The 72,089-nt window shown below is 38.4% G+C and overlaps 1 protein-coding gene across 2 annotated transcripts; it reads right to left on the bottom strand.

Annotated features, from left to right (window-relative positions):
• Positions 1 to 36,236: 36,236 nt before the first annotated feature.
• ndufa10 (NADH:ubiquinone oxidoreductase subunit A10) lies at positions 36,237 to 63,662 on the bottom strand. 2 transcript variants are annotated; one of them, XM_006636740.3, is made up of 10 exons: positions 63,506 to 63,660; positions 60,238 to 60,406; positions 59,070 to 59,285; positions 58,884 to 58,970; positions 57,656 to 57,777; positions 54,363 to 54,442; positions 52,700 to 52,754; positions 47,283 to 47,368; positions 44,933 to 45,041; positions 36,237 to 36,931 (listed from the first exon to the last, which is right to left on the bottom strand). In XM_006636740.3, exons 1-10 carry the CDS (start codon positions 63,578 to 63,580, stop codon positions 36,863 to 36,865), a joined length of 1,068 nt encoding a protein of 355 aa, XP_006636803.1. In that variant the 5' UTR covers positions 63,581 to 63,660; the 3' UTR covers positions 36,237 to 36,862. The 2 variants fall into 2 exon arrangements, with proteins under 2 accessions (XP_006636803.1, XP_015214767.1); XM_015359281.2 differs by lacking the exon at positions 36,237 to 36,931 and adding an exon at positions 41,065 to 42,721 and having other exon boundaries at positions 63,506 to 63,662.
• Positions 63,663 to 72,089: the final 8,427 nt, after the last annotated feature.

Raw genomic sequence — 72,089 nt, 5'->3', positions numbered from 1 at the left:
TGAATATTTGTGCTCGTTATCATAGTTAAAAACGCATACTTTTTAGAATTAGAATAATAGGGAACATATAAAGACAGGCATATATAATATGGAATCACGTACCTAAAGAAATTAATAACAATATAATTATATTCATATAGCTCAAATTATTACACTTTCCTTGAAAACATCTGCATCAATTTGTCTCATTCACCCGAGATAACTTGCTCTAGGTCAAGTTGTCAAGCGGCATGCTTAATGGCTTTGGTGTGTAACCCGCATGCTGGAGGTTGGGGGTTCTAACCCAGCACTCGCTATGAGTTTTCTTTTAACAAATAAACATTTCTTTGAAAAACTAAAATAGTAAATAGTATCAACACTATTGTGAATTTGTTGCTATTTCTAAATATCACAACATGTTCAAAGTAAAGTAATTTATTAATTACAACTAATAATATCAAACTGTTTGTATTTTAAATTGTATTTTGTTGATTTGTCACTGCTTTCACAATTTTCAATTTGTTAAATGTCTATTTTTTAGACAGGGTGTTCCAGACCTCTCCCTCTGTATTCCGTGTTTTAACCTTTTCTATGAATACCTGCGCTCGTTATTGCAGTAAAACACCTCATACTTTTTAGAATCCGCTAAATAGGGAATATAATATGGAATCGCTTATGTAAAAATATTAATAACGATATTAATTTAAGGTTCTAAATATATATATATTTACATAGCTGGTAGTATTACTGTAATCCACTTTCTTTGTAAACATGCTTTATTTTTAATTTGACTCATACACAAATCATCACATTAGAAACATTTTTAAGCTGTTAGTCTGAGCTGTTTTCCAGCAGCCCGTTTGGTTTGCCAATAGGGGTTCTCTCTAGGTGATCCCATTTCAATACCCAGTTCAGGCACAAGTTTTTCTTCTAACAAAGCCTTTTTAAAAAATAAAATAGTAATTGTGTACACTATATTAACACTTTTTTTAATATTATTAATATTATTTAATATTCAATGTTAGGGGATATAAATAATTAAATAAAAACGTGAATGACACAGAGCCTGCAACCTACAGATTACAGATCGTGATTTGTGAAACATGTCACAGCTTTTATTTAAACAATATGAGTACAGTACCTGGTTGCATTTTTAGAAAACTTAGTTTGAATAAAGCGGATCCCATGTGCATGTGACTTCATAAAGGGAGAAGGCATATTTTTTAGTCATCAGTTGAAGCCTTCTGAAGTCTTCAAAAACATACAAATGTAACATAATGTTGTGTGGCACGATGAGCAACCGATTCTTTTAATTTGAAAGAAAATCCAAAATAGGAAACAATAATGTGTTTGCCTAAAATAGGCAATGCATGGTTTTAAAACCCATAAAAACGGGTTTAGTTAAAAACAGGAAATGCACGAAAAACGGGTGATTTTTCTTCGTTGAAATCAGCTTAGAATGTTTGTGTAAACTGTTAGTTTTTGTTTACTTTTTAATTAAACATTTTAAACACTTTAATTTTGTGAACGCAACATGCATTTCGTACGGATACAGTACAATCACATTCTCCTATCTTTCCATGGTGTGGAGCAAATTAGCAGGTGGTGGAGAAAATAGCGCACCGCCCACTGAGCTCAGTCAGGGAAGAGGCGGAAACCGTAAGGAGACCGTTCCGTAGCTTGCAGTGTTATGGCACTGAGCGTGTCTGCCTTTAAAACTTAATCATGGAATGAAAATCATTTCTTTTAACTTTAATCATTTCTTTTAACATAGAAACGCTATACATTTTAATTGTTTTTAATTTTTTAAATTCATTTTAGAAAATTTTAATTAAATAAATATCACAGGGGTACGCTGCGTTAAAACGCGGCTGGCGTCACATCATATCCCATGTTAATTGAAATATGATAATAGTATCAGGAAGCTTCTGAACTTCAAATGACGTTATAACGTTTTATCCTTCACTATCCTTTTTATCTTTTCGTACTGTAGTAAGAACACCACTTGCTGTTACTCTAAAAAAATAAAAGTTGTACTGATTTAATACCACTTGATAGTAATATTAATATGGAGTCGTGTAACTAAGCAGCTAAAATATTTTGGAGACATATTTTGGAAATTTTGGAAACATTTTGACATTCCTTGTTTTTTTTAAAACTTGTATTGTTCTTATAGTGGTAATGGAGAAATTACTGTACAGTATGTTGAAACCATACCACGACAGTGAAGACGTGTTACACCTTCAAGTAAGCCGGTGACTGTTGTTTACTATGTTGAGACGAGGTTGTGTAACTCTGCGGAAATTATTCTGTACACTGAAGTGATATAGAGCACACACGTTGTATATTGCCTTATACACTTTCAATGTCCAATTTTAATGCGATATGTAAAATATTATTAATAATGACTGAACTCGGACAGGCTGTAAGCTCAAAGTATTACCGAGGTCCACTTTCTTTGTAAACATCTGCATCAGTTTAACTCATTCACCCGTGATTACCTGAAAACGTTTTGCCTGCCCTTTTCAGCGGTGCGTTGGTGTAATGGCTTTGGCTTGAGACTTGTGTGCGACAGGTTCGAGCCCAGTTCCTGGCATGAGCTTTCCTTTAACATATAAACATTTCTTTGAAAAACTATAATAGCAAATATTATGGATACTATATATTGACATTTCTAAATGTTCATGATCGAAGCTAAGTGACTTATTGATAACAACGAATAATTTCAAACTGCTTGTATTTTAAAACTGTATTTTGTTTGGGGTGATTTGTCACTCACTGTTTTCACAACCTTCAATTTATAGAAGACTGTTATACCCCACTGTTTGTTATGTAAAATAGACACTTCTGGGGGATGGGATACATTTTCAGTAGCATGCTCAGTTGTTATTGTTGCTCTTTAACATAAGGCGACCAGCATTCAAATGTCCTGTTTTTTCTTAACACTTGTTTTTCCCATACTGAAGGAATGTTATACATTTTATAAAAACTAACAAACTGCTTATCTTTTAGTTTCCTAACTGCTTATAACCCTGGCAAGTGGAAACATACCAGGGGGCATCTATAGGTCAGTGGACAAGTACAGCTCATGTCTTAAAATATAGTAAAAAGGGTCAAACGTCTTGGTTCTCAAAAGTAACTAATAATGAAAGTCTTAATAAGGAGTTGTTTTCCGCTACCCAAGCTTGACTAAAAAACGAATGGTTCGTTTTAGGGATTAGGTAATCTATGTTAAAGGTAGAAAGTTTGTCTGTTATTGTGTATAAAAAGCGCTGAGCAACGTCTATCGGAGAGACTAACTTTTGCACGCTGATCTCCCGTATGCATACGAATAAACAGCTCTTCTTTCATCAACACCCGGACTCTGACATTTTAATGTTTCTTCAGTGGAGTTTTAAAACTTGATTGAAGACGTGCCACATGAATACAGTGCTTTAAAGCCACTGCAGTATAGCTTGTGGGAAATTTGTCCTGCATCAAAGTTTAACTCCTTCAGAGCGCCCTACATTACAAACTCCAAGTGTTTCATTTCTATTGCTACAATATTGACAGAAATGTAGTTAAAAGGAACATGTCAGAATGTTTCCAAAATAACCACAAGTGAACGAGTTGAGGGACTGGATAATAATAGAGAAATCATAACAATGACCCTGTGTTGCTAATCATGCATACCCAACTGAAAGAAGGACACTTAAATCGACACGTGACGGTTTTGTGTTGAAGCATTTCCTAATGGAAATCTTTAAGTTAAACAAGGGAGGGGGGAATGGTTATTTTTTTAACAAGTGCAGTAATCAGAGAACAGCCTATCAACGCGATGGGCAAATGATTTTTTTATTAAAAAATTAAATAAAAAATAAGATACAATAACGAATTCCTGCCAAACTCAAGAGGTGTGTCACTTCAAAAGCTGTAAAAAATATTTTAGTTAAAACCATTTTTTATTTAAACATATAAAAGACTTGAATTTCATAAAAGTTGTACTGATTTAATACCACTTGATAGTAATATTAATATGGACTTGTGTAACTAAGCAGCTAAACTATCACAAGGGGAGATTTTGGAAACACTTGACGTTCATTTTTTGAAAATATAGATATTATTGTCCTTACAGTGGTAATAGGCAATAGAGCGTCATGTAGTACGCTGCACCCAGGCAGTTCAAACCCTGATCAGAGAATTAAGTGGTTTCTTACATAACGGAATATATCAAAATAGTCCACTATAATAGCTTGTCATTGGCTATGGCGTGAATTTGTGTATCTGGATAAACTAAGCGATGGTACTGTGATTAAGGATTTCTTCGGAAAATTCTTTAATTTAAAGAAAGGAGGGAAAAGAGTTATTTTTACAACTGGCACTCTGAGATTCTGACTGATTTAATTCCCCTCGTATAGCAGAAACAGATAAAAAAATCATGCAATAGTTATATATATTTGAAGGCGCTCTGTTTTATTTACAGACACTCCAACTCAAATCTGTGTTGTACAGTGATATATACGAGGGTAATATAATCCCCATTAAACAATGTGCTTATCGCGCAAATCCTGTTCAACTAGAAATTAAAACACAAGAAGAGTATTATTGGACAATGTTATGTGGCTCTGGTGGAATTTCTCTGTAAACTGAAGAGTTACAGAGGAGACACGTTGTGTATCGCCTCTTTTTACACTTGTAAGAATGTTCCAATGTTAATGCGACACGGAAGATATTATTAATAACCTTTTAAATCTGAATCTGTTAACTCTACTTCACACCTGCATGTCAAGATCACGGCTTAGAAAAAAAAATCTAACCTCTCATTGGAGGAGAATGTCATGATTTTTTCGTAAGGATGTGAAACGTGACAATTTGTTACAGTTACCATCAGAAGAAAAAAGTTTGTTTTATTTATTTGTGGCTGCTGCAGTGACTTGCAATGGCTGGATAGTTAACACTTCAAAATTGCTTCATCAGTCTTTCCGAGGGGGGAAGGGGGAGCTTTTCTTGAGAGCTGACACTCCTCCATACGCTTAAGTGAAAAATTCATAAAAACACCAATGTAAACGTCATGTTTACAATTTGAAGAAAATAAATATATAAAGTTCTCTTAAGCTTTCTCAGTCAAGAACGAGAATTCACGTAGGGAGCTGTGCAAGCATGCGTAGGCAGAAAAGATCAGCTAAAGAGGGAAGAAAACGCTTTCAGAAAAAACAATGATTTAGGTGTAAAAAATAAAAACCCATTCAATTGCAGCCTAAACCTTTCCCCACACACCCTGCCCCTGCTGCGATTGGAATATACAGATGCAGCCATTCAAAATGAGCGGGCGATACCGCATTATTTTCCGGTACGCTGTACGCAGTCTACCACAAGTTACCGTAAATTCTCCTATAATACGACTAGCAAAATAATAGTGTAACGCTTACGGCCGACAAGCACTGTGTAAGAGCCGGCGTACCAGAGCAGGTGACGTCACCGCCCTTCCTTGTGATAGCAGGACTACAGCTACTGGGCTGTAAAGAGATCTCTCTTTAGCTCACGGGGCTAGGTCGCTGCAGAGAGACGCGGAAGTCCCGGGTTCGAGCCCCGGACGGTGCAGGGACCGAACAGATGCGGCAAGGGCGCCCGCAGGAGCCCCCGTTGCGTTACAATAGTATCCGGAATTTCCGCAAGGTGGAGCTAATAAAGCTCAACCTCTCATGTTTGAGCTGTCCATCAAAGTCTTTAACGAAGATATTACTAATAGTATTAATAATGAATGACCTTGGACAAGCTGTAAGTGTAAACAAAGTATTGCCCTGGTCAACATTCTTTTTTTCATTGACCGTCTTTGTAAAAGTAACACCACAGCATTTCGCAATCACACATTTGTTTCCAATCATCCAAAGTACAGTAATTTTTGAGAATCGATTCACCATGCCTTTCACATGCTCATAAAAGAGATTGATTTAGGAACATAAACATATTACCGTATGCAAACTGTACTGTATACAGTATGTATATGTATATTTAATGTCTTAACTGTGCCCGTTTGAGTATTGAATATTCATATCTAATTTTACCACTGAAGGGAAATCTTAGTAGCTGAGCATAAAAAGAATAGGAGCATACTGCAACGCGTGTGAAGGCCATAAACGATATTAATTTTGGAACATAAACATACAGTTATATGGCTGGTCTTGGTACTTTAAAGAAAACATACACAAAACATGGTTTCATTATGACCAGAATCGGTCTTGAGATATTTTTAACTTGATTTACAGTATTTGGGAGGTATGTCTTAACACCGATACTACAGTACGTAAATACTGCTCACATATATGTTTCTAGGTTTATATTATGCATTTCATATGGTCAAATTACTTTTGAGCAACTAATAAGAAGCGCGAAACGGTATGCCCAGGGCGTTTTAGTTTCGTTTTGTGTTGGGACTCTGCTTTAACAATGTCGCCGTGGATTGATTAGAGATATCAAGTACATACAAGTCATTTTTTAAATGTTGTAGTTCGTCTTGTAAAAATGTTACGAGTACATCATCTATCAACAATTACAGGGGTTCTGTTTCCATATTGCAGATTTTGGTTACGTAATATTATTTTCTAAATTTCACGTTGTGAATATATGATTTGGGCAAACAGAGCCGCAAAGAAGTACATTATGGGTTGTTTTTTTTTTGCAGTTTTATCTAGAACAACCGATGCTTAAACCTTTGTCTGATTCTTGTGAAACTATCGACACGACAGTTACAGTACCTAGGAGTTGACTTCAGTGATGTAACTGATGGGATGTTTCTAAAAATCCATCCTCTGTAAAATGTCTTCTTTAGTTGTTAGTTTAGTTATTCGCTAATGAAGCTGTGTGTTCTGAGCCTGGATCTCTACATTTCTGTATGAACCAGCTTAGAGGGCTAAAGACAGCTTGTGTTTAAATTGAGTGTAAGGTAATTTATGCTTCTAAAGTCATGGTCAGCATTTATTATTGTACTGTGCTGTAAACTTGTTCTGTGCCTAGTCACATTATTTTATAGCGTTTTTATAGCGTTATCAAATCTGGTGGCGCTGTGTGTGAGTTTCCTGACTCCCATGTCACATGGTCTGTGATTTAATCCCATGGAACTATGACTTTATTTTTTAACAAACATTTCTTTGAAAAAATGAAACGTTTCCCTTGGTCAGAGATTAAATAAAACCTCACTTGCACCAAACAAATTTATATTTCTAAATATCACAACATGATCGAATTTAAGTCTTTTTAATAACAATGAATAGTCACCTATGCGTTACAAAATAAACATTTATATTGATTTGAATCGCGTTTTGATTTAAATCGTAAACGCGTGTTTAAATATATGTGTTTAAAGGCGATTTACTGTATAAAAGCGCTGATTCTTATGGAGTGTGTTCCGCCGGGGATTCAAAAAAATTATTTTTTTTAATTGCGTATCTAAGGAAAATTGCAGTTTAACTTTGTTCATGCACAAACAGTGGCATGTTACATTATAATTTGGGTGTCTCCTCTTGCCAGAAAGCTCTAAATTGCATTTTGAGTGCGGTTTTTGACTTTTTCTAAATTGCAACCCATAAATAAAGCTGATAAAGCTTAGACTAACTGTATTCTAAACTGTATTACAACAGCACATTGGACGATGCAACGTAAATTGCAAAAATGCACTTGGAATCTGTCCAAGCCCTCCTACGAAAATTATTTAAACTGCGACACTGATCATTCATCTCTACATAAACTTTATTTTATATAGCGTTTTAAGCGAATAGGTAATTAGATTGCTCGTAAACCTAATCGCTTTTTCTACATAAACACAGCGTGATTGCTCTCTGAAAATGCTTTTCCTTTATATTTAGGCTCAGATTTCAACTATAGATCGTATTATTATAAACTTTCTTGGAAAAATGTATTTTATGTAAACCATGTTTGCTATTAATTCATTTAGGGCTAAAATACGTTCATTGTCTTCCAATCGAGTCGAGTTGACATTGGAAGCTTACCACTCCCGGACTGTTATACCAATGCATTAGCATGTTAAAGCGATTTCATTGAGGAGCCCAGCTACCAGTTAACACTTACTTCCTACTTTGAAAATACCTGTGAAACCGGTTTAATTCGTCACAGCCAGCACTCCAGCAGAGAGGGGGTTGTACTCGTAAAGTAGAAGCAGGCGAGATTTCCAGCGAAAGACACCTCCCCCCCCAAAAAAAAAACCCAGTAAGCAGTAATGCTTTATGTTGAAAATTGATGTGGATTTTGTTTATGATAAAGAGGATAAACTGGGATGGGAGGAGGGTTTGGTTTTGCATAAGGGGCGGGATTATGATAATTGGAGGAATTTGCGAGAGTATAATGGTTTTATATATTTGATTTTGTATTGTGGTCGTTATCTATGTTTTTGGTTGGTATTATGTTTATATGGTTGTTTTTGTTGGTTGGTTGTTATTATGGTTATTAATAATACGATCTATAGTTGAAATCTGAGCCTAAATAAAAAGAAAAAGCAAGTAATTAGGTTTATGAGCAATCTAATTACTTATTCGTTTAAAACGCTATATAAAATAAAGTTTAATATTAATTTGCTGGACAGAGCGGTTAACATTATTATGCATAAGACAAAGATAACGATCCTGATCAGTTTAGAAATCTGTGTACGCTGTAAGGTTTTTACTTCTTAAACTTTTAAAATACATGTTTCGAAAAGAAAGAAATCCTCTTCCTGGTACAGTCGCATGAAGAGAGAGGCGAAACAGCCCTACACAGCCCTGTCGCAGTACACAAATATAATCATATCGTTATTAAATTCTTTAGATACGCGATTCCATATTATATTCCCTATTAATCAAATTCTAAAAGTATGCTTGTTGACTCCGGTATCTCTTTAGTTAAAGACTTCGATGCTTAAAATGTTTAGGGAGAAATGGAATACTGGTGTGTATTTTTTACTTTAAAGTACCAAGACCAGCCATATACTGTATGTTTAAGTTCCAAAATTAATATCGTTTATGGCCTTCACACGCGTTGCAGTATGCTCCTATTCTTTTTATGCTCAGGCACTAAGATTTCCCTTCAGTGGTAAAATTCCATATAAATATTAAATACTACAACGTGCACAGTAAGGACGTTTACTGTAAATCTTTCTACGACAGACCAATGGACCACGAGTGTCCCTGTCAGTCAACCAATCACGTACCACGGTACCCTGCGTCATGTTGCGTCACGATGCGTGACGCCGTAGCCAATTACCTCCGGTACGTGTCTGTACAGCGCACTTTGAATGGCTGCATCTGTACACAAACAAAGCACCAAAAGCTTTCCAGTAGATGATCATGTGTTTCAGAGACGTAGGGATAATACATAACTCAGGCTTTATGAACTCACACCTGGGATTAAATTAATTCAAATAACTTTTTTTAATTGGACCAGGTATTAGATCATGTTTATATTAAAGTTTTATCACTGGGCAGTTGTGGATGATTAATGGACAGTGTGCTATTTTGACAGCAACCTGCTAATCTGCTTAACACCTTTAGAAAACATTATTTTATTTCTGTACGGAAGGCATGTTGCGTTTACAAAATTAAAGTGTTTCAAATGTTTAATTAAGAAGTTAAAATAACTTACAGCTTACTCAAAGACTCTATGTGCATAAAACTGTTTTAAACTGATTTATATACAGTCTTTTCAAGTTGATTTAAGTGTCCTTCTTTCAGCTGGATTGCATGATTAATGTTATGATTTCTCTATTATTATTGAATCTGTCAACTTCCCAACTCCAAGCTGGAAAGAAAAGACAACGTGTCTCTTAAATAAATCTTCAGTTTACAGATGATCCAAGGTCATTTATTATGAATGATATCTTCCATATCGCATTAAAAGTGTAAATCCAACTATTTTCAAACCGCTTTATCCAAGACAGGTAACAGTTTCACCCTTCAACTGATGCCTAAAAAATATAGCATAATGCCTTTTCGCGTTATGAAGTCATTTGCACCTGGGACCCGCTTTATTCAAACTAAGGTTTCTAAAAATTCAACCAGGTACTAGATACTGTTTAAATAAAAGCTGTGAAATGTTTCACATATTGTGATCTTTAAATCTGTAGGTTGCAAGCTCTGTGCCATTCACGTTTTTATTTCATTATTAATATCACTTAACATTGAATAAGAAAAACACAAAAAACGTGAATATACTGTACATAATATTTACTTTGTTAGAAGAAAAACTTGTGCCCGAACCGGGTTTTGAACTGGGATCGCTTACATAGAAGCCCTGTCGTCAAGCGGGCTGCTCGGAAACACAGATGAGACGAGCAGATTAAGTAATCATGCGTGAATGAGTCAAACTGAAAATAAAACATGTTTACAAAGAAAGTGGATTACAGTAATACTACCAGCTATATAAATACATATATTTAGGTCCTTAAAATAATATTGTTATTAATTTCTTTAGATAAGCAATTCCATACTACATTCCCTATTAAGTGGATTCTAAAAAGTATGAGGTTTTTTACTGCGATAACAAGCGCAAGTACAGATGCACCCATTCAAAACAAGCGGGCGATACTGCATTATTTTGTGGTGTGCTTGACGCAGTTTACCGCAAGTTTCCGTATTAATACCGGAAATTCTCACATAGTGCCGCATGTTACCATGTAGTACCGCAAGTAAAATAATAGTATCCGGAATTTCCACAAGGTGGAGCTAATAAAGCTCAACCTCTCATGTTTGAGCTGTTGCCATCAAAGTCTTTACCGAAGATATTACTAATAGTATTAATAATGAATGACCTTGGAAAAGCTGTAAACTCAAAGTATTGCCCTGGTCCACATTCTTTTTTTCATTGACCATCTTTGTAAAAGTAACACCACAGCATTTCGCAATCACGCATTTGTTTCCAATCATGCAAAGTACAGTAATTTCTGAGAATCTCCGATTCACCATGCCTTTCACATGCTCATAAAATATATTGATTTAGGAACATAAACATATTACTGTATGCAAACTGTACTGTATACAGTATGTATATGTATATTTAATGTCTTTACTGTGCCCGTTTAAGTATTGAATATTTATATGGAATTTTACCACTGAAGGGAAATCTTAGTAGCTGAGCATAAAAAGAATAGGAGCATACTGTAACGCATGTGAAGGCCATAAACTATATAAATTTTGGAACATAAACATACAGTATATGGCTGGTCTCGGAAAAAATACACACCAGTATTCCATTTCTCCCTAAACATTTTAAGCATCGAAGTCTTTAACTAACATGTGAAATAACATGTATAAAAAGTGGTAGTTTTAAGCTTTTCAGCGAATACGCTTGATACCGGAGTCAACAAGCATACTTTTAAAATTTGATTAATAGGGAATATAATATGGAATCGCGTATCTAAAGAAACTAATAACGATATAATTATATTCATGTACCGCAACACAAGAATAGTATACGCTGTACAATGTCTGTTGATTCTGTATGTGTAGGACTGTTTCACCTCTCCTCATGTGACCCGACTTGTAAACCAGAGGTTGTGTGTTCAAATCCAGCCGGCGCTGTGACTTTTCTTTTAACAAACATTTCTTTGAAAAAATAGAATAGCAATATTATGGACAATTAAAATGACAATAAATATAGAAAAGCACATATTAAATTTGGGGAATACTTTTAATATGTAAATAGTTCCCTGGTTCTGCACCCCTGGGTGGGTGTGTGTGTGTGTGTCTCTCTCTCAATTTCAATTCAATTCAATTCAAGGTGCTTTATTAGCATGACCGATGGGTACAATCAGTGTTGCCAAAGCAAATGAAAGTAATGATATTTACATTAAACAAAACAAAACAAACAAAAAAAATAGAAGTAAAATAAAATCTACAGACATATTACAGACATTAACAACAAAGACATATTATAAAATATTGACATATACTGTAGGCGGCTTGATCATTATTGGGAGACAGACTCACTGTTCCTCAGGCTGTGACAGGAGATCACATACTGGGCTGCCAGATCAACTGAGTTCCCTCCTCCCTCTCCCAGTAGGATTGGGACCCGTTGTGATTCTGGCAGGTATGGGAACTCTGGGATTAGATTTCTGAATTTCGGGAAGAATGTTTCTCTAATCCCAGAGTATCTGTCACGCTGCAGTAGGAAGTGCACCTCTGTCTCTATTTCTCCCCGCTGTCGGTGGGAGCACAGCCTGTCCTCTCTGGGCAGTCAGGTCTGCCTGTGTTGCCCAGTTTCTATGGCCAGGCTGTGGTCACTGAGCCTGTACTTTGTCAGGGTCTGTTTCTGTTTGTTATTTTTTATTTTGGTCAAATATTTAGCTAGTGTGTATTGTCTGTTTAGGGTTCTGTAGCATTCCAGTTTATGTTGTATTTGTGTGTGTGTGTCCCATTGTGTGAGATATTGCTGTTTGATCTGTGCTGTGATGTGGTTGAGTCTGGGTTGTGGTGCTCTAGCAGTGCTGTCCTGAGGCTAGTTAGTGTTGGTGTGGCTCAGGTCGGTGAGCCTCAGGACCAGCTGGCTCAGGGGGCTCTGTTTTGGGCTCAGCTCTTGGCTCAGCAGGGCTTTGTGGTGGTAGGAATTTTGGTCGCTGTTTTTTAGGTGTAGCCAATACTTTAATATTCTTTTCTGTATGTTTATCAATAGTGGGTACTGGCCTAATTCGGCCCTGCACCCATTGTTAGGAGTTTTTCTCTGCACACGGAGGATGTTTCTACAGATCTCCATGTGCAGAGTTTCTGTGGGGTGTTTGTCCCATTGGGTGTAATCCTGGTCTATGAGGGGACCCCACACTTCACTGCCGTATAGGGCAATGGGTTGGATTACACTTTCAAATATTTGGAGCCAGATTCTTGTTGGTGGGTTGATGTTGAAGAGCCTCCTTCTTATTGCGTAGAAAGCCCTGAGTGCCTTCTCCCTTTGTGCCTTAACTGCCAGGTCAAAACTCCCGGAAGAGCTGATGGTGAGACCGAGATATGTGTAGCTGGATGTGTGCTCCAATGTGTTGTTGTTCAGTGTGAATTTGTTCCTGTTTCCCTGAGGTCTGGCTTTCTTCTGGAAAACCATAACTCTGGTCTTGTCCAGATTGTCTGTCAGTGCCCAGGTCTGACAGTACTGCTCCAGAAGTGCCAGGTTCTGCTGCAGCCCCTGTTCTGTGGGCGACAGCAGGACCAGGTCATCTGCGTAGAGCAGGAACTTGATTTCTGTGTCGTGTAGTGTGAGACCAGGAGCTGCAGACTGCTCCAACATTCCTGCTAATTCATTGATATAGATATTGAAGAGTGTTGGGCTCAGGCTAAAGCCCTGTCTCACCCCGCGGCCTTGGGTGAAGAATTTAGTCCTTTTGTTTCCAATTTTCACTGCACATTTGCTCTCTGAATACATTAATTATGAATACATTTCTGAATTTCGGGAAGAATGTTTCTCTAATCCCAGAGTATCTGTCACAGTGCAGTAGGAAGTGCACCTCTGTCTCTATTTCTCCCCGCTGGCAGTGGGAGCACAGCCTGTCCTCTCTGGGCAGCCAGGTCTGCCTGTGTCGCCCAGTTTCTATGGCCAGGCTGTGGTCACTGAGCCTGTACTTCGTCAGGGTCTGTTTCTGTTTGTTATTTTTTATTTTGGTCAAATATTCAGCTAGTGTGTATTGTCTCTCTCTCTCGCCCTCCCCCCCTCTCTCGCTCTCTCAATTCGATTCAATTCAAGGTGCTCGTCGTGTGTCTCTCTCTGGTCAGGGCACGGGAGAGCTTGCTGGCAGGTGGTGACAGAGTAGAAAATAAAGGCAGCTTTTAACTCCGCCTGAGTTTTTGGGTCCATCCTATCCGAACCCGAAATCGTTACACTATCATTCTGTCCATCGAAAACCTCTTTATATGTGACCTTTAAGAACACCTGTTTGTTTTCTTCCTAGCACAATTTATGAGCACTCTGTGATTAAATTAATTCTCATTACATTATCATTCTCACCGTGCATAACAAGGAAGATTAATAAACATAAGGTTGTCTAAGGACAATCTGTTGTTTATCTCATGGCTAAATAGTCAAATCTAGCCAAAAGAGAAAACATCGATTTTATTTAAACTCCAGCGAAAGTATTAATGGTTTTAATTACCATACTTTTATTGTACATGACTTTGCTAAAATGTATTTACACTTGTAAAAAAAAACATTTCAATGTAAATGCGACACGGAAGATAATGTGGTGTATTGGTCCTTAGTGAAAAGATTTAATCATTTAATCTCTTTACTGTGCACATTTTAATCCACTTAGTATTGAATATTTATATGGAATTTTACTAGTAAAGGGAAATTTAAGTAGCTAAGCATAAAACGCAGAGGAGCATAACGAAGGTCATAAAGGTCATAAACGATATTAACTTAGGAACATAAACATATTATGTAAACTGTATGTTGCTGTTATTGATATTTTAAAGAAAAAATACACACCAATACTTCATTTCTCCCTAAACATTTTAAGCACCAAAGTCTTACTGTACATGTGGTTTTCATCACTCTCTGCAGGAGTGCTGGCTGTGACGAATTAAACTGGTTTCACAGGTATTTTCAAAGTAGAAGGGGTCAAGTCTTCAGTGAGAGGGGGGAACAAGCTGCCCAACCATGTGGAATGCTACAGAACCCTAAACAGACAATACACACTAGCCGAATATTTGACCAAGATATCCAGACACAGCTGTATGAGCTCCACCAGTAAAACTCAAAGTATTACGCTGGTCCACACTATTTGCAACCGTCATTTTAAATGAAAAGACTATTTTTTAATAAAAATAAAGTAACACCCACCACAGCATTTCGTTGATCTACTGTAACTAACAAGGATGGGACATTAGCTAGCCAATATGATAAAGGAATAACTACTTTTTTGTTTATTTCTTTAGCACATTTATTTGAACATTTCCATCAATTTCCATCAATTTCCATCAAGCACTGAAAATCTGTTCAATCCCTAGTTCCTCGGGCAGTTTACATAATATGCTTATGTTCCTAAATTAATATCGTTTATGACCTTCAGATGTGTTATGCTCCTATTCTTCTTATGCTCAGCTACTAAAATTTCCCTTTAGTGGTAAAATTCCATATAAATATTCAATACTAAGCGGATTAAAAGGTGCACAGTAAAGAGATTAAATGATTAAATCTTTTCACTACAGACCAATGCACCACGAGTGCCCCTGTCGGTCATTTTGGCCAGTCAAACACGTACCGCCGTACGCCACGGTGGATTATGGGTAGATGCGTGCCGTAAATTGCACTCTTCTAGGACAAACACATTAAGTTATTTATAATATGCTTAGCTAATTATAAAGGAAATTATTGTCATTACCTTCCTACTTATAACCATATGTTATGGTTTGGTTTCACCAATACCCCTTAACAGGTTTTTGGACTCCAATTAGCGAATAAGTAATATTACAGCCCTACAATAAGTGAAATGATACAATAAGAACAATCACTGAACCTGATGAACGTCACATCAATACTTTTTTAATGTGATAGAAATTTCATAGATGTGCTCTAGAGGATGTTCCTCCCTTAAAACATATTACTAATCAACCTGAATTAAAACAGAAAACACGCAAGATTTATTAAAGGTTTGAGCATTTTCCCTCATTCAATGTTCATGAAATGGTTAGAAAATAAAGGGAGCTCATCCCTTACAATCCCTTGGATCCTACATGCTGACAATAGTTGAGTCTGCAATGAAAGAATAAACTTGCAAACAAACAAAAACAACTCAATATAATAATTTGAATGGACTTAGACATCATACATCACGATGAAGCCGCTGGCTTACCCATCCAAGAACAAACACTGCCTGAAGACTGACGCTCTCCTTCTGGGTGAAAAGCAGAAGAGTTTGCTCCCCCTGTAGGTAGAAAGATAAATCAGCCGCTTTACTGAGAAAAAGGTTCAACAGATTCCTGGAAACAGAACATTTTTTGACATATAAATGCATTCTGGATGTTTGTGGCACACTGACATTAGAGAAGAGCAGAGAGAAAACAGTAGGGAGCCCAGGGCAGAGGCCTAAGGGACTCCAGTGGAGAGAGGGTAAGTAGACGTCTTTCCAGGAGACCTGGTGTGTGTATGAAGTGAGGGAAGAGGAGAACTGGGCGAGAGCAGTACCACAAATACCAAGATCTAAAGAACTGTATATAAATGACAAAAAGACACCGATGGCATACTTTTGTAAATCTATTATGCAATTTACAACAAACTTTCAGATCAAAGGCTTCCTATATACATTCAGAATTACAGCACTGTCAGATTTATTGCCAAATAATATCATCTATAGTCTTGGAAGGAGAAGCCTCATCTGTTGCAGAAGGCAAAGGAATGACTGGAGAGCTGACGGCTTTGTCCTATTGCCTACAGAGACAGAAGGCAGAGGACTGACAGTGGAATACACGACACAGGACTCTGAAATAAAGGACAGCTCTGAGGATGGCATGAAGAAACACAAAACAGGAATGGAGAAGGAGGTGGGAAGAAGTGGGTCAGAACGAACTGGCATCAGCCAAAAGACAACAGTAATAGTTCTAATTCTAATACAAAAAATGGTGGAGAACATAGTAAAGGATGGGTTTCAGGAAGAAAATTCTGAAGACAACACAAATTCAGCTGTGTGTGAAACAGACACTCAAAGAAGGACACCAAGTCCATCTGAAGCCCCACCTGTGCAGCAGCAATTCCTGACCACTGGAGAACCTCACAGCTCTGCACCAGACACAGAAGACCAAGCTCACCTGAGAGGACAGGAGGGCCACACAAACGGAGCCCACTGCACACCTCCCACAGCGAAGAGGAGAAAAAGAGGAGGAAGAAGTGGAAGCCATACATAACACTGAAACAGAAAAGGAAGAAAATAAGCAACATGATGGAAATGGTACCAGCAGAGTGGAGGAGACAGAAAAAACAAAGAGCCAGTCATGGGAAAATATGACGGCTGTGACAAAAGGTGAGGAGAGTGTGTTAGCAGAATGTTAGGAAGTGACACTCAACAGAACTGAGCCCATGATGTTGCCTGGAACACAGATACAGGGAACAGTCTGCACTCCTGGAACTTCACAGAGCCCCGTTCCTGCCACACTGCACCTTCACCCACAAGAAATATAGACCGGGGAGAAAACTGAGGACGACAGGATGTTCCAAACCCACCAGGTAGACAAAAAACTATGGATCGATGATGCAGAAAGTCCACTACACACTCATCACCAAGGCATTAAAGAGAACAAAGACACAGAAAAACAAAACAAAGAACACTTAAATTTAAAGATACAAAAGAAATCATTAGATATACAAAACAACAATCTGAAGGAGAATTCGCAGCACGGAGAGAAGAGAGATTTAGTGGCAGAAATGCCACCTAATCTCCCCCCTGTCAAAACGCCTCATGATGCAGCACAGGACTACGGCTTAAACACAGTTGTGATGAACTTTTCTCCTTCCCCTGAGCCCATTAAGCACCGATGGAGGAGAAGAATCAGGGGCAGAAAGAAAAAGGAAAATATGGAGGCAGAAGGGGATGAACCTCCCCCAACAGAGACAATGCAAAATAACTCCAAGGAGATGCAGTTTGATTACCGTGCCAAAACACAAGGAGAAGGGAAAAGACAGACAACCCAGACTGTCAAGGAGGAGAAGGTGCTGTGGAAACAAAAGGGAAAGGCAGCTACAGTGTCACCTGAGCCCCTCATACAGGCAACAGGTGTCCACACTGGGGCCCGACAGGTCCAGCCTCAGATCTCACAGTCAGGTCCACAGCCTGGGATGAGGAGCAGGCGTAACAAAGAGCACATGTCTTCCTCCTCAGAAAGCCACTCCAATGGATCAGCTCACTGGGGAATATCAATGAACAGGGACACAGTTACATTCATAAAGAAGAGAGAGTTCACATCCAGTGCCAGGCAGGGGTGTGGACCTCCACAACAATTCTCAACTCGGGGGCTGCTGCAAAGTTCAGACACAAAGTTGGGCCCACCTTGCTTCTATCGAACTTTAGTTTTCTGGAACAGTCAGATGAAGGACAGACGAGTGGAGAGATGGTCCACCTGCCCTGAAAGGATCACACCCTGCCCCCAGGCACGCCCTTCCATCAACGCAGACAGTGACCAAACAAAAAGACAGTCAGACAGTAACAGTGCACCATGGAAACTCAGACAAGCTGACCGGAGCTCTGGTGCCACTTTTGCACGTACACAAGGAGGAAAATGTAGAGCTCAAAACATATAGGACCAGACATGCAGACCCAACACCTGTCGAGTCTTTAAACACAAGAGGACCGAAGCCCACCTGGCCTACTCTGAGGTAGTGAGAAGACAGTCTGGGCCTGGTGGGAAGAGCACTCCCGAGTCAAACCCCCCCACAGATCACAACAGGGTGAATCACTGAGGACCTAGACAACAGCCTGTGACCAAGAACACTGACTAAGCACCTAAAAAACTCTCAACTTCATTTCTTCAAAAATAAATTTACAATATGCAATAATTGCTGAGTTTCTCTTCTTTCTACACTAAAAACCTGAGTACATGTTGTTTCAGAAATGTAGAAGATTCCAGCACAGGTAAGGAATGATGGAGAGACATGTCCAGTCTGGTGCGACACATACATTTTGTGTCTGTAAATAAATAAAGACAGACTTTGTTTATTCGATGCTTCAACAAGCTTTTGAAATAACATATTTGTAATATATTAAGAAACTATAAAGTAAATTATTGAAATTACTTTCCTGTTGAATTTTCCTACGTTCACCAATACCCCTCAACAGCTTTTTGGACTCTAATTTACAGTGTATCAGTAATATTACAACCCTACAATAAGTTAAATGATACAATAAGAACAATCACTGAACCTGACGAACATCACATCAATACTTTTTTTAATGTGATAGAAATTTCATAAATGTGCTCTAGAGAACGTTCATTCCTTAAAACATATTACTAATCAACCTGAATTTAAAACAGAAAACATGCAAGATTTATTAAAGTTGCAAAACTCTCAACATTTTCCCTCATTCGATGTTCATGCAATGGATAGAAAATAAAGAGAGTTCATCCTTTACAATCCCTTGGACCCTACATGCTGACAACAGTTGAGTCTGCAAGGAAAGAATAAACCCCCCTGTAGGTAGAAAAATAAAGCAGACTCTTTACTGAGAAAAAGGTTCAAAAGGTTCAACAGATTCCTGGAAACTGAATGCTTTCTGAAAGAAAAATTAACGTTGGATGTGTGTGGCACACCAACATAAGACAATGAGGTCTCTCAGCTGTATCCTTCTGCATTCATTGTGAAGTGTTCTTGTACTCATACTCTTCATTTTAACATTTTCAAATTATACTCCCCATTTAAGTCCTAAAACTGATAAGCCAAAAAATTCTACTTTGATAACATTGTTTCTAAAGAAACATGCTAATGGGTCTCATGCAACGGCATTCAGATGAAAAATAGTCCACAAACCCGCCGACAACCCCACCTTTACGCCATTGACCGCACCCTAAAAGGGAGTCCAACAGTAATTTTATAGTAAAATCGCTGCAAAAAGGGTTTTGTATTATATTAAAATAATGTGCTAAATATGTTACTGTCTTGTTTTACACCTATGGGTGACTGAGATCTTTATGTGATTTTTACGTATTTTCTATGCCCTGACATTACGGCCACTGAACACAAAGCCCCCAACAAGGTCCAGAGAAATGTCGAGAAGTTTTAGCAGACTACGTCCCCTTATAAGTTTAATGTAATTCTACTCAATACAGTATAGGGTGTCCATATTTATCACATATACAGTTTTCAATGTGACTTTATGTAGTACTGTACTGTACATAATAGTTTAATTTTAAAGTATTTTACTGTGTGTTAATTTCATCTTCTGCAGCACTGCACGTTCGCGGTACACGACGCCATCTTGTGCGGGAACAGCCTTCCCCGTCTCTCTCCGCCTTCTCTCATCAGAGTCGTGCGTGGAGAGTCCCACGCACAATTTCTCTCTCGCTCTTTTACTGTTAATTTTCCATTCCCAAGTGTTTCCAGAACGTATAAAAGGCATTATTAATTACATTTAAGTGCTCAACTTAAGAAGTACTATATTACAGTTTTTAAATTTTTAACTCTACATCTATCCCTAATTCCTCGAAGTAGCTACGGATGTATTGCTTCCCTTTACCACCAGGGCACACAAGCGTTTTCTCTGGATTCATTTTTTTTTCTTTCTCAGGGTCTCTCTCATTCGCTGCGGCTCGGCACCAGAACGGTTAAAGACGGCGATAAGTCAGACTCGCCCTGTTTCATTGGTTAAACGCAATAATCACAAGCATCACCATAGTAACTGGGATGTTTAGTTTTTAATTCAGTTTGAATTACTGAATTCAAAGTACTGAAGCACTGTCTTCATATTTGGCCAGGGCTTTAAAGAGAGGGCGCGCCAAAAATTTTCGGTGCCATCGTCGCGGAAGAATTTGACCTCGGAACGTTTGACCAGCGTAGTATGGGATACTGGAGCACTACTGTCATGCTTGTCTCACTTCACAGTGTGCTATAGAGTAATGTATATGGGGAGATGGCAGGAGGCCACAGGAGTATTGGGGCAGCAAGTTTTACTTGCTGAGTACCAGATTTTAACATTCACGTGCACTTATCACACAAATGTGGGTGGTTTTATGCCAGATCTATTGGGTTGGAATATTATGCATTACAAGGAATGACTATCCAGAACAGGGTATCACGTGGCTTCAACTGACTGTGATCACTCAGTATGTTGATGGTATTCTGAGTTCTTCCCCTGACGAGGAAACCCACAAGTCTGAGTTGCTTCAGGTTTAGAGTGTCTAATAGTAAGCAGTTATGATAAGGCCCTTTTGTGTCTAGCATTGTGTAATATTAACAGGCCTGGGTGCAATGTTTTTATGGGGTGAGCACAACTCTTATCACATCTGCTTAAGGTGGGAGTGCAGTACAAGGACAAGATTGCCTTGGTTCCAGCAGCAAAAGCCGCCTGTAATAATTTGAAACAAGCTCTCTTACAGGTGCTGAGACTGGGGTTTCCTCAGATGATCAACCATTCCTTTGTATGTAAGTGTGGAAAATGGGTTCTGGGTGGCTGTGCTGATGCAGGAGCATGGAGGTAGGCACTATTATACCATAAGATGCTGTAGCCAAAAGGTGAGGGACCATGAAAATTTAAGAAAATGTAATACTGTTTACGTATGGGTCCTCTCTGATGCATGAGGGAGAACAGAGAACAGGCTGAGCTGTTACAACAGAATTTGAGGTGCTAACAATCGGAAAAATGCCCCTTCACTGCCTCAGCACAGCAAGCCAGTTAAGAGCACTGATGGAAGATTGTAAAAAGAAAGATGTTAAAGGGGTAATTACTATATATGTATATAATGTATGTATTTGTTGCATGTAGGCCACAATTCTAGATGGCTATGGAGAAATAGAATTCTCTCACAATAGCAGGGACTTCAGTTAAGAATACTGGATTTGTCTCTGAACAGATTTGTAGTTTTACAGCTGCCGACTGAAGCAGCTGAAGTAAGGTGTAAATAACACAATAAATAAAGAATTTCGGTAACTCAAGGTAACAACTCAGCAGATGCAGATGCCAGGCGAGCGGCACTGGGAGAGCAGGAGTCTGAGACTCCTGTAAAACCTCTATTGGGGAAAAGGGAGAATTCAGGTTTAAGCCTTTAATAGATGTGGTTAGAAAAAATGTGATGATGGGGTGTGGGGCCGTCAGCACACCAGATGCCCTGCATGCTCTCACAGCCCAATGCCATTTTGGAGCCAGAAATTCATGCTGGCGGATACCCAGGTGTATGACAAAGATGATCCCGTGGTGTGGACGGCCCTGCCCCTTGGATACTAATCTAGGGGCATACTACACTGGGAATGTGTGACAGGCTGTAATCGCCTCACTAGGGGTGAGGTGGAAGTCACATTGCCCCCATCACCCACAGTCTGAAAGACCAACTAAGGAAATATCAACTGAAGGAACACCGTGGGTAGATGCTCTACCTGCGGTCCTGTGCAGTTTGCGGGCTGGAGCAAACGGAACTGTGAGACTGAGCCCATTTGAGATCATCATGGGCAGCCAAAGAAACTCCCTAGAGGCTAAGTTTGGCTAACGGACTGTTGAATTTACTAACTCTCTATTACAGTATTGTAGGTTTGTTAACTGAAGCGGTGCACAGGGCTCGTGAACAGGTGCTGGAAAATTGGGGACCTCCAGCAGAGGGGAGACACGATCGGATACCTGGCGAGTGGGTGTAGGTGAAGGAGAGATACCCTGCCAGACGTTGCAATCCTGTTGGGAGGGAATATCAAGTGCCACTAACTACTGACTGTGCCATCTGAGTACTGGACCCACGCATCGCACTTTCACCGAGCCAGAGACTGAGTGAACAGAAAGAAGGATGTTGTTACTGTTTCTGTGTCTGATGCTTCCTAAATTGGATCAACAGTGTGCTTGTTAGGCCTGAGGAGCATTACTGGGGATATGGTATCAATACATTCCGGGTATTGGCATATCTATCAGCCAAAAAAATGATAATCAGAGTTGGGTCAATATTGCTATTCCAAGATCCTGATGATAGATCTCCACATGGCTGAGGTCTGCGTTTGGGTCGTGGGGTAGGACTTTATTTATTTGTAGAATTAGGATTGTTTTCTGTTTATAAATGTAACTATCACTTGTATGAAAACATCAATCACATCTTGTTGTAACCGTGGAACGCACAATGTCATGGCAATGCATCCCTGTTCACCTAGAAAGGAAAAATCTGCCCTGACATTGTATGTGTAAAAAATAGGCAGTACTGACGTATGCCATATTTTATAAGGGGGAATGAAGAAAGATGTGAAGATGGGTTTAAATTAAATCCTTTTCTGTATGAGGTTAAGACTTCTAAACAACAAGCTGGAGTTTATGGCAGGAAAGGGGGTTAACTGATAAGGATTCCAGATGCGAGCTAAAACCCCCTGGGTACGTAATCTTAAACTGACCATTTGGCCAGGGGTCTCTTAACTGGCCAAATACCATGACCCCCCCCTCTTTACCATAAGAACGAATGACGTCAGAACAGCAAGGAAGGACTATATAAACCTAACGTTTGTACCGGCACTTTGACCAATACTTCGGTTTTGTTGTTTCTTGCGGGAAACAAGACTTCGGCTTTATTGATCCTTGCATGCAATAAACTAATCTGTTTAACTTCATCTAGGGATCCAGAACCTTATTCTTTCTGTTACAACACTGCCACCTGGTGTAGTGAGACAAATATTGCAGTCTCTTTCTTTCTTGCTTTCTTTCGTCCTTATTTCTTCTTTATTGCCACACAACAGTAGTTGGTGGAATTTGCTTTTGGGACAGCAAAGAACACAGAAGAGACATACATACAACATATACATATACACTTAATTGTGTAGAAACATTAAAATGTCAGAGTCCGGGTGTTGGTGAAAGAAGAGCTGTTTATTCGACAACATAAGGGAGATCAGCTTGTAAAAGCTAGTCTCTGTGAAAGATGTTGCTCAGCACTTTTTATACACAGTAACAGACAAACTTCCTACCTTTAACATAGATTACCTAATTCCTAAAACGAATCATCAGTTTCAGTCAATCTTAGATAGTGGAAAACAACTCCTTATTGAGACTTGTTATTGCTTACATTTGCAAAACAAGACATTCTAATTCCCTTTTTACTATAGTTAAGACATGAGCTGTACTTGTCCACTGACCTATAGATGTCCCCTGCTATTCTTCCATTTGCCAGGGTTATAAGCAGTCAGGAAACTAAAAGATAAGCAGTTTGTTAGTTTTTATAAAATTTATAACATTCTTTCAAATAGGAAAATGTACCATCTCATAAAATTAATCTTCAGAAAGGAAGTAGTTCCTGATGAATGGAAGGAGTCTCTTATAATATAAGTTAAACTTCGATGCAGGATAAATAAATGTATTTTCCACAGTGGCTTTATGTTCAATGTCAAAAAGGAAGATCCAATGCAGTGTACAAACTACAGAGGAATTGCATTACTATATATAGCTTCGGTTCGAGAAGCCATCTCAGTAAGTAAGTAAGAAAGAAAAAACATCCTCTGCTGTGCTTTCGTGACCATACGGTCAGTGTTAGTGCTCCATTTAGGATCGTTGTTTATGTATGTACCCATACATTTAAAGGATTATCATATACAGTATATTCTCAAAAGAAGCGGCAATGTGTATAAAACTATGTATAAGGGTCAGGAATCCCTTTTGGAATTACAAAACTACACTAGCAAACACTCTTGGTAAGATTCAAATACTTTGTTCAGATTGGCTCTTTTCAGATGATCTCAAACAAGTTGTCTGTGTTGTCTGCCTTAAAGTGTTGGCTGCTGAGAGCATTCTCCCCAGTAAATTGAAAGGTCATTTGGAAACTGTTCACAGTAGTTTGATAAATAAGCTTCTTGAGTATTTTTCGTGCAAGTTTAATGAATGGACAGAAAGTTGCTTTTTCTAACCAAACTACAGTCCCCAGCAAAGTTCTTTTTTCATCATACAAAATAGTGTACAAAGTAGCACAATGCAAAAATCCTCATACTATTGGAGTACTTCTGAAGCACTATATACAGTATATCCACAGATAATCATTGTCAGTTCATTCAGGTTCTTGGAAGATATTCACGCAGATCACCATGACTTACTCTATCATTCAAATGTCCGTTGGCTTAGCTTGGGAAAAGTATTCAAGTGAGTGTGGAGCTGAGAGGGGAGATCGACTCATTTTTGGAGAACCTTGGGAAAGTTGTGGATTTCCCCCGAGCTCAGAGGTTCAGACTGGCTCTTTGCGTTCGCTGTGGACAGTCGCTCACTTAAACGAATTAAACTGCAAGGAAAAGGTGTCTTTGTTCCAGAACTGTACTCAAGTTTCCCCGCATTCGGCAAGCAGCTCAAAAGATATTGGTATTATTCAGATCTACTTATGTGTGAAAGCAAACATTCAGCTTGATGAACATCAACAAGTCATGTCACAGATCGCAGCTGTGCCCACCACTTGAGATGGGTATTACGGATCGCCACAACACAGTTTTCAACAGATTTTGATGCTCCTGCAAAAAGTGGTGATCAGCTGCACGGCTCTTATTAATCAAGAAGCCTTTTGGGAAAGTTTTATTTTCTCTGTGGTTATCTTGTACTAATATGCATCTCTTCCTAAATCAGCATTCCATCTCTTCACAGCAATCTGTTACAAGACCAGGCTTTCTAACCACTTCATATTCCTTTACAGATTTTGTCGTTATAATAAAAGAATTTTGCATGAAATGTAACCCTTTTTGTTTGACTTGACACCACTCAGAGTAACACACAAAGACAATTTTCTAGGAAACTAATGCTTTCTACCATTTTCTCTCTCAAACAACAGATTACCCTCTCTGGCAACACCATCAAAGAAGGCAAGGAATTTTTACGGCTCACAGCTCCACATCATCTTCCCTTTATAACTAACCTCATCAGATCCCTCAACTCCCAACTGTCACGATCGTTATTCCTTTTCTTAAGTGCGCTCCAGCCCTTCCTTGTTCTGTCCCATTCCCCACACCTGTTCCTTATTCCAGCCCCTCTTTAGTTCCACCTTTAAAGCCAGATGCAGGTGTTTGTCCAAGGCTTCTCATTGAATCCCATTTCGTGAGAGCCCGGGGTCCTGCCAGTCTGGCTCCGTTATGGTTTTGGTTTCCTGTTCCTGATTCCCTGCCCCGCCGGTCCCGACCCGGCTCTGGTTTTTAATTACTTTCGATGGATCCCCTGGTCTTGGACTATGCCTCCCGTATTGGATTTTCCTTTTTGATTTATGCTTGGATTGTTTGCCTTGGACTCACTTCCCCTGGACACCTGCTCACCTCGGACACGCCCCCCTGTCTCCTGACCCTCTCCTGCATGATATTTTTCCCTATTGTTTCTTCACCTTCCGGATCGGGTCGTCCGCATAGGGCCCAGAAAGAACTGTTCATGACACCAACTCTACCAGTTCCTCAATTAAGAGAAGGATAAAAATCTCAATCATCTTCTAAGAAAAAAACACCCCAACCACCTCCACCAATCCTAACCAGGTTGTTATTATAATCTCTGATTTTTCCCTTTCAAAAGATAAGTGATCTCTTCTCAGCAGAGGCCTTAGCTTTGTACCAGTCCCCAAGAAGCTGGACATCCCCCAAACCGAAGTTGACCGCTTTTACCACAGGATTCATCTCAGAGCACATTTTGTTGATGGTTCCTCCTCACAGGCAGCTGACAACAACCCAGTTATTGATGCCATTAACAATATTAATCCTAAACAGAACTGTTGGACTCCCCCCTCCAGCGGCTTTCAACCAGTTGATTACTTCTTTAACCAATGCATCAATCAAGCTCCCAAGACCCTTTCTATACCCAGTAAATACAGGTGTAACCTCACCCAAGGAGGTGCTCCAATCTCTCCTCAATAGAGATGATATTGTCATCAAACCAGCTGCCAAAGGAGGTGCTGTTGTGGTGTGGAGAAAGGACCTATATATTAATGAAGCCTCTAGACCAGTGGTTTAAACTGTAAAAACTGGTATGCGTACAAGGTGCTATATCAAATAAAGTTTATTATTATAATATTTATTATATGTGTATGTGAGTGTGTGCGCACACGCATGCTCATGTTGGTCATTGAGAATTTCTGGGGTTCCTATGAGAAGATGACTTGTAGGTGGTACTTGGATGCTTTGGTTTGATCAGGGGTGGTACTTGGTCCAAAAAGTTTGAGAACTAGTGCTCTAGACAACTAACCAACACTTCTGATTACCTTCCTCTCCAACAGGATCCTACCACTGACAACCACATTCTCTAATTATAATAATAATAATTGCTTACACTTATATAGCACTTTTCTGGACACTCCACTCAAAGCGCTTTACAGGTAATGGGGACTCCCCTCCACCACCACCAATGTGCAGCATCCACCTGGATGATGCGACGGCAGCCATAGTGCGCCAGAACGCTCACCACACATCAGCCATCAGTGGGGAGAAGAGCAGAGTGATGAAGCCAATTCATATATGGGGATTATTAGGAGGCCATGATTGTTAAGGGCCAATGGGAAATTTGGCCAGGACACCGGGGTTACACCCCTACTCTTTTCGAGAAACGCCCTGGGATTTTTAATGACCACAGAGAGTCAGGACCTCGGTTTTACGTCTCATCCGAAGGACGGCGCCTGTTTACAGTATAGTGTCCCCATCACTATACTGGGCATTAAGACCCACACAGACCGCAGGGTGAGCGCCCCCTGCTGGCCCCACTAACACCTCTTCCGTGACCACCTATAGCACTTTCTGCATCACTTCATCAACTTCCACTGTCCCTTAAATATACAGTTAACATATCTCCTGCTACTCTTCCGTTTCTAGACATAAACCTATCCATCAACCATCCCCAACTCTCTACTTTGGTCTATTACAAACCCACAGATTCACGCAGCTATCTTCTGTACAGCTCACTTCACCCCAAACACACTAAAAACTCTCTCCCTTTTTCACAGTTCCTTAAACTGTCATCTGCAGTGATGACATCGATTTCCAGAACCAAGCACTCAAAATGCACTCTTTTTTCATCGACAGAGGATAACTCACCCGCGTTATTGACAGGGTCCTCACCCGAGCCAAAAACAGCCGTCGGAGCATCAACTCGATCAGGAACTCCTGGCCTAACAACAACATTACTTTGGGCATAACAGTTCTTATGTTTTCACCAGACTCCACCTTTAACAGGTCAACACACCTTATCACTGGGCCAAATCAACTTTATAATTAACAAAATTATTTTAATACTTAAGCAAGTGAGTGGTCAAAGTCACACAAAGTCATAGTGATAAATCTCTCAAAATTACACAAAAAACGTAATCAGTATCTCTTTTGATGCCCATTATAGCTTGTAGCCACTAAAATGCCTCTGGAGTTATTTTTTCATGTTTACAAAATTATTAACTAAAAAAGATATTTGGAGTGGCAAATGTTTCAGAACAGTCTACTTTAATAACCAAGGCACAGAGTACTATAGGTCCACAGCTCAATCCATCTGGGACATACACTGTAAGTAATATTTGGAACAGAAGACAGTAGACATTTCCCTGTAAATGTCAATTTCTGATTACACAGACCTGGAACTGTAAAAAGCAGTATCTAGGTGAAGCATTTTCTTTCTCTAAAGCATATTATTTACAATTGTTGAAATGTACAAAAATATATATACTGATTAATAAAAGTAATGCAACATTTTCTGAAATGAGAATACTGTAGTTATAGCTTATGTACTTTCACAAAAAGTTGTCAACTTGTTTTTAGCCCTCTGACCAGCAATACAGTGAGGTCAGGGAGGCATTGCAATTGGCAATCACACGAAAGCTTGTTAGGTGCACTTTTACCCAATGAGGTCCAAGTGGAACAATGCCTGATCAGGTCACCTTTAAAACGTCCTTAATTCAAAGCTTCAGTAACTGCAAGAAAAAGGCAACACTAAGTCAGTTTTGTCTGCATTTCATAATGCCTCAAATGTCACCAGAAGCAAGGGAGAGGGCCATTGGTATGCTGCAGACAGGCATGCCATGAGCCAGCATTGCCAGACACTATGGAGTAAGCCACTCCACTGTGTCCCGACTGCAGAGAAGGTTTCAGCAAACCTGCAGGACAGATGACCGTCCAAGTTCCAGTCGCCCTTGAGTGACCACACCAGAGCAGGACCCATCAGACTGGTCCATCTCAGAGATCGTTTCAGATCTGCCACCAGTACTTCTGCTGAAACTGCCAGTAGACAAGACACAATGCCCGCATCAGTGACAGGACAGTGAGGCTCCATGCTGGTGGTCTTATAGCAATGCGACGTGTCAGAGGCCCTCTGCTCACATCTCCTAGACATCATCATCAGGGCCAGACATCATCATCAGGGCGATGGACTTGTCAGCAGTGGCATCAGCTCCTCTTCATGGATGAGTCACTCTTCAGCCAGAGAGTGGAGGAGGAGGTGTTGCATTTCTTTTTTCCATCAGTATATACAGTATACCACAGACCCGTACTGAGATGAAGGAATACAAAAAGCAACGTGAAAGTAACATTTACCTATAAAAAATAGTAAAAGAATTTGAACCAATTTAGAATTTTGGCACAAAGGTGTTGTGTCTGAAAAAAGTGTGAGGTTGATTTTAAATTAATGCAAACATTTCTGTTATTCACTCCATATGGCGGTGTAGGGAGATAAATGTAGATCAGTACTGTATATTAAAATGACTACATTTAACCAAACCTTTGCTTAAAAGAAAGTGTTAAACTGCAATAGTGACCATGAAAGAATGAAATGAATACAATGTACTGTTTGTAATAACGTTTATGAAGAGGAATAATTACAAATATTTGATGAAAACTTTGATTTCTAATTCTGTTGATGGGAATATGTGATTGGAACTTTGTATTCATAGATAATGACAGGTAGTAGTAATAATAATAATAAACTGCATTTATTATTTTATATAGCCGCTTTCATACATTAAAATGCATCTCAAAGTGTTTTACAGAGCAATCATAAATGATGATAAAAATATAATAATTCTAACAGTAAAAATATGTGAGTACACATATAAATAACGACAATATTACTAGCAAAAGGATATACAAACAAAATAGTAATAACAAGGAATTGAAGTAAAATAGTAATTATACAAAATAAAAGGTCAATATAAAATATTGTAAATATTGTAAAATAAAATATGTAAAATAAAAAATACAATTATAATTAAAAAACAACCAGCAATAAGACAAATATTTTCTAAAAGCTAAATTAAAAAAGTGTATGAGCTGCTTCTTACAACTGCTCAGTGAAGTTGCCTGTTGAATATGTAGTGGTAGTATAATGATACCAAAACAGGTGTGATATGATCTCTCATCCTAGTTCCTTTTAGTACCCTGACTGCAGCGTTGTGAACAAACCTGTTGTTTTAGATAGTGAATTACAAAAATCTAATCGAGAGAAAACAAAAGCATGCGTCAACTTTATAGCAACTTGCAGACTAAGGTAAAGTCTAACTCATGCAATATTTCTCAGGTGAAAGAAAGCAGTCTTAGTGACATTGTCAATGTGATGTTTAAAACACAACTCCAAATCAAGAATAACACCTAGGTTTCTCACTACGGGCTTAATCTGTGGAGCCAGGTTTTCTAATTTACTTTATATTTTTTTCCTCTATTAATAATTTTTGCCAACAATAAGAATTTCTATTTTGTCTTCAAGTTTTTGGAAAATATTATTCATCCAATTTACAATACTGGTATTCAGTTTATCAAGGAATTTAGAGCAGTGGTGTTATCTGGCTCTACAGATAGGTATGCAGTAGCTGTGTATCATCTGCATAACAATGGAAGTTGAAAAGTATGCTCATTAATAATTTGAACAAGTGGCAACTTGCTCTTATATTTAAAAGTGTCATCCTACATTTTTTTCTTTAAAACAAGAATGTTTCATTGCATTCTGATGCTTTAAAGGGATATTAATCAAACTGCTTACTTTGGCTCTAAAGTGTGACATTCTCTTTTTGAATTTTCTACTAAAAATTACTGGTTGGTTGAATATAGTTAACACTAATGTGGCTGTTGTGCATTACATTTTCAAGTATACGTTCTTTAGTGTACTCATGTAGTTTATTGTCAATTAGTATATTGTCTATCAATTTGGATGTTCCATGCTGGCTAAGATGAACAACTCTGTTATCAATAAAATCCATGTTCTTGCAAAGGCACCACGTTTTAAGCCAGTTGTTAGGGGGACTGAGATGACTGAATGCCTCAATGCCACAATGATAAATGGGAAGTGGTCCAAAGATGATCATCCTGAGGGTAGAGCGCTTAAGTTTATGGTATAATTCTAAAGTGTTTCTTTAGAATTTCTGAGTATCTTTGTTGAATATCATTTCTGCCTGCGTGAATTATCATAGTTTTAGCATGGCACTGTTCAATAATAATAATAATAATAATAATAATAATAATAATTGCTTACACTTACTGTATATAGCGCTTTTCTGGACACTCCACTCAAAGCGCTTTACAGGTAATGGGGACTCCATCACTAATGTGCAGCATCCACCTGGATGATGCGACGGCAGTCATATTGTGCCAGAACACTCACCACACATCAGCTATTAGTGGAGACAAGAACAGAGTAATGAAGCCAATTCATAGATGGGGATTATTAGGAGGCCATGATTGGTAAGGGCCAATGGGAAATTTGGGAGATGACACTTGGAGTCTGACTTCCATTCAGTCAGGCATCAATCGGTCATCAGTCAATCAGTTTCCTTGGAGCTCTAGCCAAGAAACTTGGAAACAGTGAACATTAAAATCCTTAAGACTACACAGATCTATCACAGCATCCAGGTTTTGCACAATGGAGTCTCCAAAGCTAATTACATTAGGATGGTCGTAAGGGGGAATTGATGTAGCCCACAGTGTAGATGTAACCATGACACTGGATTCCCTGTGCAGTTCATGACCACTGAGCCCAAATGGGCCAGGCCAGGACCAGCTGTGCAGAAAAGGTCACAAGCCACATACAGGTATGTTTTTCTCAAGCTGGTTTCTGATTGCTGTTCCAGCAACTCATGGAACTCTTTTTCTATAGTCCTTACCTCTATTTTGATGGTCACAAGTTCAGCTTCAACGTCAATGTCCCGCTTACTGCCATTTTCTATGTTGTACATAAATACCTGTTGTTGATCCACTGTGTTGTCATCAAATACTATTCAAATACCTTTAATGCTGTCTTGTCTAATATTGTCTGTTGTCCTGCTGTTTTTTTCTCTGTTTAAGGTTTGATGAGTCCAAACATTTTGGACTCATCAAAAAGCTCTCCTGCCTTGACTCCCCTGCTCCGCATAGGGTTCCGCCAGGTGTGCACTGTCAACTCGGTCTCCCAGTTTCAACACTTTGGCAAGGGATACCCAGGAGCCCTTTGAATCATCCGGGGGAGATGTCTGAAGGGAGCAGTTCACAAAGTGACCCACCCTCTAGTTGCCCTTCATCTTCCAGAACCCAGAGTCAGCATAGCTGTGGACTGAGCTCTCAATCAGAGACTGAAAGTGAAGGAATCCTCAGGGTGTCCAGGTTAACGGGGTGTGGCTCTCTTTTCCACAGAATGGATTCCTACTGCACCTGCCTTGGACAAAATGGGCTATAATGGGCAAAATTACCAAGGTTATAAAAAAGATTAGGTTGTATAGGTATGTATTTCTGACACGAGTTTAAAATGGACTAGACAAAAACACCTGAGAGGCTGACCTAATCCCCAAACTACTGATGAAGATGTGAAAGTCAAGCACATTACACTATTGGTCAAATTACACGTTACACCAATAGCATCACCTGTCATTTTATATTCAAACTGTATAAATTGTAATTTTATCTGCTAAACATGGACAGAAACATACAAAAGAGCAATGTTAAAATTGTTAGGGAAATAAATCCGAACATCAGCATCTGAATAATTGAAGGTAACATTATATACTGTAGGTACTGTATGTTGTAACATTAAATGGTCTGAGAAATTAGCCTTTGTGGAATCAGATTCCTTGCAGATAGAGAGCTAACTGCATTTCACTGCTCTTTTATCACAATTGATCCTGTACTTAAAACAGACCAGTTGTGTTGTTTTGCCTAATCCCATCCCCATACAGTATATTGTCAGCTTTTATTTTTATCTATACTGAAAATAAGATTAAATTAAAACTCCATTGTTTTGTGGTATACATTTTTATGAATTCAAATAGATATAGGCTGTTGAGAAAGATAGACTGCGTTGTATTCTATTGAAATTTTGCAACATCTAGGCTCATAGCAAATAAATGAATGACCAAAAGAATGACCCTTGGCTTGAAAAATGTAGGTTATCTTGATACCAGAAAAGAATTGGAGATAATCATTTAACCGTTCCATTAATATTGTTTTCAGTTACATTATACTCCCCATTGCATTAATTCTCTTTCTCTCTAACATTGCCCTTATCCTTATTAGTCTATTAGTAGTGAATTGAAACACTTGGGTATTAACCTATAATATTATCTGCTTAATATTGTAATACTCTGATTAAATTTCTTTGTTGCCTATTCCAAAATTGTATTGTCATAGGCTAATACCTATTAACACCTAAATAATTCATAGCGTGTGTCTTTGAAAAGTTGGTCTGTTGTATTTACAACAGAATAACTTTTCACAATCCCATTATAGACCCCCATATAACACAAAATCACCATTACACCAGTGTTGCAGACTGAGTACTGTCCTACATACAGTTATGCAGAAATTCTGGGTCTGATACATATAAAATAGTTGCCGTCTCCTGAGGAGTTATGCAGCTATTCAAACTTGACATATATACTGGACATATGCTTTATTTTTAAATATAATTTATTATTAACTTTCAATTCTTTCATTCAGTACTGGTTTTTCATTAGCATTGTCAGATACTCTATGACAAAAGTAAGAACTAATAAAAAGTAAAGGAGAAACTGCATTCTTCAGCATATAGGTGGTATACAAAAGTAAATTAAGTGAAATAAATGTTTTTTAAAAGTACTGTATACTGTAAAGATGGATTATCAGTGCTTTCTTAAATTAATCTTTTGCCATCTGAATAGTTAGAAAATGATAGAAAATGGTTAAGATGGTTTAACCAGGTGACAATATGATTGAGTGACAATGGTACAGGTGATTCTAAAAATATGTAATTTAAAATTAACCAGAATTTGCTCAATGCATGTGTAACAATGAGAAATAAGACTACGTTTTTTGTCACCTGTGTATACAAACTTAAACACTGTATATGTAAATAGTGCCTCCAGTTTTCAAGGATTTTGGTTTTCGCAAAATGCTCTATCAGTGTTCTATTAAAAGAGCTCATGGAATGGGATGGTCCATCCACTTGGTTAAACTCTTTCAACTGTTCTGTGTTATTTCTACTCTGTGAGAAGAGTCAGTTTTTATTTAAACTGGCAAACTGCAAGAAGGAGATCGCAACTAAATATATAGTTTTTGAAAATAGTATTTCAGCTATTCTGTATGTAATTTAAGTTCAAAGATCATTGGAAGGTTGGCTCACCCTTCAATTCAATTAAAAATACTTTATTCATCCCCAGGGGGGAAATTTAAGCCGCAAATAGTAAGAAAAAAAAAATATATTTATAGATAAAAACAGCAAACAGACCCTAGTCTGTCATAAGGCAATCACTTTCAAATGATTGCATAAAAGTAACCATGTGTAGGATTATAGCCAGCAGCCATATTACCCTGCAAGTCACAGCTGGAAACCCACAGAAGCTACAGTAACAGTACCTGGATGGGAGATTCCCTGAAGGAAGAACTAAAGTTGTTGCTGGAAGTGATGTTAATGGGGCCACATCTGTCCCCATGTCCTAACACCTTAGTATGGTAACAGGGACACTATACTTTAAAAAGGTGTCGCCTTTCGGATGAGATGTAAAACCGAGGTTCTGACTCTGTGGTCATTAAAAATCCCCAGGCATTTCACAAAAAGAGTAGTGTGTTACTTAGGTACCCTGGCCAAATTTTCCATTGGCCTTTACCAATCATGGCCTCCTAATAATCCCCATGTATGAACTGGCTTCATCACTGTTCTCCTCCCTACTAATAGCTGATGTGTGCAAAATGGCTGCTGTTACATCATGCAGGTGGGTGCTGCACATTGAAATTGACAAATTACAAATCAAGCACAAAATGGTGAATTTTGTGAGAGTACTGTAAGTCGCCATGTCGTAAACACGCATTCAGTTTCCCACAAATTGTGCCATGTCACAAACACGCATTCAGTTTCCCTAAATTGTGACGTGATGTGGCCCTTCCTGCTCACTAGTCACCATAATGACAAATGTAATGTGATGTACAAGTGAATAAGTACATGTTGGGCTGCAGACATTACACCACAAAAATGTTACACTGCGATTTGCATGCAGTTAATTAAGTTGTATTTGTCGGCAAAACCACCTCAAAGTTGAAAACAATAATTCTACTGGATTAAGAGATGCATTTACTTGCCTGCTTCGTTACAATGTAATAAGGAAACAACACATTATTATACGTTTCATTGCTTCATTCTGAATCTCAGAGCATGGTCCAGTACCCACCTGGAATTTTGGTCTATTTTGTGATATAAATTAGATGTTTTACAAGTAACTGTGTACTTTTAATTCTTTTGAGGTTTGAAATGCACTCATCAATGCTGATTTGTTCCAACTTCAAGATGATAGGGCCAACGGCCATATCACTCTGCAACTCACAACTGCCAACCCATTGAAGCTAAGCAAGTGTGAGCCTGGTCAGTACCTGTATGGGAGACCTCCTAGGAAAAACTAAGGTTGCTGTTGGAAGAGGTGTTAGTAGGGCCAGCAGGAGGCACTCACACTGTGTGGGTCCTAATGTCCTACAAAATGATGGGGACACTATACCGTAAACAGGCGCCATCCTTCCGAGGTCCTGACTCTCTGTGGTCATTAAAAATCCCAGGGTGTTTCTTTAAAAGAGAAAGAGAGAGTAGGGGTGTAACCCTGGCGTCCAGGCCGAATTTCCAATTGACCCTTACCGGTCTTGGCCTCCTAATAATCCCCATCTATGAATTGGCCACATTACTCTGCTCTCCTCCCCATTGATAGCTGATGTGTGGTGAGCGTTTTGGCACATTATGGCTTTGTCGCATCATCCAGGTTGATGCTGCACATTGGTGGTGGTGGAGGTGAGTCTCCATTCCCCGTAAAGTGCTTTGAGTGGAGTGTCTAGAAAAGCGCTATAAGTGTAAGCAATTATTACATTTTAATTATTATATAAAAATAGCTTTGCAGTTCCCCTTTAAAGGCTCACCAATGATTTTAGAGCTGAGGTTTTTGTCTTTTTGGCTGTGTAAACTCAACTACAGAAAACAAAGCTATAATACTTTCAATAAAAGATATAGAATAGAATGTTGAAATAATTATTTTTTGGACTCCAAATTAACTCAGACCATATAAGTACTGCTGGAAACAGTGCCCAAATATTTGTAACTGTGGACTATACAGTACCAACATACTCCACAGATTGTTGTGGGAATGATATTACTTTGTTTTTTAAAATCAATCATTTCATTTTGCTCTTGATACATTCCTATCTAGGTAAGAAACAGGCACGTATAAGGAGTAAGATATTCAAAAGCTTTTCACTTAGGAGGCTTGTATATTTTGTGATCATCAATAAGTTTAATAAGCCCTATTACAGTCAATATCCACAGAACAAACCAAATCACACAGTTGTCAAGACATGTACCACTGTCATGCATTTGCCATCACAGAAACTGCAGAAAAGTAGCCAGAGGGACAATGTAATTATGTGATATTTTTAATACAAAACTGCTTTGATTCTGCATTCCTTGTACTACACAATTCAAAATGAACAATAGCTTTAAAACAAATGCATATTTCAAAATGGTGGAATATTGAACCAGTAAAATTCTGTTAACTCAAATATTCATGAATATAAAAGCTTCCTTTTAGATTATAATGTTAAGGCTACGTGTCAGTTATACTTATATTATTTTAGCAGAAGATTTAAATAGTTTCTGAGTCTTCTATCTTTAAAAGGATACTGGCAGATTTGACTACATACAATAATCCTAACCAGATGAACAATCATGTTCCACCCAAGCATGTTTCAAGGAAAATAAAAATGTATGAAATGCATTAACAAAATCATTGACATTTTACAAAAAAAGGTTTTGTTTAAAGTTCCTTTTTAAGAGATAAATTCCTGAATTATTTGTCTTGTTCTGTAGCCATCTTTCTACTATTTTCCACATTGTTTACTTTAACCAGATATGTTTGTCTCCTGCATCCTCATTGTATCCCGCTGCATACTTCTTCCCAGGGAGCTGGACATAAAAAGAACAACAAAAAAATAATTTGTAAAATAAGCAGTATATAAGAAATCTCAAATTCACATGATCCACTGAACATAGGAAGACAGATTTAGATTTACTGTATACAGTAAAGACAGGACAGTGTCAGTATGGATAAGCTAAGTTAATCTGCTATGCACACAATTGTAACTATGCATTTTCTACATATATTTATCGTATATTATTATTTATCATTGTAATTAGGTTGGATATCAAAATTATAAACAGAAGCACATTCCAGTGAATCACATTAATTCAGAAGAATACTTGATCTCCAAGTGTCTTGAGAGTGAAAAAGGTGGCAAAGACCTAACAGAACTTCATAGTTCAACTCATGATTTGCTTGACTGCTTTCAAATGGCATTACAGCCTCCATAGCTATAGATGGGAGGAGTTCACCTGACCAATTCTTCGATACTGACTAGCCACAGTTAAATTCCTGTCCTCCAGGAATTTCAAAGGAAGTTTAAACATTGCTTTATGGCTCTCTTCCTCAGTCCAATGCCATTGTGGACTTTGGCACAGGTGGAGGATGAGGAGTCTGAATGAATGGTGACTGCGAACACTCATATTACAATGCCAAAGAGGATGGCAACTAATCATTCATCAAGTTAGGTGATATCAATACATTTCTACAAAATAATCAAAACTGAAATTGTGTAACTAACAACAGTGTCTTCATTCAGTGCACCATCTAATGTTACAGGCATATTGCCAAAGCTACTTGCCTATTAAACTTTAATTAAACTCTTAACTAATTTGCCATTTAAAGCTTACTAAGCCTTGATTAATTTTAAGCCCAAGTGGCTCATTTTAAAATACAGTGCAACGCTGTAATGTATGGTGTTATAGTTATACAATCATAGCACAGAATTGGATGGTCAATATGGGGTTATTCTTATAGTCACTGACATGTCTAAATGTCTAAATGGATTGTTGACTGAAGACAGGTGTGTTAGTAATGGCTGGATGAGTTAATGATCAGAACCCCCATGTAACTATGCTCAGTGAAAGATTAATCACCTACACTTTGTTCTATGCCAGTAGGCTCATCTAAACAAACAAGATCAATTAAATTTAAATGAGGTGAGAATGGGTCATCACTAAACAGGAATTCACAAAAAAACTGGGAAGGAAGATAGAGAGTAAGTCAAAAGGAAAACCCAGGGGAAAAATAAGCCCCAAAAGAACTAGGTAATTAAGTGCTGTAAGTTAAATGGTAAGAACATTAGAAATAAAATGCAAGAGAAAGAAGCCACAAAATTAAGGTATATTAACATAAGGCAATTAAAATAATAATTAAAATGATATAATTGGAATTCATCCATGTATGAATTGCTTTATCCCATACAGGGTTGCAGAGGGCCTGAGCCCATCCTGCTATCCTGGCAAGCAACAGCCAAAAGGCAGGATACACCCTGGACATGACCAGGGGCACCAGTCCATCAAAGGGCACGCACATACACAAACACACACAAATTCACACCTCTTTTCCCTGAGCCATAAATGTACCATGCAGGCTTCTGGTACACCTACATAGCCACGGTAAAGGAGAGTGTCCCACTCCCTACATGCTAGGCCGCCTCAAAAAGTACAATGCCCACCCATCTACTTTGCCAGAGCCATTATCCACTAAGTTGCAGTCAATAAACCACTGTTTAACTTAAGATTCGTGAGAGGTCTGTGCTTGGATTGAGAGCCACCCTTCATGGCATCACAAAAAGTGCAGAGTCTTTATGCATATATTTATAATACATCTGCTAATTGTCAAAACTAATGCAGAAAACCTGCCTTACATTTTAAATTTTGCTTACAGTTTCAACAGCATTACAAAGGGAATTTTAACATAAAATTAGTTTAAAGGAAAACAGTGCTAACATGTTGCTGTTAAAACACTTAAAATACAAAATCAAATTATGATTTCTAATGGAGTTTCAAATGCACTTTCATTTGTTTTTTTTTATTTCAGAATAATAATCTGAACTGCCATATCAAATTTAAAGATGGAATCTTAATCTAAGCACAAGTCTAAAGAAAAATGCATTTAAATTACCAGTGAAAAGGCAGTTATATTGAACTCTTAAAAATACAATGAAAAATATAAAAGAAAAATACCAAATATTTTGTGACTAAATCTAACTTTAGAAACACTAATGAATACAATTTTAAAATCTGCCCAAAAGACTTATTAGCTGGGCTATAGTCAAAAAGCACAAAGCATGATGGGCCACTCTCAGGTCAGCAGCTCCAAGATGGATGCACATTTAAACCTTGTCATAAATCCACTGACACAGCCAGAGTGATCCATCAATGAGAAAAATGTAATATAAGAATGTCTACTACACCTGATGATGTCACAACCGATGAATACCTGTGACGATGTCACTTAAATGTTGCTCCATAAGCAGTTACAATACCCTCTGAGACCCTGGTAACGAATGACATGACTTTGACCACTATTGACCAAACCGCAGTAGCAAATAAACTTAAACAAACATAAGAAACCAAAAATAACTGCTGGACCAAGAGGTCATATGTAAACCAGAATTCTGCCCAAGACCTCATCAGTGACAAAATACATTTTGTGATAAGATGACCATTGTAATTTCCTGTCACAGAAATAACAGTTTGACATTTGTTTACACCACAGAATAGCAACGAAAAGTCAGCATAGCCACTACAATATACTGGTGAGAAGACTGTTTCTCACAATTTAACCTCCCTATCATGAACTCACCACCCAACTCTAAAGTCTTGAGATCTAACTTTTATTGTTCCACTAACCAATCCCTCCCTGTTCTTGCTTTTGGCAGGGCCAGATGGATGGACATGGATCCAACTATTCCTTTCTGTTGAATTTTTAAAACTTAAATCAGAAATGCAACTGGTTAAGAGTTCTCAGTTCTGTTGAGATACATTCACTGTTCACATATTTAAATTCAAGTATTAAGGTATTGTTCCAAACAAGTACATGACTGATACAGATTGATTAATAAAAAAAAGAATATTTACTAGTATGTGTTATTAGTATCTCCTGTAATTCTGTAGTGACTGATCAACCATTTGTGTATATCGCCACTTTCCATTCCAACTTTCCATTCCGAAGGATGGAGGTTGCACTGTGTAGGTGTACAGCCCACTAGAATAGCCAGTGGTGCAGACAGGCAGACTGACAGGACACAGAAAGGAAAGAAACACAAGAGTGAAAAGAGAATAGTGAAATATTGGCAAGCAGAGCTTCGATAGTCCCTACCAGTCAGGAAGAAAAGACAAGGGGCTAGGATACAAAAGTCTGGAAAGACGTGGGCTCACTGCATCCCAGGCAGGGATGACAAAGGCTGTCAGGACTAAGCACCAGAGACTGCTGATCGAAGTCAGAGAACTTGAGGATTTGGAGTGTTGCTTTCTTGGTTTCGGAGCACACTGTATGGTCTTGAGGAAGGGTGTTGCAAATTCTGGAGGACAAGCTATCTGCATAGTCTGGGGTGCATTCCAACAGACTGACAGACTGATGAGCTGGACAGGGACGTGCTGGACAGGGAGATCCACAACTGTGCTACACCTGCGAGGCTTCACTGAATGGAGAGGTCTAACCAGCAATGGCCGGGCAGGGAACTTCATCAAAGGCGTAGTGCCTGAGAGCTGGTCAATTCTAAGCGCACACCCTTAACAGAGGGTCTCATCCCGAGCCAAGGCCAGGCAAGTCTCCTAAGAAACATTTCCACAAAGGAAGCGCCTGGGTGCGGTTGATACCCAGTTGCCCTGTGGGCCAAACTAGGGGAGGTGTGTGTTGAAGACGGGTCATGCTCATGCTCGGGTACTCTCTCAGCTGCTGGAGCCATGGCACAACACAGCCATGGGCAGGGCTCATGGTTAAAGAAAGAAAAGAGCCCTGGGGCACTGGAAGGTGGCTGGGAAGTGGAAAGAAAAATTAAAGACAGTGTGACAAAGTGACAAAGGCAACCCTGGAAAGAGGGTGCTAAAAAGAATAAAGTAAGGAAGATCCTTAACATGGTGGACATTGAAGGCTTCCTCAAGAGCCAGGAAGTCAGGAGGGAAGTGGGACCAGCATTCAGGGCAGATTGACAGCACAGGAATCAGACTGCTTTGGTCGAGGGAAACAAAAAAGGGCCATTTATTACTAAATCAAAACACACTGAATACACAAAATATATACATTGGAAGGTTTGCAATTCAGCAGCTAGTGCGTCTTGTAAAAACTGAGATTGTAACAGAGAGATCGAAGGATGTGGCGATGGCTGAGGACTTAAATGCTCAGTTTCAACTATATAGACCAGTGGTTCTCAAACTTTTTGGACCAAGTACCACCCCTGATCCAGAACCAAGAACCACCTACAAGTCATCTTCTCATAGGAACCCCAGAAATTCTCAATGACCAACATGAGTGCACGTGCGTGCACACTCACATACACATATAATAAATATTCTAATAGTAAACTTTATTTGATATAGCGCCTTTAAAGGTGGCTTCTCAAAGCACTTTACAGAAAAAAAAACAGGAACAACAACGATTAAAAATAAACAATAAAAAAGCACCATTTCAGTGAGAGGGGTGAGCCTGTTTAGTGGAGCAAAGCAGATGTGAATTCATTTTTCAAGCCTTGATACAATTCACAACAGATTCTTAACAGATTTTAAATCGTGAGGCATTTTCTTGATGGCAAAGGTCTCGTGGTGGATGTTGCAATGCATCCATTCATTTCCGGACCAACCTCTCTAATTTGTGCAACTACACCGCTGTGTCGGCTTGTCATTGCTCTAGCACCGTCTGTACAAACTCAGACGCATTTTATCCAGTTGATGCCATTCTCTTCGATAAATTCATTCAGAAGCTGAAATATGTGCTCTCCTGTAGTTCCTGTTGGTAGCCGCTTACAGAACAGAAAGTCCTCATGGGACGTACCCTCAAACTCGTATCTAACATAAACAAGCAAATTGTCCAAATTGACTACAGACTCATCTAATTGCAGTGAAAAGCATCTCCTTATCTTAACGTGCTCTATCAGCGTACATCCAGATGGGTGCTGCACATTGCTGGTGGTGGATGGGAGTCCCCATTACCTGTAAAGCGCTTTGAGTGGAGTGTCCAGAAAAGCGCTATATAAGTGTAAGCAATTATTATTATTAATTACGTTTGATATCATCTGTCATTTCAATAATTCTATGAGTGACTGTCTTTCAGAGGGGGCAGCACATTCTCCTACCTATTTGCTGGACATAACTTTTTTTAAATACAATTGGTCACTTACGTTCGTAGCACGCATTCCTAAACTATGGTATAGAATTACATAGTAGCTCTTGTGTCCACTCAAGTATTAGCACACACTGTATCGTAGTACGAGTGGTACGTGTACCATAGTTTGAGAACCACTGATATAGACAATCTTGAAACACGACTTTTGAGTGGATGGGAACAAAAACAAGATACTGAATATTAACACACCGAACTACGTTTGCAGAGAAACACACGTTACATTGTGTTATCAGAAACATATAGGTACTCCCCCTTTTACAGAAGGTTACATTACATAAAACTTATAAAGTAATTTGCATAAGTTGGAATGGTTCATTCTTATTTATAACTGCTATGATGATTATTACAGTACTGTAATAATAAAATAAAATTACACTACCACAGTATTATTACAGTATACAATACAGTATTCTGCTCTCTTGCAAAATGCAGCTGGAACTGTTCTTTAACCTCCTCCTACACACACTCACTTTCTTCCCCCTCTCCCCCTGAAAAAAAGGGAAAAGTAAATTTCTTTTACAGGAAGTAAAAAATGTGGGGTGTTAGAAAATGCTACACCCTCTCTCTGACCAGCACGCACCTATTAATTATGAAATGCAAGAAACCTGTGTGCTTTCAATACTGCAGTTCTGCTACTACATCTCTACTAGCTGACACACTTTTTAAATAATAAAAGGGATTACCCCTATTACATTTAATAATTTAATATATGTAATAATAAACTTGCTATTGACATCCCTACAATGCTTTTCACAGCAACACTATTAATGGTCAGTTTTATCTTTTCTTAGTTAGGGGGGTTTTTATCTTGCACTTGGAATTTCATATCAGTTAACTCCCATCCCTGCCATAACGTAAAGGTGCCTATGCATGGAATGTCTCGCGTTACAAGAAGTCTTTGTGCAGAAAGAAATCAGTTAACCCCTTTTTCTCATCTTATATCTTTCTTCAAAACACTGAAAATCAGAAACACTGATCTTAAAGAAATAGATGACTGTATAAGCATAAGTACATAGTGAGCAAAAAATAACCAAAATGTTCAACGTAGTATAATAATGCTGAGTGTATTACTCTGGGGGAGCCTAGTGATCGCAGACTTTGGGTAGTGCCTGCAGGTTGCAATTGCCAGTAATACAGTAGGGCTGGGCAGTGGTCTAGCTATGGGCAGCAGAAATCTGGTTTGTGTGTGCTGGAGAAAAAACAGAGGTTATGTGACCTAGATGACCATATGAATGGCGAGCGATAAAAACAATGTCGCAAAACGTTACATGAATTAATCGATATTGTTTTTAAAATAGTCAATTACTTTAAAAATAATGCCCTGAATTCCAAGTTTTACTATTTATACATGAAAAAAAAACAGGTGGAGAGTCCCTTTGGTAAGCATTGTACTGATATTGAATTTTGCCTTAGGAATAAACAGAAATGTCTTTCCTGGAGTATTTGAGTATAAACTTATAAATTCACATTATATTTTCAAGATTTAAAACAACATTCCAAACATGTTTAAAAAAGTTTGGTTCAAGACAGTAAAAGAATATTTACTTGTCTTTTAGGATAGGAATGTGATTAAGTACAGTATACCCTTGATTTACATAACTAATAGGGTAATGGGTGTCTGGTATTGCGTTAAATGTACCAATTAGATATTTTTTTCTCGCATAAACGTTTTTTTGGGGATCGAAATATGTCAGAAGTAAATCTGAAGTATGTGGTGGATAAGACTAATAGAATCATTTAGAACCCTTAGTTTCTGTGACTTGAGGACAACTATGGGATCTGTATAAGTCGTCAACATCTGCACACAGTAAGGCCAAAATCATGTCCATGCTGATCTTATGCCCTAACGTAGACATCTCATGCTTGTATCCTTGGGTATTTTCCGAGAGAACCAAGCCTGAAGAGACCAATCTTGTCTGGTAGTATGTAAAAACTAGGTTATAACAGTCAAACCCAACAGGAAAGATGCAAATACAATAATAAAGAACAATGCTCCTATACCAATATAGCCACCTGACTCTCAACTGTAATTTGTGCTACTGTATTTACACTTTGTTACTGATTAATATTAATAATAAGGTATTATCCCTGGCTTACCAATACTTACCAATTGTCACTACCAATAATAAAGAAACCTAAATGCCACAATGCTTTACTATAATATATTGCAACAGATTTTTGCTAATGTATCACATTTTGAAGATTACTGAAGACACAAATCTTTATACATTATTTCCTTGCTGCATGTGTTCCATAACAACATTAGTTTTCTATAGTATTTCATTAAAATTGAATGCTTTTGGAAGCCTTCAAATTCCTTACAGTTTTCTTTTTTTTTTTGTTCTCATGTTGCTTAATAAACATCTTGATGGGATTCTTGGATCATAAGGCTATTAGCAGTGAGCCAGATAGCCTCCTCTTTTTTGTCACCCCTCTAGTATTTCTAATAACCATAACTGATCTTTTGTTTTCAGAAGCTAACTATATCCCTAGAAAGCTCCATTCAGACAAAAACCAATTTCGACAATTTCAAAGAAAAATGGCAACTGGAATTGAATTGATCTTAAATGTAATTTACATTTTCTAGATTAAGTAGAAAAGGAAAAAATGATTAAGATACTGAAATAAATCAGGTAAAAAATAACAGATTGAATAAATTAAATGAATTTAGGCAGTATCAAAACTTTTTTTTCCCTTACCGATCTGTAAGCATAATAGATTTCATCATATTCATGTCCTCCAATGGTCACTTCTGGCAGGTACCTGGGGATGATGGTAAGGTCTGCAACTTTTTGTTTGTCTTCAACCCTTAATGAGAACAGCAGATGATAAAAATAAATAAAGCTGCAATATCAATAAACAAGTGCCAGCGCCAACATACAATTTTTAACCTTTAGCAGATGCACATGCCATGGTGATGGTGCTGGCTCTTGATGGACTGGTACACAAACCAAATGACAGACAAGCAAAGCATTGTTTTAAAATTCCAAAAGCTTGTTCAATGTGGCTTTTTATGACTCCTGTTATCACGCAGCTCTTGTAATGTTGTAGGATTGTGCACAGGTGTCAGAAGATACCTTCCTAAAGGATAACTACGGTCACCAACGAGAACTCCACAATACAATCCTTCCTCAAAATTTGATTTCAGATGACTGCTGTCAAAAATTCGGGCATCATGTGTACTGCCAGCCCATCTTGTTACCACGTTGAGAAATCTCAGGTAACATACATATGCAGCCATTCAAAATGCACAGTAAAACCTCATACTGCACAAAATTATCTACAGTTTAGCTCGTTATACCGCAGTACATGATTGGCTAGCCAAAATGACCGACAGGCGCCACTCGTGGTGCATTGGTTGTTAGTGAAACGATTGCTTTTTAATCTCTTATTGAGAGATGCATGTTTAAATCCGTTTAATATTGAATATTAATAAGGAATTTTACAACGAAAAGGAAATTTTCATGTACAGGTTCTCATGGAGCAGTACTGCATGCAGTACAGTATTGTCAAAAGTTTTGATAGAACAAGTATGCATATCAAGTGAAATATGTACACTGTATATTTCTAATTAATTCTAAATTAGGCAGCAAGTGATGCAGTGGTTGGCATTCCTGCCTTGCAGCACTAGGGCCTTGGTTTCAATTCTAAACCTGGGGTGTTATCTGCACGGAATCTGTATGTTCTCCCCATGTACACGTGGGTTTCTTGAGGGTGCTCTAGTTTCCTCTCACGGATAAACCAGAAAAAAAATGGATGGATGGATATTTCTCTTTAACTTGTCATTGTACAGAAACTTTTAGAAACTTGAATTTTCCATTCTGGTTTATAAACAGAGCTTTAAAAGCATGCATCTATTTGAATTAACAATAACCTTTTTCTCCTTCCTCTCTCTAAAAGTGTAAGGATTTTTTTCTCCTTGTGTCATAGTAACTGCAACTAAAATATTTCAAACCATTTGGGCAGCTGTTCTATTTGTCTAACACCCTAAACAACCTCTTAACCCATCTACCTAATTAACAATGAAAGAAAAGCATAACATGTTTTATGTTGTGATTTATGAAGGAGCCCTGTTGATCTTATTGCACTTATGTATTTTTTTTTTAATTCTCAAGGCCTTGTCAAAGAAATGACAAAACAAGCAGAGCTTTTGCCAGCAAAACACTGGCTTGCTGATTATTTTTCACATAATTGCATGTATATTAAACAATATGATTGTTCTTTTTTCACAAAACAATTGCAACAATAAATAAAAATAAATATACTATTGTGTTTTCACATTAACAGCAGTAATGGCTTTTAAAGCACCTCTAAGTAAAACTTGTAATGGAAAGTTACTGAGAAAAGGTGTTTTATCCTAAAAATGTTGTTTACGGACAGAAGCTGCAGAAGCAGCTGGATACTTAGAACAAAGTGTGATAAATCCAACTCGTCAAGGGCACGGGTTGTTTTAATAATGTTTATCTCTGCTGCTTGAAGAAGGGAGTATGAGAAACTATCTGAATAACTGCTCTTCTTTGCTAAAAGCAAAAACCTATAAGTAATGGAAAATTACTGCTTTGCCTGTCCTTGAAGATATAAAACAAGGGCTCTCCCTGCTTGCTTTTGAATCAGCTTTCACTTCTCTGCACAGACGGGTGATGGCTTTTTCCAATATTGCAATATGAATAAAGACCTTACTGAGTGAATGAGAATACCTCTCCTGCCTCTTCTTCAATAAAATTCCCTGACAAACTCTATATGAATTACCTTCAAACAAAACAGTTTTTAAAATCTTAATTCCAGTTAAACTATTTGAAATTACTTGACATGACAATACAGATTAACAACTGACTTACTTGACATATTACCAGATGAATAATGCTGTAAACTGATTAAGTCCAAAATACCAGATAGACATCTCACAAAAGAACAATATACTGGAAAAAGTGGAGTTGAAAGCAAAAGACAAAGCTAATTAAATTAATTCCGTGAAATGAATGGAAGGTACGAGATCTAAGAAATTAGATATTATATATCAAATGAACACCTGGTTTCTAAAATACTCACAACATTCTGAGGTAATGGAAAGTGACATCATCCTGTTCCAACCAGGGCCCCTTTTCAAACTTCAGATACTCAATGTCTTCTACCACCTTTGAATTTAAAGAACATAGGAAAAAGAAGTAGAAATACAAGTATGTGAAAATATAAAGTAAGAACTATGATTTCATCTAAAAATCAATTTCAGAAACCTGCATTGGGTTGCTGAGAACAAATGAAGTGTAACTAACAATACAGAGTAACAAACTTCTCACACAAAGTCCTTCATCCTTATGGCAATACAACGTAACAATTGACAAGTACAAAAATTAGATTGTTTTAGTCAAATCCCTTAATATTTTGGAATCATTTTTTGGTGTTAAACTCAGTCTAATACCAATACATCAATAATTGATCACTGGCAACAAAAGTGGGAAAGTATTCATTTTGCTTTTAACTACAGTGACTTTTGTACCCATTTATACAGATGGAGCACTCTAACTTGCTTGAGAATAAAACAGTAACAATATGAAATCACAATTTTCCAGTTCTATGTTCATATATCAAGTGCAGTCATGCTTGAAAGTTTGTGAACCCTTCAAGGTGATCATTATTTTAGATATTATAGAGATATTATATTAACTTGAACTCTTAATGAATATATAGAATTAATATCCTAAATAAAGACTTCCCACACATAAAAATGGATTTGAACTCATAGATTATTAGACTGTGATCTTTCACAAATCACCAGATATGCTTGTGTGCAAAAGTAAATTTTCAGTAAAAATTTTCAGTCAATAACTTGTGGCACCTCCTGTAGCAGGAATAACTTCACACAGCCACTTCCTATAACCAATTGTCAGTCTCTGATATCTTGCTGGAGGGATTTTTTCTACACTCATCTTTACAAAACTCTACCACCTCTGTGAGGTTTGAAGAATGTCTTGCATCTTCAGGTCCTGCCACAGCATTTCAATAGGATTCATGTCAGGGCTTTGGCTTGGCCATTCCAGGACACGGAACCTCTTCTTCCTAAGCCATTCTTTAGTGACCTTACTTGAATGTTTAGGATCGTTGTCTTGTTGTAACACCCAATTTGTGTCCACCTTGAGTTTTCAACTGACGGCCTGATATTCTTCTCTGCTATCCTTCTGGGAGGATTTTCTATTCACCGTCGGGACAGAACAACGGATTCGTGTAAGAGCAAAGGCAGCGGGGTATGCTTCATGGTAAACAATTCCTGGTGCACAGACGTGGAGATTATTTCAACATCATGCTCTACACATCTTGACAATAAAATGTCGCCCTTTCTATCTCCTGAGGGAGTGTACATCGGCAGTTCTCACAGTGGTGTATATACCGTCGCAGGCAAATTTCACAAGGGCACTGGATGAATTACACTGTCTCCTTAACAGACACGAGAATACACATCCTGAAGGGGCATTCATCATAGTGGGTGATTTCAATGGTGCGAACTTTGCAAACACGTTGGACAATGTTTACACTCCCTTCCGGGATGGTTACAAAGCCCTCCCCTGACCTCCTTTTGGCAAATCCTATCACTCCTCCTTTCTGCTACTTCACGTTTACAAGCAGAAGTTTAAACAGGAGAGGCCAGTGTTAAGAACCATTCAACATTGGTCAGATGAATCGGATTTGATACTAAGTCACTCTTTTGCTATCACTAACTGGCAGATCTTCCGCGAGCCTGATGGAAATATCAATATGTATGCAGATAATGTTACCGGCTACATCAGTAAATGCATTGAAGACACGGTTCCCAGGATTAGTGTTCGCACATACCCAATCGGAAACCATGGGTAAATGGCGAGATACATGCCAAACATAAAGCTAGGAGGGCTGCTTTCAATTCTGGCGATATGGATAAATACAAAAAATCCAGAAACGACCTCAGGAAAGCCATCAAAATAGCTAAATACTATAGAGTTAATTTAGAGTCATATTATCATGACTGCAACACACGGAACACGTGGAGTGGTATAAGCACCATTACACCACTACAAGATGCAACCCAGCTATATCACACATATATAGCTCTCAACACATCTGCCTCTCTTCCTGATGAGCTAAATTCATTCTATGCTCAGTTGGAGGTGCAGATCAAACCAGGATTCCAGAAATCCAAGATGAAAACTCACTGATCATTTACAGAGCGGATGTGTTTAAAGTTTTTAAAAAGACCAATCCACACAAGGCTCCTGGTCCTGATGCTATCCATGGCCGTGTTCTGAAGGCATGTGCAGACCAGTTGGCAGATGTCTTCTCGGACATATTCAATCTTTCTCTAGCTCAGTCTATAGCTCCTTCCTGCTTTAAGAAAGCCACTATCGTCCTTGTCCCTAAGAAACCCAGAGTCAGTTGCCTGAATGACTACCACCCTGTTGCACTCACATCAGTTATCATGAAGTGCTTTGACCGGTTGGTGAAAGTATACATCACCTCATCACTGCCTGACACCCTAGACACACTGCAATTTGCATATCACCAGAACAGGTCAACAGAGGATGCTATTGCCACTACCCTCTCCCACCTGTATAATAAACCTGTACATATGTGAGAATGCTGTTTGTTGATTAAAGCTCAGCATTAAATACTGTAATACCATAGTGCCCTCAAAGCTTGTCATCAAGGTCCAGGACCTGGGACTGAATACCTCCCTTTGTAATTGGATCCTTTACTTCTTGACGGAAGTTCTGCAAGTGGTGAGGAAAAGCTTTTACCTCCAGACAATAAGACTGCTAAATAGCCAAGCTGCATTTCCTTCAGCAAATCACCCGTAATGGCTACATGGACATACAGTTTTCATTGTATTTGGCATACTGCACTACTTGGACATAATGTATTGCATGCACCTTGGACACATCGCAGCTCTATTTATATTGAGCTCTGTCTGGCTTTATTTTATTCAATTTCTATTGCACTATTATGCATTATTATGTAACCTAAGTTTGTCATTTTAATTTTGTGATTTCTGTCCAGAGTCAGGCTTGTCTGTGTGGTCTCTGGCAATCTTTGTTCTTTTTTTGTTAGTTTTTTTTTGACAGAAGACGCTTCTTCCTGGTGACTCTTCCATAGATGGCATTTCTGTTCTGGGTTTTGATTGTTGATTTATGCACCACTACTCCAAAGGCAGCTAGGGAGGCTTGTAGATCCCTGGATGTTATTTTAGGATTACCTTTTACCTCTTTTATTATTCTCCTTGTGGCCCTGGGTGAAATTTTAGGAGGACGGCCACTTCTTTGTAGGGTTGCCATTGTTTTAAATGCCCTCCACTTGTATACTATTTGCCTAACAGTGGATTTATAGAGTCTGAATCTTTCTGAAATGGCTCCATAACCTTGTCCAGATTTAATGAGCATCCACTACTTTTTTCCTCAGTTCTGCTGATGTTTCCTTAGTTCAAGGCTTGATGTTACATTCGTAGAAAGAGTAACTGACCTGCTTTCTTGCAATTATTTATTTTTTCTCCTCCCTAACACATCAATTTCATTGGTGATCTTGGTTAATTGGTTAACACTGTCATTGACCCTCCTGATCCATCTTTACCTTGATGTAAGTCATAGTCACTTATTTTTGCACCTGCACAATTTCTGTATACTGTGTGTATTATTTTTCTGCATGGACATTTTCTTTCAGAACACTCAAATTGGTGAATAATTATACTATATTTCAAATAGAAAGTGACAAATTCTGATTAAATATGCATTTTGTGGTTAAAAAAACCAAACAATCTCAAATTATGCAATGGGTTCACAAACTTTCAAGCATGACTATTTTCACCTTTTGTTAATTTATAGCCTGAAATTAAAAAGTATTACATATTTTATCTATACATATTACCCTACAAGTTACAAGTAAAAAACACATTCTAGAAATCTAAAATGTAAAAAAGAAAACGAAAAAATGTTTAAAAAAAGAAATAGCTTGGTAAGGTAAATGTTGACCTCTTAAATTAGCTAAGATGTAACCAAGCCCCTTACTATATCAGGCCATCCATCAAACTTTAGCACTTTTTGAGCAAGCTACAATTGGCAACTTTGAAAGGGCTACAGGTCTTTATGTCCTGGTCAAAGTGTGTATGACAATAATACCCCAAGCGCTCCACAAATATACCCTGAATGGCAGGCTGGTAAGAAGGAAGCCATTACAGAAGAAATTGGCAACAAAGGAAATTTGATAATGCAAACATATAGAAAAACATTTAATGACCTAACAAAACTAAGATAGAACCTTTTGTCCTAAGTAAAACATACTGCATGCAGTGCAAACATAACACAGCACATCACCATCCCTCCTCTATGAAACGTGGTAATGACATCATGATATGGGGATGTTTCCCATCAACAGGAAAGGAGGCACTTGCCACAATAGAAGGGAAAATGATTTTGGAGCAAAGTACAAAAAAGTCCTTGAGGAACAACCAGCTGCCCTCTGCAAGAAAACTGAAACTGAGCTGGACGTTCATCTTTTATCTTGACAACAAGAGGCACACTGGCAAAGCTATAGGATCAAAACAGTCCTTAAGTGGCCTTATCAAGGCCCTAACATAAATCAAATAAAGAATTTGTGGCATGACTTGAAGATTTCTGTCCATTAACACTACACAAGGATCTTATCAGGGATTCAACAGAGTTTTAAAGGAGAATGCTCAAATATTGCCAAAATAGGTGTGCAAAGTTGGTAGAGTCCTATTGCAACTCACAGCTGTATTTTTTGCCAAAGAGCTTCCACTAAGTATTGATTCTGTTTAATAGCATTTTGATATTTAGTTTCACATTTTACTATGTATTTTCCTCTATTAAACACTGTTCTCCTTAATGCGGAGTATGGACTGTAGATAAAAAGGAAAAAACATTTAAATAATAATAATAATTGCTTACACTTATATAGCACTTTTCTGGACACTCCACTCAAAGCGCTTTACAGGTAATGGGAACTCCCCTCCACCACCACCAATGTGCAGCATCCACCTGGATGATGCGACGGCAGCCATAGTGCGCCAGAACGCTCACCACACATCAGGTATCAGTGGGGAAGAGAGCAGAGTAATGAAGCCAGTTCATAGATGGGGATTATTAGGAGGCCTGATTGGTAAGGGCCAATGGGGAATTTGGCCAGGACACCGGGGTTACACCCCTACTCTTTTCGAGAAACGCCCTGGGATTTTTAATGACCACAGAGAGTCAGGACCTCGGTTTTACGTCTCATCCGAAGGACGATGCCTGTTTACAGTATAGTGTCCCTGTCACTATACTGGGGCATTAGGACCCACATGGACCACAGGGTGAGCACCCCCTGCTGGTCCCACTAACACCTCTTCCAGCAGCAACCTTAGTTTTCCCTAAATGAACTGAGAAAACAAAATGTGAAAAAAGTTCAAGGGGGTTTAGTCTTTCTAAAGGCACTGTATCTGCCCTTACCTTCTCAATATCCTGCACTTGAGTTGTATCATATACCAACACCTCAGAGGTCTCACTGGAACACAAATGAAAAGTATTATACTTTATATTAACAATTCCAGATGATGATTTTAGAACTGAAGGAATGAGGGTGAAGGATAGTACCAAAGATCAACTTTGAAATCATTGTACGAGACTAGGCAAGTAATACTAAAAGACATTTATCCTAAAATTTCAGTATTTTGTTATGAATTTAGAGGGTAATGTTTGTGATATGTAAACATATGTTAAGCACATGAAACTTTCAGGCAGTAGACAAAAAAATTCAAACACCAATGCAGTCACTCAATTGGAGTGCTGGTCCACTATGTGCTGACAGGAAATTCTTCCATGATAAAGTCAGTCAATGCACACCTGCTTGATAAGAGGTGGAAAACTACTGAGGCATTGTTCCAAAATACCCCAAAAATGCTCAACTGGGCTCTGCTCTGGTGACAGCGAAAGCTGTAACATATTGTTAAGGGGGTCACGCTCATCAAACCATTGGGTAGGCACATGTGCTCTGTGGATGGGGCTATTATTATCCATGAAAAAGTCTGTCTTGGCAGGAAAGAAACACCGCAACACAGGGTGAAGGTAACAGTCAGAGACACAGTCAAATGGACAGCGCAATTATGTAGCGATTAGTACTGACCTTGCCATATAAAAGAATGAATGCACCCAAACCATACTAGGAAAATGCACCCCACAATATTAAGGAACCACTAGAACACTTGACTTGACCCAAAGCACAGCAGGATGGCACCACAAGTGCACTGGCCCCATTTGTCAAGAATACAGTGAAGGATGAATCATCTGACAATATTGCATTTCTCCACTGCTTAGAGGTCCCCTGTGTTCTTTGCACCACTGGATTCTCAAATCTGCATTACTAGGTTTGATAAGTGGTTTGTACACTGCAGTCTGACTATGGTACAGTATCTTCTTCTGAAGTTTCAGCAGAGCGTCTTTGATTAAATTGGGTTGAAATTTGCATTAAACTTATCTGCAGTTACTCATCTATTTTGCCTTGCTTTTCAAATCAATGTACGGTTATTACAACCCAACCCTAGATTATGCACTTAAGTCAAATATAGCCCTTTGCTGATGTCTTTCCCTCAGAATTCCACCTTGACACTGTTGTTCATGAAATATTAGCAAGCTGAGCAGTCATGTTCACCAAAGCACCTACCAACTGTGCTCCAACAATCGCCTTTTTGATTCACTAAAGTCCTCATGCTAGCCAAAATTATAGGAAATCAGGTCTGTTCAGCATTTCTATATATATTCCTTATCCGCTGGGATATCATTTGCTTAATTTACACTTGAGCCACACCTGTGAGGAAGGCCTTACTTTCAATATACTAAGTATCTACTACCAGTATTTTGAATATTTCACTCCTACATACATCTGTTGCATACATTACATGAAATACAGTTTATTTTATCATATTCAATGCTATTCTTTCAATGCACATTTAAGTAATTACATACAAAAGGAATACAAAACGTTATCTCTAGTGTTGGCAAATGAGAGCATATCAGCCCTGGGGGGGTGGGGGGGGGGGGGAATCAAGCTGAAACCAAAGCAATATGGTCCATGGTCTTTTACCCCATGTCTACTGACAGCTCTGCATGCACTTACCTGATTTGTGGAAGGAAAGTCTTTTTGTATGCAACATCTATGTTCTTCAGATATTCAAGTGGCACATTCTGCAAATATTGCTACAGTGAAGAAAGAAAAACGGATCATATGCTGCAAAACTGTTACATGTCACATGAGGTTAGATCTACTGTTAGAACTTGGTGAGGACTAGGTGAAGGTCAGATATGTCTTAATATGTAAAACCTTAAGAGGGTGTACTTTTTTTTTCACGTCACTATATTTATGTTCCCAAAGAAAGGAAATGCAGTAGCTGAGCAAGGATACACAACTTTGATGCGTATGCATGTTGGACAAATACTGCACAAGAAAATCTGCTAGCAACCCAAGCTATGTAAGACTGCTGCGCAATCATTTTTACTCTACACCTGTGACTAGTTCCAATATGCCTGAGTCATGTTATAGCCAACACGCACCCATGTTATAAAAAAGTGTTCCCTAATAAAACAATCACTTTATTAATTGTTCTATAGAAATGTGTTACAGCAGACATGACTGTATTCATTGAAAATCAATTATCAAATGTACATTTAGTAAAATGTAGCATAGTATTCTCAATGGCCCAAAATACTGAAACACACTGTCTTAGTGTAGCAAAGCCTCACAGAACTGAAGCTACAGCATGTCACCCTACATATAATGAAATAATAACAATTTGTCATTATTACTTATAACTCTTTCTGTAAGAAAAATATTCCATTACATTCAATGCTCTCTCAAGAGATTTACCAACTGATAAATAAATACCTCAGATAAATGAAAGATGCAAAATGAATGGTCAATGATGCATTTTAAAATCTGGCTCTTAAACTACAAGTGGCAGGGTTAGAAAGAATCTCAGCATATTTGTTACTTAATCAAATTATATTTATAAAATATTATTTATAAAAATCTGTATGAAATTTAACTGGTATGAGCATGTTTTAAGATAAAATACTAAAGATTCAAACTATGTATATTCCAGTTCTGCATTTATAAACCTATAAAATTCAACAGACAAGTGACTACCCAAGCTCTTTAATTTACTGGCAAAAGAGAAAATTAATAATAATCACAAATAATACTTTTCCACATTTAAAGAGAAGTAACTTCCTGAGGTCCTGACAGACAACAAGTGTTCTTCTTTGATTTGGTATCCAGTAAAAAGACTCACAAGGTCACTGAAAATATGGTATACCCATACCCATTTCATAATCATAAATTTCTTACAGGGAAGTCTCCTTTCTCTTTTCACATTGACACATGAAAGGAATTTACATTGTAACATACTTTCAATGAAGACAGTCTTCATCTGTTCCTGGTCAGGCGATCGCAATATTAACTTTAAGCTAATAACAGATTTAAATTTGCTATGTAAATCTATTCTCTGTGGGGTGTGAATTTATTTATGTACAGTATTTTTTCTCTGTAAAAATATTATTCTTTAAGAATACTTTCCCATATAACCATCAATTTAAGACTACCAAAGTGTCAACTATATAATGATGAAAAACATACCTTAAAAGAAATGACTGAATACATTTGCATCCTCAATAGACCTTTCCCTGAAAAAAACACCTAACCTTATATTTCAGTCCTCCAGCACCAAGTGGAGCGGCTAACTCCATAGTGTCTGGCAACACCAGCACATGACATGCCAGCCTGCAGTATACCAATCGACCTCTCCCTTGCTTCTGGTGATATTCAAGGCATTATGGAATTCACACATAACTGACTAAGTGTGGTCTTTTTCATGCAGTGACCTAAGCTTTGAATTAAGGCCTTTTTAAAAGGTGACGTGATCAGGCATTGTTCCACCTGGACTTCGTTGGGTAAAAGTGCACCTAACAAGCTTTCATGTGATTGGTAAGTTGCAATGCCTCACAAACAAATTGACAACGTTTTGTGAAAGTACCTAAGCTATAACTATAGTATTCTCATCCCAGAAAATGTTGCGTTTCTTTTTTCCCCATCAGTATATTGTGATAGTGCTAGATATGTCTATTGATTAACTACAGTAAGGATATTTTGTTTATTTTATATCTGGAATCACCAACTATAAATATGCACAATATACATTTTTAACTTAATCAATTATTAAATTTCCTCTGCCTGACATGACTATCCATACAGTTTAGTTTAAACACAAAGGTTTCACAAACTTAAGAACTGATTCTGCTAGAATGTTAGAATTTTTAGGCTGTACGTTTTTCTTCAGAAAAGATACTCGTGCTCCTGACAATGCAGCATGTAAAACACTTCCCTAAATGCTCTGCATAAGGGAATTGTTTAGAAAAGAAAGTACCAAATTGTAACAATTTATAGACTTTACATGTTACATACATTTAAAACAAATCTTGAACTTTACACTTTCAGCTCTTATGGTTATTGACACAAAATAGTTTCCACTTGTTTTTTTTATACAGACAGAATTCTTTCAGCCAGGTTTAAAAGCTAACACATTAAATCTTGCAGTGTTTTGACTATATTTTGCACAAGCATAGAATTAATTAAATTTTATATAGAAAAATTGTACTTTTGGCAATACTAGAGTCATAGCTTTTCTGCTTCCGCTACGTATTTTCCCATGGAATGACAGAAAAGTTACCATTCTCCTCTACATGCCTTATGGAATGAAACGTACTTCACTGGAAATACTTAGACTGCATATTTCAGTAACAGCATAAAAGCACACACTTAAAACAGGAATTGGCAGCTCTATACTACAAGCCAGAGAAGGCACTTATAGCAAGAAGTACGGATGATAACACACTGAATTGGGACTGCCTGATATCTACAAAAAAAGTCTTTATGGTAACCCAACAACAAACAGTGGTTTTAGGATAGAAAAATGAATAATGAATCAGTGCCATACAATTAATTAGATGGATTTAATGCCAAACAATTGTCGCTTTGTCCAGTTTCTTTAAATTTAGTACCTCAGAAAAAAACTAGAGAGCTTAACAGGCCCCAGAACTAGCAATAGTTGAAAGTATTCTCAGAAATGCTGAGACATGTTGATTGTAGAGTACACTAAACCTAACAAAATGTAAACTCTTAAGAACAGCCCAAATGCTTCAGGTTCTTCAACCCATAAAATTGTTCAATGGGCAGGTAAAAAAACAAGATCTTAGGATGAGATAATAGTCTCAATTCTAATTAAGAGTATTAAACAATCACATTTTTATGTGATTTGTATGCGATTTTATGTTTTTTAAACTACATTAAACAAAAAGTGTAGCAGGAAAATTTAATTGTTTTAATTGTTAATATGTTTAACAGCAAAAGTTTCCAACCTTGCCTGATTGCTTGAGCTTTTTCTGCACCTCTTCAGGAGATACATCAATATAAATAACCAGGTGAGGGGGCAGGAATTCACAGATGCTGATGCCCTTGATCTCATTATAGTGCTCCACACCTACAAAGATTAGTAAAGAACATTATTCACATATAGATGAGCTTCTACTTTTGCAATTAGCAATCAAGAATAGGCACATTTAAAATTAATAAATTACAAAGTAAGAACTTCTTAAAAAGAGGTGCAAAGATATAAACGGCTGTCTAGATTAGTTTGGTTTTAAAAATGTTTGTTCATAAAGGTTTTTTTTTATTTCTATTTTTAATTAAGACCAGGGTTAATGTGATGAAAAAAAAAAATCTACAGTAAACTCCCACAGCATAACATAAAAAAATGTATTAAAAAATTGACCAAAAATCCCCAGCACCAAAGTTTCAATACAACATAGTTGATCCCTGAAATGGCTTCACAAAATACAGAAATGCATATCTGTTCTCTATGAACACCATTCCCAGGCAGCCCCAGCATCTGTCTACACATTCGCTTCCATTTTGCTTCATACTGTTCAAACTGTTCTTGCTGTGCTGATAATTGTGTGTTTTTCTATAATCGTGTTTCATGCCTTCATTATGTCTCCTAATCATGAAGTATCAACAAATCATGAAGCTGAAAGCAAAAAAATAAGAATGTCATGAAGAAAGGATAAAATTACAGTTTTACAGTAGATAGGCTGCAAGCTGAGGCATCTGTAGCTTCACACAAAGACAGTGAGCCAATAATGACAAAGCATAATTGCTGTATGTTATATGTCAAATGAGATTAGTTTTATCTACTATTTGGATTCGATGAAGATCAAATATATCCAAATATGTTAATCCATAGAATTAGAAGGGGTCTACTTTTTCACCACACTGTATAATGTGGAAAAATGTATGGTTTATAGTGCCAAGACTTTATTTAGGGTGTTGCTCAACCTTATTCCCCAATTCCCAGTTTTCCCATAAGCTATTAGTTTCCTCCACTGAGGCATGGTTGAGTTGGAGGGGGGCTTACTATAATGCTAATTGTGAAAAGAGATGTTAGCAGAGACCGGCTTTCAATATCAGTTAAAATCCTTATCCCTTTATCTCTCATGTACGGCTATGTCACACAATTATGATACCTTCTAACTTCAAATTAAATTCCTCATTTTAATAAACATAATAATCATCAAACATATCACTCACACTGCTTCCTGATGTATCCTTGTTTGAACATTGACTCAAGGAATACCATGTCACTGTAGGGAGAACGCTCCAGAACAACACCTTGCCCTACCAATGATAAAAAAAAACATTACACAAAACATTCAACAGATCAAAACATGCAGATTTAGAAGGGGCCACTGCCAGCCTAGCTCATTTTGGTTTTACCAGTTGTAAGCAAGTGCTCAATGGCATCGGAGTATTGCAGGAATCGAATATGGTACATCCAGTACTGTAGACGATAAGAATTTCCATCTGCGCTTTTTGGGTCTTTATAGAACATGTCTAGACTGCAGTTCCCATTGAAACAGGTATCCAAAAGCTCTTTATCACCCATCTTCTTATCCCAGTAATGGACATCAGGCTCAGGTAAGTAGAGCATGCCTAAAAATAAATGTATGAAATATTTTAAAGGGGCTACAGGTCCAATATTCCTTCATTTACAGTGATAATTAAAATTCTTAACATTTGTTTTTTACTTCTTACTTTATTGTCCCAAATGGGAAATTTGTTTTGTGGTCAGGTTAAAAAACATAACAATACATTTAAAACTACATAACTCAATTAACAGATAACATAAAATATACAATTGTCAAACATAACCAGGTTAATACCAACAGGAATAAAGGATAACTTAGTTCTATTGCACTTGAATCTAGGTAGTCTAAACCAATGCCCAATGGAAAGAGTTCAAATTAACTGTGCAAGAGGTGGTCATGACAGTCAATAATTATATTGGCCTTCCACAACATTTGTTTGATGAAGATGTCCAACAGCTGTAGTGGTTATGCAGCAATAATTGTAATATATAGCCTTTTAAAACTAAGCTAACACCGATTAACTAAGCTGCAAGTTTGGAGGAGCTTTGTTTGAGAAGCATAAAGCTGACAATGTTAACATCAACATTTGCTGTTAAAAATAGCCTACAACTTCCCAAATGGCTCAACCAGTGAAGCCTCTCAGAAGTTTTGAGGCTTAAAATGCTGTCAATAAGGGATGCACATCCCCTGAACCTCTAGTGTTTGCCTGTTAACACTAGTGTACACGTGCTAGCTATAATGCATTAAAAGACAAATGGTTGGAAGGTGGGTTTGTTGAAAGAGTGTACCTACACTTCCTCATTTTTGCCTAAAACATATGAAATACTGACTTAGACAATGAGATCCATCTACTACCATTACAATGGAAGAATCGCAGAATTGACTGAACACATTTTTGTAATATGCCATCATCCACGTCAAACTGAAGAAAAACTTAATTGGATGACAAATTAAAAAAACCCAAAATGATATGATAGGTACAATACATACATCACTATATGGAAAAAATAAGTTACCTAGTTTGTCTGCCAGTTTCTGAGCAAACACACCCTTCCCAGAAGCTAGGTTTCCATCTACAGTAATGATCTTGCTATTGTCCTTGAACCTTGGAGTGGTTCTTTCACCAAGTACATAGGCCCACCAGCCATACTGTAGCTTTCTTGGAGGACCAGTGTGAATGCTCCCCTGAAAAAAGGATCCCATTAATACAATCATAGAGATTACTCTAACTAAAGCTTAACAAATAATTAGATACTTTATTGATCCTGTGAGGGAAATTGCAGTGCAACAGCAGCTTAACACAGTCAACATAAAACAGTGTAACAAATGATACAATAATAATAATACAATACAATCAGTACAGTGAGAAATGCACTAAGAAGGGTTACTCACAGTCCAGAACATACAAAGAATTATATTTGCTATGCAGTCTTTCCTACATAGCAAATCATTTTATTCCTGAACTCAGAGCTTTTTGTTCCTTTAACTCTTTCCATTAAAGGGGAACTGCAATGCTATGTTTATATTAGGAAGAATCAGCATTGATGAGTGCATTTCAAACTACAATAAAAGTAAAATGTACACAGTAACTTGTAAAACCACCAAATTACTTCCCAAAGTATGTCAAGACCAGGGATTTGCAACACCAATGGCGACCATACAGTACTTTCACAAAGTTCACGTTTCTGTGCTTAACTCAACGTTTATAATTTTTTCTATACTGTCAATGAATTTATATTGTTACTGAGATTTAATAATCAGAAATTGGGACTTGAAGTTCTCCTTCAAGTGAAAAATAAGTGAAAGGATTAGATCCGAGTCCAATGTCTCCAGCTGTTATTACAAGTAAGCATTATTTCATATTTATTCGGTAAAATGTTGACAAGCTGAAAGTGGTGCCAGTTTTAACAACTAAGCATCAGCAAAGGCATTTATAGACCATGATGTTAAAGTGAGGAAATCTGACTGACAACCTTACTGAATTGATATAATTCCTATATCTGCATGTTAATCAACAGTGGAATCTAAGGAAAATGCATGTCACCATTTTGCAGCATATCTGTTCTATGAACACATTCACCTTAACAAAATATGGAAATTATATCAGTTTAGCATATACCCTCTATTGCTGAAAAAAGTCATAAAGAGTATTTATTTTGTCCACACGTTTGTCTCCACTCTCCAGTAAAACCATTAAATTACAATGTTAGTCAGGGTACTGGTCCACACATTTTAAAATCTAGTCCTAAACTCTTAAAAAGTAATGTTGGTTTAGGTTGATTGTATTAATAATAATGTATCATGTTAATAATTTGAAAATGGTTAACCATTTCCTTAGCAACACCCATCTGGCTGGTAGTCCGAGTTCCAAATCAAAACGCTCTATGTCGAAGAAAGAATAATGTCACATTTTCAGAAAGCTGATATGGTGTAAAAACCTGACGTTCTGCTGATAAGAAAACATGGTTTGTATTAAGGCACTATCAATCAAGATTCAAAGACCAATGGATAAGCTTTTTCCAGACATGAACAAGTAACAGTGGATCAGACAACTCCAACATTCTCTCAACATTGTCATTTCCAAATTTCACCTTTAACGTGATTAACGATAGCAAGTTTAATATAAAAGATACGCAATCATATATAAAAATGATTGATTATCATTGAAGATTGAATGCTTTTTTTTTAATAGAAAATTCTCCAACTTAAGGATCAGAACATCAAGAACAACCAGACAAAAATTTAGCTACAGCTGTGATATTGGACATTTTCACTGGGTAATGCATAAAAGTTACATTCAATAGGCTAAACGTTATAATAACTGAAAGTTTTACAAATTACATTTATCTACAGCTGTGCTATCGGACATGTTCGCTGAGCAATGCATAAAAATGACATTTGATAGGCTAAATGTTATAATACTAGAGGTTTTATATATTACATTGATGTACCATCTTATAAAGAATGTAGATTTAATGTTAGAACTTATTGTATTTTACAGAATATATAATTTATACACAATATAATTTATCTCTATAAACACTCACAATTGTTTACATAAATTATTAAACATTATTAGGTAGCTTGTTGTTGAAAATTTTGCTTATCATGATTATGACTCCTCATGCTGTATTTCGTACTAATTATACTTTTAAATAAAATAAATCTAAAGATTATAAATCCGATAATCTGATCTCAATAGAACCCTCACCTGAAGTGCACAGCTGCGAGATGAGTCTTAACTGAACAAGTAAAGAAAAGGGCTGCCACATTCTGAGAAAGATTTCACGGGCATTTCGTTTATATTACCTTACACTCTCGTTTAACATGAACGCATCGATGAAAATTTACGCTGATTCTTCCCATTTTCAATGGACTTCAGTAAGCAGTGCTAATACATACATAGGAACAAGTAATAGGTTTATTCCATGCTGAAAAAAAGAAGAAAGAGAACACAACGTTTCGGCCGTGGAGCCTTCTTCAGGTTGCTCACACCTGAAGAAGGCTCCACGGCCGAAACGTTGTGTTCTCTTTCTTCTTTTTTTCAGCATGGAATAAACCTATTACTTGTTCCTTTGCAGCCTACGCATGCTGACGCAGCTACCCACCTCTAATACATACATATTTGTGCTACACTTTAGTGTTTTACAAGTTGGATGAAGTGGGTCTTCCTATACTGTCCCTTCTCTGTCCTGTGGCTGTGGTCCAATAATGACTGTGTTATTATAATAATGACTATATTTGCGCTATGTAAATGTAACTTATTATTTTGAGGTCTATGTGAAGTATGTGAATATTATTGATGTTTGATTGATGGATATTTAATTGGTCGGATCTTTCTAAACTGTCATAATAATGACCTGCTTATTAATGCAAATAAACTGCAGATAAAAGTAATGTAAGTCAAGTACTGTACTACATTCAAGTTTAAATTTTAACCTGCAGCGATCTTATACATCTTACAAGCTGCAAACTAAATAAAAATCCAGTAGCTAAAAATTACAAAGTCCTTAAGAGCATAAGAAAGGTTACAAATGATAGGTCATTTAGCCAATTTAGTCTGTGTTGATGTTACGAAGCTAATTGAACCCAGAATCTTATCCAGCGGTTCTTAAAAGAAACTAGCGTCATACATGGTTTAACAACTTCTTCCAAACAACAACAACGACTCTTAATGTAAAAAATACCGCTATTCTCATGCGTTGTAGGTAACACTTAAAAAAACAAATATTTAGACAGAACCGGGAGAATTGTTTTTTTTTTCCCACGTGTGGATCGTTTTACCGTTTGCACTCTGATTCCTACTCTTAGAGAGCCCGCACTCGATGGCATAAACAGACGGAACACTCGAAAAGCCATGACTTTATTCCTCCAAGTCTTCAAAATCTGACCCCCAATTCGCCCTACTCCACTTTATGCGACAAACAGACGTAAGGACCTCTATCTTCCTGAGACGCAGTATAAATAGCGTCAACATGAAAGGCTGTTCATTGCACAGCCTGACTGTAAATCCAAAGTGTTTGTCCTATTTCCTGTTTAACGTATGTAACCTATTCGTGAAACAAAAAGTTACATTTTGTTTAATTTATTTTTACGGGAAAATACATAAGGATGTAATTAATGATTCATTATTTATTCAGTTTTACAAAATGAGTCGATAATAGGTTTCCCCAGTTATTTATGTGTGCCTACGCCTCCAGTGGTCACTCAGATATTTCCACCCACAACTCGTCTTGGAGGTCAGGCCAGAAAAAAAAAAACTTATATAAGCCTTGGTTACTCTATGTTGAGAGTTTGGGTGTTCTCAGCCTCCTCCTGCTTGTCCTGATTGTCGAGAATCATGTGTTTTACTACTACTGATAATATTCCTTACACTTATATAACACTTTTTTGGACACTCTGCTCAAAGCGCTTTATAGGTAATGGGGACTCTCCAACACCAATGTGCAGCCATAGTGCACCAGAACACTCACCTCACAAAAGCTCTCAGTGGGGAGAAGTGATGAAGCCAATTCATAGAGGGGGATTAATAGAAGGCCATTATTGGTTAAGGGCTATAGGACATTTGGCCAGGACAGTGAGATAACACCCCTACACTTTTCGAGAAACACCCTGGGATTTTTAATGACCACATAGTCAGGACCGCAGTTTTATGTCTCATCCAAAGAATGGCACCTATTTACAGTATAGCCAGCAACCTTAGTTTTTCCCAGGAGGTCTCCCATCCAGGACCTGACCAGGCTCATATCTGTTTAGCTTCAACTGGTTGCAGGGTGATATGGCTGTTAGCATATTATTACTACATTGGTTTTACTTGTGTTGTCTAATTCATGTTTAGTGTTGATTTTGAAGAATAAGAATTGAAGCAGATTGCCACATACAGTAGACTTCTTTATTGGAGACTAAAAAGATGCAGTTTTTAGAGTGTCATTTCTTTGAGCACCGATTTTGGATGACCTTTTAGGCCATCCTATGTTCCAGTTATAAGTAATTTAGTGACAGACATCCAATTGAAAGATCAATGATAAACAGGTAGATGCAGAAAACACAATAAAAAATTCATCCTGACCTGGGAGATCTCAAACCTGTTTAGCTCTCTAGACATAATGGAGCCACTCAAGAGATGGCAAGTTTTTGTCATCTGTGTTTTGTAATTCCTAATGCCCCAGTATAGTGAAAGGAACACTATAGTGTAAAAAGGAGCCGTCCTTCAGATGAAAAGTAAAACCGAGGTCCTGACTCTGTGTGCTCATTAAAAATCGCAGGGTGTTTCTCAAAAAGAATACGGGTTTTACTCTGGAGTCCTGGCCAAATTTTTCATTGGCCTTTACCAATCATGGCCTCCTAATAATACCCATTTATGAATTGGCTTCATCACTCTGTTCTCCTCCCCACTGATAGCTTAGTGTACTGATGCACTATTGACTTGTACTGAGGACCCTATGCAGAAAACCAGGGCGATTTCCAAAGGCGTAGTAGATAGAGCAATCTGAGGTCCGAAAGCCGAAGATAAACAAGCCAGCGCAAAAATACAGAAACCAGAAGCAGAGCCGTAAGCCGTGAGGATGCAGAGAGTCAAAACCAGAACAAGAACTAAAGTACCAAAACCAAAACCAGGAGACATAGTCGGAGAACAAACCAGGGTCAGGAAGCCAAACACCAAGTAGTAAGTATTTTAATGAGCATTTGAGTAGCTCTAGCCAGGAAAAACCCTAATACTGAGAGTATGAAGCAGCATTAAATAGGCTGGGGCAAATGGGCTAATTGGGATCTGTGCTGGAATGAGAGGTGGAATGACGAGTCCTCCAGGGGCGTGGCGTAACAAGTACCACTCTGGTTTCTTGTGTCTTTATAGACAACAATGATTTATAGAATTTATAATTTTGCTAAAATATCTTAAACAGTGAATGTAGATAAAATCTGGATCAAGGGGACGGTGAGTGGCAGTGAGGATGAAAGACATCATAAGAAAACTTCCAGGAATCTGGACATTAACAACAGGTTAATCGATTTGATTATTTCTCTGTACTATAGGTTAATAAGTCAATAACAAATGGGGTGCAAATCAATCAATTCCAATAGGAATTACCTATATGGAAAATCATTTTTCTATTCTTTAGAAATAAATAGGTCCACATGAAGGTAAGGGCACAGTCCAAAACTCCTATACTGGAAGATCCATCCAGAGACAAGGATAAGGCTAAAATCCCCGGGAAGGGGGAACACAAACAGGAACATCAGATCACGGGGGTACATCCTTCAGGCTCAGAGATCAGGGAAGTCGGGGATGAGGCCTATGCCCTTAGGCAGTAGTAGGTAGTAAGCGGGCCTCTAGACATCCGCAGTCCATTGCTGAGCCCTGGAGGCGCTAGGGTTATATAGGGAAAGACAAACAAGGCACACCGGGAGAACATACAAATAATCACATGGAACTAATGACAAGAGTAGTGGAGCGCCCTCTAGGGGAGGGATGTCAACCATGACACATCTGTGTTTTAAATACAGTAGATCATCGATTATCCAGTGTCCTAGAATGGAAAGGGAAACTTTATTTTTGCAATTCTTTCATAAAAATTGTGTTTTGGGGTGTTGTGTATGTTAGACTCCACACATGGTTCTGATGAATCAAATTATGTTTTCTTTATTGCATTAAAGAAAGGAGGACAGATAAAGTTAACTGGTTAACCTTGTCTCGCTCACTTTTTCAAACAGAACAAGCTTTTATTTCTACAAAGAAACAGCATTTCCACCTGAAAAATCATACATTTTTTTATGATTGGTCGGCAACAGTTTGTTGCTTTATAAGGTGTAAACAAGGTCAGAGAGTCAAGCAAGTAAGTGAGCCTTAGACCATAAACCAAGGCCCTTGTTCCATTCATGTTGCTAAATCTGAATGTACAGTAGGATACATGAATTACACCTCCATTTGAGAGACCTTGGCTGTCCAGGAATGTGCAAAACAATAAATCAGTTCTTATCAATTATTAACACATAACTGGCATATGTTCCATAATGTGTACGTTTTTAGTGTCTTGAATTTATTTACTGATTAGAACTGTTATTGGTAAAGAATGGAATACTTTAAAAGACTACAAACACATTTAAAGTACACTCATTCCTCATTAAATGAGCACTCATTAAAATGATCGCTTCATATACATACCTTTTTTCCAATATTACAGTTACAGATCTTTGACTGCACAAGATTTCTTAACTACCGTAATAAATAATTTTTGTTTAGTAAGAACATTTGATTAGTTAATGTCAGTATATTGTATACATTATATTGTTTGTGTGTACTATAGGGATCGTGCAAATGTTTTCCACATAACTCTTGCATACTGCATTTAAACATAGCAGCCTGCATAAAAAAAGAACTGTTGTTAAATTCTACTTGTTGTAATATATAGCTTAGCAATTTATGGTGCCAGACTATTCAAAATTCAAATACATGAAAAAAATCCTTGAACTCAAATGGTTTTGTTCAGTTAAAAGTACAGGGAATGAATGTGTATTTAATGGGAATTTAGTTGACTTTTCTCCTATAAGCAGAAATTATGGAACCAACTGTGCGTATAGCAAGGGATGAATGTACAATATGAAAGAATCACAGTTCTATACTATAAACATTACTTCAGCTTGCTTAATGCCAAGTGCAATAAATTACATTTAATGCAGTAGATATTTATGTAATGTAAATACAGTAACTATTTAGTAGTACCTCAACAACCTAAATCAGGTTTGTCTTGTATCTTGGTGCACCTCTTCCTGCCATACTGAAACTGCTCCTAGTACTTTGGTTGTGTCCACCATCCTCTTCAGTGCCAAACAATGTTCCATTTTACCTCTACTGTCCTGGCTGTGTGAAACAAAACAGGACAGAGGAGGAGAAGGTGCTCATGACCTCCACTGGCTGAGGCTTATAAAGATGCAGCCAGTCAGAACGCACAGTAAAACTCATTGCTGTGTTAGAATATGTTGCAGCATACTGTTGTGTAATTCAGCTCTGTGATTCACTGGCCAAAGATAATCAAAAGTTGGCACTTGTGGCGTTTTAGATGTTAGTTAATGATGGCTTTATTTAATTTTGTTTCCCTAATGTGCTTATTTAAATCCACTTTATATGAATATTTATATGGAATTATGTAACTAAAAGGTAATTCTGATTGCTGAAAATAAAAATAAGTTGTTAAACATCATTAACAATATTAATTTATGGATATAAATATAATAATTCTATACAGTAGCTGGTAATGGTAGCATATTCCAATTTCTTCGTAAACATCTGCATTGTTATCTGCAAGTTAAAATTCTTTAACTTGTTCACTTGTGGTTATTTTGGAAACCTTTTGATGTTGCATTTTGCTGTCATTATTGTTGTAATAGAAACTAGGATGAAGTTGTACAGCTGCTTAGGTGGTGTCATAGCAATAACCTGGACTTGAACATAAAGAAAACGAAAGAGCTAATAGTGGACTTTCGGAGACACAGACCATACGCTCACAGCCCACTCAGTATTGATGGAACGGAAGTGGAAACAGTCACCAGCTTTAGGTTTTTGGGAATTCACATCTCTAAAGATGACTGACTCTATCATGAAGAAGGCTCAGCAGCGCCTTTATTTCTTGAGGTGCCTCAAGCGATGGGGGATGCCAATACATGTGTTGGTGAACTTCTACCGCTGCACCATCGAGAGCGTCCTCACCAACGGGATCACCGTGTGGTATGGCAACACCTCTTCGTGAGAAAGAAAGGCACTGTCTTTCTTTTATCACTGCCTTTCACTGCCGAATTCGGAATTTGAAAGTGTTCCCTCACTATGCACTCATTGAGGTCTTTTGGATCCATGCAGATGTGCAAAGCACCATTAATTTTCTTCACACAGACCATTGAGTTGACCCATTATGTAGGTTCCTCAATTCTTTAAATCACCTTCAGAGCTTCCATTTTATCCAGCTCCTTACACAGCTCCATTCTTATGGGTACTGGAACACGACGTGGAGAGTGAACTACTTGACAAGCAGAATCTTTCAGTCTTATACGATATGAAAAAGGTAAGACACCTTCAAGTATTCCTGGTAATTTCTGATTCCAATATTCAGCTCTACAAGCTGCCTCTGCCAGGTCAGTATCATTTTGTGCTACCACAAAGACACGTTTCACTAGTTCCATGGCTTCACTGGCCACATCTCCTAATAGTGACTCTTTGCCCTTAAGCACTACTACAAAGGGAAATATTTTAACTATATCTTTATATTGCAGCACAGTACAGTCTGGTGAGATCGCTCTGATTCTTGTAAATAGTTCCCTGGTTTACAACCCCTGTTATACTTGTACCCAATTGTAACTACCCTGTGTAACTACCTGAATAGTTTATGTGAAGGGGAAGCGAGCGTCGCGGCCACGTCCCTGAGCAGGCTGTTTGGTGTGGGCCTAGCAGACCTGGCGCAGCAGGTCGGGGCAGACCCCGACATCGGGCCGGTGCTCCGCTGGAAGGCGGCAAGGACCCACCTCACGCGGGAGGAGCTCGCCCCTCACCCCGAGTCCATGAAGGTGCTGTGCGCACTGTGGGAGGCCTTGGAGGTGAGGGACGAGGTGCTGCGCCAGGAGTGGCGGGTACCCTCCAGCGGCGAGGTCAGGTGGCAGCTTGTGGTGCCGCGGTCGCTCTGCGGGGCAGTTCTCCAAGTGGTGCATGGCCAGCTGGGCATGGGGCACTTTGGCTCCACGAAAACCCTGCAGTGACTCCAGGACCACTTCTACTGGGGACTCACTGGGACATGGAGCAGTTCTGCCAGACGTGCATGGTTTGCGTGGTCCAGAAGGGTCCTCCCAGGCTCTCATGGGCACCCCTCCAATAACGTCAGGTGGGGGCGTCCATGGAGCGGGTGGGGGTGGACATGCTGGGCCTGTTTCCATGCACCGAGGCTGGCAGCTGCTATGTCCTGGTGGCGAGGCAATGGATTATTTTGGGAAGTGGCCTGAGGCCTACATCCTCCCAGATCAGAGCACGTCCACTGTATCCAACACTCTGCTGGAGGGATTGTTTGTTAGGCTGGAGGTGGTGGAGGAGCTCCACAGCAACCAGGGGTGGAATTTTGAGTCCTGGGTGTTCGTGGGGGTGTGCCAGCACCTGGGGATTAAGAAAACGTGGACCACCCTTCTGCATCTCCAGAGCAAAGGGTTGGTGGAGCGTTTTAACTGGATGCTCTCCACTCAACTGGCCACCCTGGTCTCGCGGCACCAGTGGGATTGGGACCGCCACTTACCCCTCGCCCTCTGGGCGTATTGGACTTTCACTGTCTTGGTTGTTTTAAAAAAAAAACAATCTTGTCAAAATCATAATTTAAAACAAACACTAAGTGTTAGGTGACAATGGAAAAACGAGGAAGAGGACGTAAAAACACCAAAACTACCCAACAAAGGATTCTGAAAAGGAACGGGGAGACCGAAATAGTCCTCCCCTCACCCAGTGGGGTGCAAGGAGCCAGTCCGAAAAAATCTTTATCGAACTGAAAGATTTCAGAAGGGATATTAACAAAATACTAATGGACCATACTGAAGAAATAAACAGGAAGATTGAAAGGATAAACAAAATGGAGGAATGAATTAATTAACAGAGGAGTAGGGTAAAAAAAACATATGGTGTGCTTTTACACCTGCTGCAGAAACAGAAGCAGTTAGAGGCCAAAATAATGGATTTGGAGGGCAGGTCGAGGAAACAGAATCTGAGGATCTACGGAATTCCAGAGGAGAGCGAAGGAGGGTCAATAACCAAGTTCATTGAAACGTTTATTAGAGAACAACTTGAATTCCCCTCTGAGATCGATCTAGAGATTGAAAGAGTTCACAGAGCTCTGGCCCCCAAACCAGTGAACCCTGAGTCCAGACCAAGATCTATTGTCATCAGGTTTCTAAGATTTAGAACCAAGGAAGAGGTTTTAATGAAAGCCTGGGGAGAAAAGGAGCCGTTCTATGAAAACAAAAGAGTATATTTGGATCATGATTATGCACCCGATTGTTCTTCAGAAATGGCTATACAAAGAAATAAAAAAGAAGCTGAAAGAAAATAATGTAGTATTTTCGGGTTTGGCGAGGACGGACACAGTGACTCAGATATAAGAGGGGTCCTAAACCAGGGAACTATTTACAAGAATCCGTGATATCACCAAACTACGTCCATTTTACAGTGGGTCAGATGCACTGGTCAGCGGCTTTCCTAGTCCCCGCCCTGACAACTACTACTCCCGTACTGCCCCTTGCTGCGTACCACAGCCGGGCGCTCCTCGGCCACAGCGCCAGGCGAATGCGCTACACTTCCCCCACCTGAGACCTCTGGCGTCCCTCTGACTTCGAATAGCCTGCCTACATCCAGTACACAATCCTGCAGCATGCTCAGCACTCGGCGAGTTCACCCGCTGCATGGAGGTGGAGTCTGGCAGTCCTCCCCAACAGCCCCCCACGGCCCGGTGAAATCTGGACCGGACTCCTCCACACGATCCCATTCAAGCACCCCCTCGCGAGCCCTGAAGGGAGCCAGGCAATCTTGGTGCAGGACCACCACCCTCCCTCTCTTCCCGAACTGGACACAGTGCGCACAGCACCTTCATGGACTTGGGATGAGGGGCGAGCTCCTCCTGCATGGGCCAGGTCCCCGCCGCCTTCCAGCAGAGTACCGGCCCAATGTCGGGGTCTGTCTCCTGCTGCTGCGTCAGATCTGCCAGGGCCACATCAAACGGCCCGCTCAGGGACGTGGCCTCTACGCTCGCTTCCCCCTCGCTGAGGGCGGCCTCCTCACGTTGCTCCCTCCGGGCGCAATAGCGGCACATGTGCTGTGTGAGAGCTGTGTGGGTGCAGTCCTCATCCCGCGCCGTTAACAAATCTTCATTCTTGGCAAGGAGAGACCGCAGCCGCCGATCCTGGTCTCGAGTGAGGCCCTCGCTGCTACACCGCAGCAGCTCCCCCACACCACGCCTTATCTCACCGTCGCTCTTGGTCCCCGTAATAATCCTATAAAAAGAAGTAGAACACTAATAAAAGTTAAGTGAGATAAGGCCCAGGTAGTGTTTCTCCAGGAGACTCATCTATCTGATGCAGAACATGCTAAATTGAAAAGAATGGGTTTTGATAAAGTGTTCTATTTATCTCATATTATGGGACGTAAAAGGGTAGTAGCTATACTCATTCCGGCAACAGTTAACTTTGAGTATTTGTCAGAGATTAAAGAAAAAGATGGTAGTTCCATCCTTGTTAGAGGCAAAATAGAAGACTCTCTAATTACATTGTTTATGCCTTGTTTCTTGTACACATATAGTGTAGAAATTAACAATTTAAGAATTGTAAAAGGGAACTTAAACCATTAGAGAAATAT

The sequence above is a fragment of the Lepisosteus oculatus genome, chromosome 12 (genome assembly GCF_040954835.1).
Source record: "Lepisosteus oculatus isolate fLepOcu1 chromosome 12, fLepOcu1.hap2, whole genome shotgun sequence".
Taxonomy (NCBI): Eukaryota; Metazoa; Chordata; class Actinopteri; order Semionotiformes; family Lepisosteidae; genus Lepisosteus; species Lepisosteus oculatus.
This window is presented reverse-complemented; position numbering and strand designations above follow the sequence as displayed.

Coding starts and splice junctions, on each gene's coding strand:
- ndufa10 (XM_015359281.2), bottom strand. CDS start 63,580: ATGGCTTTTCGAGTGTTCCGTCTGTTTATGCCATCGAGTGCGGGCTCT. Junction 60,407..63,505: donor TAGGAATCAGAGTGCAAACG/GTAAAACGATCC, acceptor TCCTTTTTTCAG/GGGAGCATTCACACTGGTCC. Junction 47,369..52,699: donor AAGTGCAGGATATTGAGAAG/GTAAGGGCAGAT, acceptor TTAAATTCAAAG/GTGGTAGAAGACATTGAGTA.